The 51,927-nt window shown below is 35.9% G+C and overlaps 1 protein-coding gene across 7 annotated transcripts; it reads left to right on the forward strand.

Annotated features, from left to right (window-relative positions):
• The first annotated feature begins 8,954 nt into the window (after positions 1–8,954).
• LOC127838791 (BTB/POZ domain-containing protein 6-like) lies at positions 8,955–50,418 on the forward strand. Of its 7 annotated transcripts, none has more exons than XM_052366787.1 (3): positions 8,955–9,001; positions 48,284–48,483; positions 49,265–50,418. In XM_052366787.1, the coding sequence occupies exons 1-3, from the start codon at positions 8,957–8,959 to the stop codon at positions 49,878–49,880; spliced, it is 861 nt and encodes a 286-aa protein (XP_052222747.1). In that variant the 5' UTR covers positions 8,955–8,956; the 3' UTR covers positions 49,881–50,418. The 7 variants fall into 7 exon arrangements, with proteins under 7 accessions (XP_052222747.1, XP_052222743.1, XP_052222746.1 ...); XM_052366783.1 differs by lacking the exon at positions 8,955–9,001 and adding an exon at positions 9,043–9,201 and having other exon boundaries at positions 48,236–48,483; XM_052366786.1 differs by lacking the exon at positions 8,955–9,001 and adding an exon at positions 25,853–25,899.
• The last annotated feature ends 1,509 nt before the right edge of the window (positions 50,419–51,927 follow it).

The raw sequence follows: 51,927 nt of genomic DNA on the forward strand, positions 1-51,927 counted from the left end.
ACTTGGTCAGTCTATTTGTGACTTGTAGTCACAATAGTGCAAATAAGGTTAAAACCCAAAAGAAGTGTCCGTAAGGTGACAGGTGACCGGTAGCTGTGGGATCCGACAGCCAGAGTGCAGAAATATCCTTTCACGTATCCTTTCAGTTAATGAAACAATGGAGTCTTTATGTTGCCCAAAATTTGTTCATAATATCAGTATAATTATTGTCTTAACTCTAGTTATATCAATTTATTACATAATATTTTATTTTTACTGTGATCTATTATTGTAGCCTGTATGGTATTATTGCTAAGTTTCGTACAGCATTTTCATTTACATCACACATTTTTAGATTATTAATCCTTTAATTAAGGATGCCTAATAGTATACATCGCTCTTATTTGTTATTAATGTTATGTGCATATATATGTTTTGTACTGAATATAATTATATAAATATGCGTTTCATCAAATTAGCAAGTTTCAAGTTTGTATTCTTTCATTAAACTAATAATTCTTTTCTACATGATCGTATTATTTTATGTATCCCTTTACTTGCAATTTAAATTTCGGCCTGTTTACCTACCCCGCGTCACATTTTGGACTGTATTTCCAATCAATTAATATGTTGCTTGTGTGCTAGGTGATAAATTTAATAATTTTATTCAGATTTTAATTAAATTGATATCATATTCAGGAGGAGAATCACCATTGTATTTAACTTGTGTTTTATATCTTTAGTGAATCTATACATCTATTAAGTCTCAATATTCCCAATTTCCGATCCTTAGAGTGCATATTAAGTTATATAACTCCAAAAAGGCAAATGAATGGTAGAGCAAATGTAGCACCCCGAGGATGGTAAGTCTACTTATGAAACGACAGGGAGGCATAGTTATAAAAATAAAGGATGTATCATTTCAAGAACCAATATCTTTGAAATAAAACGTTGTATAAGAATTTTAAAAATTAGTTCACTTCTATAATAATTCTTAATATTTACTGATTAATTTGTGTCAACAGGGCTTATATATGTTATGAGAAGTACAGCGCTTTCATTAGTGAAATACCGTTTAATATTAAACAATAATTTCTTCGAACAGTTAAACGTACAGAGCTCTCTGAATCTTTCACCAAATGTATTATTTTATTTCGTGAAATGTTTGCTGCTGTTTATTTTTTTACTATTTCTGTTATCATAATAATATCGCAGCATTTTTATGAATAAATTGTATTGATCTGCCGGATGTATATGAGAACACTGTACTAATACACATTTGATTTGAATATTAAACGGCGGTCGAAAGACTTATCTCACAAAATGGTTATGTCAGAAAGGTCGACTTTATTTACGGTTACTATATTGACCATGCCAAATGAAGTTCGTCCCAAATAGTGCATTTGCCTAGTACTGGTTTATTGAAATAAATTATCTAGCATGAGTTATAGCGTATAACATGTCTACAAATTTAGGGACCGATTACTAAATTTGATAGATTGTATAGACTTTTCAATAGACAAAATAGAAACCGCACTTATGTAATGGATATGGTGTTTCCTCGCAACCGGTAGGTATCGGTTGGTTATCCACATACTGCGCGTTCCCTAAAATCTTTCAAATGACACCGAGTACTGGTAGCGTCCGGGAAAAGGACTCGCGAATGTATCTATTGGTCCAAGGCTGTGGATGTAATCGAGCAAAAAAGGAGGCTTACGTTGAACTAAAATAAAAGATAATCACGAACTCTTCATTCACAAATATTAAAACGAAGTCATATTGTGGCCCATGATTATAACATTCAACTGTTCAAAGGTTATTTAACTATAAGCACTATTACTGTGAATTTGCCGCATTTAAATATTAATTTTTTTATTATAAATTGTCGGATCTTTAATCACGCGTTTTTATAAGCAAATATTATTATAAAAATCATGACTTGACATACATAACATAACATACATAACATAACATTTATTAGGCATAAAACAGCATATTGCAAATTTATAGCCTATACAGGTATGTGTTTGTGCGACTTGACATACAATTTGCGGCAAATATGTCGGATTAATTATTTCTTGATTACAATGATGAGATGGACTATAAGGTTGATTAATGTTGTGTTTAAACACGGCTTTAGATAGCGTGATGCAGAGGACAATGTCGATGTATTACCACTGCAAGACACGATAGTAAATATGGCCGGTACTCGGCTCAAATAGAGTTCCGCTAACATGTTGACATTCCCAGAACCAGAACAAAATAAGGCACTTGCATAAAAAAAATAGTGTTTGCTTATTTGCCAACAGTTCTTACAGATGATTGTGCTCTTTTTTGTGACACACCTTGTAAGGCTAATGATGGGCCAGATTCACAATGGATAATTGCATTTATGTTTTAATAATTCCATCCATTTGTTTCAAGCCAAATTTAATCATAATCGTCATATTTAGCAAATTTTATTAATGCTTTAATACAAAGTAGAAATGCTTAAATAAACAAATCCCATGCTATCATGACATTCTTCATCCAAAGTGCCGCGCAACCAATCTTTTATTATTGAAAAAATGTTTGGTTTTTAATTGCATATATGTATGTGTTTGAATATGTAAATACACACAGCAAAACTTCACCTTTCCGCCGGTCGCGTATTTGCGTTCAGCAATTTTAAAATGGTAAAAATTGTATCTAGGTGGAAAGTAAAAACTTTTAGTCGCCGTAGTTTTTTTACGTTAATGTTGTCATAATTTGGCGTGGTTTGTCAGCTTTGAATAAAATAAATAATGCTCGTGAAGATCAATTAAATTCAATAAAAACGATTGTAAAACATCATTATTATACAACCCTATCCAAAGATTTTACACAATATTAAAGTTATTCAGTTAATTTTCTTTAACGATTCCATGCTGACATACTTATAGTGCCATTTTAATTTTTAAGGGAGAGAAATGCGCTTAACAAGTCATTCATTTCATATGTTACCTCCCAAGATAGTAACGTTACTCGTGTTTCGTTTTCCGCTGTATCAAAGCATGCATGGTAAACTGGATCCCACATTTTATTTAAATGTGAAAACATTAATATTAATAATACTAGGATAGACACGTTTTATTGTTTTATAATACGTTCAACGAAAAAAGCTTTACAAAAATTGTTTTGTTTGCGGAACGTTACTAATATTCGCCTAAGTAGGAACACGTGTTTGAAAAAATTATACTAGTAAGTCAAATTGACGGCATGCAAAAAGGAAATAAAATAGTCAAATAACCGAAAATTCACCCCCATGACAATTCACCCCCAGAAGACAATTCACCCCTAGACAATTCACCCCTGCTCCCTGGACAATTCAACCCCAGATATTTTCTAATATTGTATAGAATACTATTATTCCATAACATGTTTGTTATTATCATTCTTGATTTTTAGTTTTCTTTCACTTACAAGTAAGACAATGTCTTAATTCCAAGTGAAAGAAAACTAAAAATCAAGAAAAAATAAAGAGATCATTGTTTGAAGCTTTATTTTCTAAAAATAAATCTTTGAAGTCATTTAATTATAAATGACCATAATGAGGTTCATTAATTGTGTTTGTGAAATTTATAATTAATGATGGTTAGGTTTTGAAGTTCTTTTCAATTGATTTAATTGCTGCTGGTGTGATTTGATTGCTGCTGGTGTGATTTGATTGCTGCTGGTGTGTTTTTGAAGTCTGTAATCACTTCAGGTAAGTTTTTATAATCTCAATATAATTAAATGTGGTTAAAAGAGCAAGTTGATCTTTCATCTTTGTAGAAGTGTAAATTAGTTTTCGCAGATTTTTTTTAGTTATACTGTGGAAAATGAATATAAACTCAATTTTTTGTCTACAATTTATTCAGTTCATAACTTAAAGTGTGCTATCGATAATATTCAGTGAAATTGTGCTAATTGATATTATAGTTTCAAATAACGTTGATATAATATTAGTGTGGACATATAATTTAAAGTGGTTTGTGGTATTAGATAATAATGACCGACTATTATTATGAATATTGTAGTGAAATAGTGGGCGATGATGTCCTTGATCTTTGCTAAAAATGGCAACATCGCATATGCTATACAGGTATGTACAATTGTATTAAACCATTGTATTTTCATCATTATTAATATTTTAATTAAACACATTTATAACATTATTTGTAATTTCAGAAGATGTAATAGATATGTGATATTTCTGTGTTTTTTGCCTCAAAGTGGCTTTCAAACAATTTCCTGCTATTCAATGAAGACATAGGGCATATAATTATGATTATGTATGTACTTATAACACAGTATTATATGAAGTTGGAAGATTATGAAATTTATAGCTTAGTTTTTAAAAATCACTAAAATCATGATGCCCATTCCCAGTTTGCTGTCTTATTCCCAATTCACATAATATATTTTTCTATGTACTTGATTATGATTTCCTCTTTGTACATAAATGATAGATAGTGTGCTATATCTTATCAACTTATGACTTTAAAAACACTATTTTCTGCTGGGATAAATTTCTGTTTTCTGAGGATAGTTATTTGTATTCTGTTTAATTTTTATAAAGTTATAATCAAAGCATATTAAGATATTCTCAGAATTTATTTTTTTCTTTTATAAAATTACTTGCAATTGAAACAACTGCTATTTATCTAGTGATGTTTGTTTTTATTATTAACAATATCTTATGTGTTTTGTTTTATTTAAGATTAATTGTTTGTATTCATTAAAACATTTTATATTTTGTGAAACGTGTATAACTAACTAATAATGGTATTGGATACATTATTTGGAAATGATCCAATGTTTTTTATTTAAGTTATGCAAGATTTTGAAATTTCATAATATAACTATATTTATTTTTACATGGGAAATATAATAATAAAATTTTTGTCTCATAATCAGTCAACAAAGTAACAACACCTTAAAACACCATATCCCTTTTCACACCTAAAAGTAAAAATAAACAGATAATCTGTCAGACATTCAGAGCTAATGAGGGTACTGATTATCTAGTGGTAGATACGGCTATTATTGTTAGGGGTTGCCTAAAGATAAGGTTGTAGTATGGAATGAGTTAACACTTGAATTGTTTGAGTGCAATTTTTGTAAAAAATATTTTACATTTCAAAACATTTTTAGTAAGACCATATTAGCGGTATTATAGTGGATTTAATAAATCATTAAGTACTTGTGTATAAGTAGCATTTTATAAATTATAAAGAAAAGCTGTGAATTACTGGATTTGAAATGAATACTGGTATTTGCAAACTTAAATGTGGTTCAATACACAACATTACAAAACACAACTTAATGGATAATAAGAATAAAAATAATTCTTTCTTTAATGAAACCCTTATGTTTACAGGCAGTTAAATAAAAATAATAATCAAAATATCAGGTGAACAAAAAACGGAATTTTTTGATACAGGTATTACCAAGAGAGAGTACAACCGGGCAATAAAAGGCAAGACCGAGCTCATCTTCACGTGCTACGCATGTAAGGAGTCAGAGACAACAGCCTGAACAGATGGAAGGTGTTGCCCACTCAACCATGATTGATACAAGTGAGATACTAGTGAAGAACTCCAGCCACTACCAAGTATTACCTTCAACCTAGGATTCAGCCTTGGTAGTACCAACACAACCTCCACTGATACCACCGCAGCGGACACTACAGAGGCTGAGCCTGACGATTACAACGACAACACGGTGATTGAGCCCGACAACACCAGCAACAACACCGAGAATGAGCCTGACAACGCACCCGCTTACTTTGACCTAAGTCGAGATGGTCCAGCCCATGTACAGGTCATTGAAGAAGACCCACTACCCGATGCACCTCTGACAGATACCATCATAGAAGACGGACAGGTTAGGTATGAGGTCGTGGAAGAGGGCACAGAGCGTCGAATGAAGCAGTTGGTATCTTCTGATGGGTACACATACGTCCAGAAACAGAAACCTACTGCGAGGAGCATTCAATGGAGGTGTTCCGTTCGACGCAAGAACTTGAGGTGTTACGGCGATATCTTCACTGCAGGAACCGTGAAGCACTGCCATCCGGCAGATGGACTCGCGAGCAAGAGGGTGAAACTGAAGAGAGATGTAAGTTTCATTGATCTCAAACTTTATCTTGTGTGTAATGACCCAACTGAATTAACACTTATATCTCACAACGGATAATACATGTTTGCATGGCCTTAAGTTGTGTTTGATTTGCAGATACGTAGAGAGGCTGTCCGTGACGTACACCAGCCCGCAAGACATAGCAGAAAGCATGATGCAGGACGTTTTCCAACGCGGTGACTTCAATCTGCCAAAACACTCAACTCTGGCCCGTATCGTCAACAGAGCCAGGGCACAACATCTATAAATCGTCTATAAATCAATAAATAAATTATTCTCTTTAAGTAATAACATCTATAACATAAAATAATATATATACCACTAAATAGTGGTGGTAAGTATTGTAAATGATTTTCTTTGCAGGTGAACACGGAATTCATGGAAGAAGACTTTCTTGTTGGTGACGTCCGTGTGGATGAACAACGCCATATGCTATTCGCCACCTCCAACCAATTGGAACTTCTACAGAAGGCCAAACGATGGTATCTGGATGGAACATTCGACGTAGTGAGCAAACCCTTTGCTCAGCTCTTCAGCATCCACGCCTTTATGCGAAAGGAGGACAGCATGAGACAGGTTCCACTACTCTTTGTCTTGATGCCCAAGCGAAGAAAACAGGACAACGTTGCTGTGTTTCAGAAGGTCATAGAGATCCTGACTGAGGCGCCAGTAGTTGAAGGTTTCGTTATGGACTTCGAAGCTGGTAAGTTTAAAAAGAAAATGTCCTGATATCACACCTTCTTATTGAAATATGCAAGCTGAGTGCACTATCAAATGACCAACGCAATATTTATGCTCTCTTTTCAGATTAAAGTATATTACTATTTTGTTACGACTTACCTTATCTATAACCCATGTTTTTCATATATGTATTTTCAGGACTGTGGCAAGCTCTGCGCACAGTATTTCCTGGCATGGACATGAAGGGGTGCGCGTTCCACTGGGCCCAAGCCGTACTAAGGAACGTTAAAGAGGTTGGCCTTCAGACAACGTACGAGCGACGAGAGAGTGTGCACGGTCTAATTAGAAAGCTGTTGGCGCTTCCCTTCCTACCAGGACCACATATACCCAGGGCCTTCGACTGCCTTCGTGACAAGGCAGAGGCGAATACAGCTCAAATGAGGTCACTCTTTGAGTATGTCGAGATTCAGTGGATAGAGAGTTCTCTTTGGTCCGAATAAGAGTGGTCGGTCTACAAACAGACCGTCAGGACTAACAATGACACTGAAGGTAAGTTGGTTATCATTTTACACATTTAAACATAACAAATTATGTTTTGTTTGTTGCAGTCTGTTCTACATTGCTGTATTCCAGATGTGTTTATTTATTGCACAATTGCATGAGTAATAGCTATTATATTCAATACATTACAGAGGAAGGCTTTTAAACATTTTTTATTATTTAAGGTTGGCACCGCAGGCTCAATCACAAGGCTGGACGTTCCAACCTCCAGCTCTACGTGCTACTTCCTTTGCTGCTGAAGGAGGGGAAGCTGGTGGATCTCCAGCATCAGATGGTTTCAGAGGGTGCCCTCAGCAGACACAGACTGTGTATGTTGACATGGATGCCTGCATTACAGAGTACTGGGACCAGTACGACAACAGGGACATCACATGCGAAGAAAAGTGTGTTTTCTTGTAAGTGTATCTGTTGTGATTGTTTTATGTAGATACTCTTGTTATATGTTTTGTTCTTGTCTGTTGTGATTGCTTCATGTAAATAATCTTGTTATATGTGTTGTGCTTGTCTGTTGTGATTGTTTCATGTAAAAACTCTTGTTATATGTGTTCACAGTGTTGTGCTTGTCTTATGTATACATTCTTTTGTATATGTATAAAAGATGTTATTGAAAATCATGTTTGTAAAATGTATATAGACATTTGCAATAAAAGTCATAATTAATGTTTATGAAGTTGTTTGTTTTATCTATTTATATTTTGAGATGTTAGACTTCTAGAGTTGCCGAACCCAACATAATTATTTGTCAATGAAGTCTTTATTGATCTGTTTTGACACTTTGATTTATCTGTTTTGACACTTTTATTTAGCCTCATCAGGGGTGTGAATGCTTGATTGTAATACCCAACCAGATTAAATTTCCTTTCTTTAATTAAGGTTTTTCTCAATCAAACCATTTTATTTTATTAAATTAATTCTTGTATCTATCATGAATAAATAAGTAATTGTGATAATGTAAAATTGTAAGAATTGACTGAAAATATCTAATCGACTTCAATATTTAACACAGTAATAATAATAAAATAGTAACCTAATAATATTACTTAAAACAAATGCACAAATATTATTCAGATTACTTTAATTATTTCAATTTTATATGCTGTAACACAGTTTATAGAAAAATACATTGGCTGAATTGCATTTTACAAAAATCACAATGTCATCTTTCATTTACATACTACATTTTATTATTTTCATGTCAAAATTGTGCTGCAAAATCAAAATTATAACCCCAAAATATCTGCTCGAAACTTATTTTCAAATACAACAAATGCAAATGACGATAAAATCTCATAAACAAATATGGAGGTGAATTGTCTTGGGGGTGAATTGTCTTTGGGGGTGAATTGTCCAAGGAAATCAAATTTTGGGGGTTAATTGTCTGACACCCCAATAATTTTCAATTAGTTTGTAATGTAATATGGTTTGTAATGAAGGATTTATTCCAATTTCACCACGGGGAATATCTCGATATATGTTTTATTAAAAAACAATTATGATGTGATTGTTATACTGATTTTGATTTGATACATTTATATTCGATCACAGCTTTTATATATTCGACATTTCAACTGACAATAAACAAAATTTCCAGGAAATGTCTATCCACTGGCAATATGCGGAATCCTTCGTCGACACGAACCTTTAGATGCTTGAGAACGAGGATCTCTGTGACGTCACATTCTCAGCAGGAAATGAGCAAGAAAAGATCAGATGTCACAGATTCATTATCGCAAGCCGTAGTCCAGTCTTCTATGCCATGTTTTGTGGTACTCTTGCTGAGTTAAACGATGTTATCTGCGTCCCAGATATGGAGCCAATAACACTTAAAATTTTAATACGGTAGGTATTATACTTAAAAAGGTTGTGATTGCGGGTTGAGGATTTTAAAGGGTTAGCTATTGAAAACAATCAGTTACATAAATAAAAAGAACAACACATGTGATATTTAGCCAAATATTTATCTGAGTTGTGATTAATCCGTTATATGAACGAAGGAATTATGATCACTTTCAATCAAAGGGAGACAATAATCAACTAGATATGTGCATTATGACGTATCTATGACTTTATTCCGGCATAGAATTATATAATGGTCCAACCAAAAAGAAATAATTTACAATGCATGCGGACATCCATCTATTCCTAATTCCGAACATATGTTCGTAATTTCGAACCAAAGTGTTCCTAATTCCGAACATGATGACTTTTTAAAAATAACAATCCCGATGATTCCATTTTATTGACACAGTTTGAAAAATACCAACTTAGAAACAAGTTCTGTAATAAAAACGATTACATGTAAGTTCGATAAATGACAAGGTCGGTAAAAAAGGTAATATAAAGCAATAGATCTGGAGGTTTCGGTAAATTTGATATTTTTAAAAACGTCAACATAACAAGGATATTAACACGCATTTTGATACTTTACAGTTATTCACGCCCTTTGTCCATACATATTCAACTATTTTACCTTTTTACCGAACTTTTCATTTACCAAACTCACTGTCAAATAGTGAAAATGCAAATAACACTGTAATCCATTACCACGGTAGGATTTTTGTTATTCATCCAAATTACACAAACAAACATTACATTTAAAAAGTAAATTGTGCGACTGCCGGATATAATTACATACGAATATTTTGGCGAAAATCAACCAGTCTCTATTAAAACCAGGCAGCGTTAATGTCAGAAGTCGCGTTGATGTCATCCACAAGTGTGAGCATTTGATCGTCATCGTAAATGCATGTCGAAATCTTTCGATAAATACTAGGGATGGGAACGAATACTGGAAACGATATTTAAATATTCGTTTGCAATTATTCGAATATATTTGAATATTCGATTTTTAAACCTTATATTAAAATGTCCGAATTTATGACCGTCCGGAGCAAATTACTATTCCTTATTGCCACAAATGCCACTATAAATCGTATCTTATATGCAGCTTTGAAAAACAGGATAGAGTTTTTTTTTTTTTAAAGATCATCGATTATTATGCACTTTTTAAAACAAATACTGTTTAGTTTCATAAGTGGTAAGATATTTCAGGAAAACACATTACCGCCATTCTAATTATTTTCAATACTTATAATTGATCTGGATTACTTTACATCGATAATATTTATGCTTTTGGTTTCGCTATTTTTTTCTGAAATATAAAACCATTTAAGAACGATTTAATTGGTTTAGATTTGAGAAACTAAATTCTGATTAGATAATCATTGATTTGATATATGGATAACGGAATTAATGTGATTTGCGACTCAATGCGTAAACAACATGACCAGAGAGATCCTTTTAAATCCCCATTAACACTCAAAATCAACGAATATTTTGTTAATTATTTCGTAAAGTAAAGTTAACCCATACAAAATCACTGTTCCTTATATGATAGCCATAATTTCAACGCTAGATGTGGTCTGGTAACAATGTATCTTGTTACATCTATGTTACCAGACCACATCTAGCTTTCACATTTTGGCTATTTTGTATTTAGTAAATACACAATGCTCGGGTCTAAGGCTATTTCTAGTTTCGCACAAAATGTTAAAATACTTCTTGAGGCATCCATGCTTGTTTTTGAACACCAAAGAAGATGGTTTTATATATTCTCGCGTAAAATATGCTTATGTTCACGTTCGACTTTGTAAAGTATTTCTTATTGAGCTTTCACAATATGGTACAGGCCTAAATGCACACATTTGGATTGTCCAGTGATTTCCTGTTTCATTAGTCCAGCTTAGATACCCAGTGTACCTAGAAAAAGATATAAGGCCAATCATTTACACTAACATACTCAGTCAATTTTGAAAAAGATTTTTAGTAAATAAAGAGGGAAAACCAGGTTATATGTTTTAGAGGCTTGACAAAGAGACATTCTTCCTCTTCTTACAACCTCGGCAGTTTGATCCATCATACAGAGGTCGTATGACTCCCTCTTCTCTCCAACTTGACGACTCATTACTGCAAAAGAAAAACAAAATCAATTATTATAAGTCATCGGACATGCAACATAAAAGAGGATCTTTAAAATTTCACAAAATAAAGTCAATCGTTCGGTATTTTGATCAGTCCTTGAATGTGGTATGTAATTCCGAACACTCTCAATTCCTTCTTTACACAACCCTACATCTTGATCATGAGGGTCACACATGATCAGAACATGTTTCTAGATTATTACTTTTAATAGAACGCTACTGATCCGAAGTTATTGTTTGATATTACAATTATGTGTTTGATATAACTTTAGCAAAAAAGTGTGAAAAATAAGCGATCAATTAATTTCACTTACCGGAATGCTGTGTATATCGGCTAATGTATTTTTCAGAAAAACTGGCTGCACCTTTACCTCAAAATTGCACCGAAAAGAAAGATAAAGGAATAGATGTCAAAATAATTACGTTAGATTCCAGATATCTTTTACGGCACATGATTGGATAAGAAATTTATGTTGTGTTCGGAATCAGGAACATGGTCGGATTATGAAGCACCCGCTCTAATATGTGTTCATTTGAACCCTAGTTAACAGTGTATTTTTATATTGAAAATATATAGTTATAAAAATGAAAAGAAAAAGAGATTGCCAAGCAATATGGTCCCCTACCTGTGAAACTCCACCACTTTTAGTATGTTTATGCCCCCGAAGGAGGGCATATAGTGATCGGACCGTCTGTTCGTCCGTCTGTCCTTCAGTCACACTTTGCATTAAGGTTTCGCGTTTAGGTTTCGAAAAATGCTCAAAAGTTCTATGTCGCTTCAGATAGCAACTTGATATTTTGGCATGCATGTGTATCTCATTGAGCTACACATTTTGAGTGGTTAAGGGTCAAGGTCATCCTTTAAGGTCAAAGGTCAAAGATATGGCTTCAAAGCGGCACAGAAGGGGGCGTTATGTTTCTGACAAACACATCTCTTGTTTTTAGCTCATCTGAGCACAACGTGCTCATGGTGAGCTTTTGTGATCGCCTTTTATCCGTCGTCCTTCCTGCGTCGTCCGTCGTCAACATTTTGCCTTGTGAACACTCTAGAGGCCACATTTATTGTCTGATCTTCATGAAATTTGGTCAGAACATTTTTCCTATTGATACCTCGACTGAGTTCGAAACTGGGTCATGCTGGGTCAAAAACTAGGTCACTAGGTCAAAAAAAGAAAAACCTTGTGAACACTGTAGAAGTCACATTTGATGCCCAATCTTCATGTAAAAATGTTTGTCTAAATGATATGTTGGTTGAGTTCACAAATGGGTCCGGTCCGTTGAAAAACATGGCCGCCATGGGGCGGGGCAGTATTCCTTATATGGCTATAGAGAAACCTTGTGAACACTGTAGAAGTCACAATTTTGCCCAGTCATCATGAAACTTGACCAAAACATTGGTTTCATTGAATTCTCGATCGAGTTCGAAAATAGTCCAGATCGGTAAAACATGGCCGCCAGGGGACGGGGCAGTTTTCCTTATATGGCTATTGTAAAACCTTGTTAACACTCTAGAGGCCACATTTATTGTCCAATCATCATGAAATTTGGTCAGAAGATTGGTCTGTATGATATCGTGGATGAGTTTGAAAATTGTTACGTTTGCTTAAAAAAAATGGCTGCCAAGGGGCGGGGCATTTTTCCTTATATGGCTTTATATGGCTATGGTAAAATCTTGTTAACACTCTGGAGGCCACATTTATTGTGCGATCTTCATGTAACTTGGTCAGACGATTCATCCCAATAATATCTTGGACGAGTTAAAAAATGATGCCGGTTGGTTGAAAAACATGGTCGCCAGGGGGCGGGGCATTTGTCCTTATATGGCTATATTAAAACCTTGTTAACACTCTTGAGGCCACATTTTTTTCCGATCTTCATGAAACTTGGCCAGAAGATTTATCCTAATGATATCTTGGATGAGTTTGAAAAAAGTTTCGGTTGCTCAAAAAATATAGCCACGAGGGGGCGGGCATTTTTCCTAATATGGCTTTATATCATGCTTTAGTAAAACCTTGTTAACACTCTAGAGGCCACATTTATTGTCCGATCATCATGAAACTTGGTCAGATGATTCGTCCCAATTATGTCTTGGATGAGTTCGAAAATGGTTCCGGTTGGTGGAAAAACATGGCCGCCAAAGGGGCGTGGCATTTTTTCCTTATATAGCTACATGTATAGTTAAACCTTGTTAACACTCTAGAAGCCATATTTATTGTACGATCACAATGAAACTTTGTCAGAAGTTTTGTCCCAATGATAGTTTGGACAAGTTCGAAAATGGTTCCAATTGCTTGATAAACATGGCCGCCAGTGGGCGGGGGAATTTTCCTTATATGGACTTATGAATCTTCATGAAACTTTGTCAGTATATTTGTTTAAATGATATCTTGGATGTGTATGAAAATGGTTCTGGTCTGTTGAAAAACGTGGCTGCCAGGGTGTTCACTAGTCATGAAAGTTGATAAGAACATTTTGTTCTACCGACATCTTGGGCTGCACAGAACAGGTCAGTTCTTTTGAATCTCAGGTGAGCAACTTTGGGCCTTTCAGGCCCTCTTGTTATATATTTGTTGCCATAGCAACCAAAATTCTTGACGTAGGAACAAAATGAAATGACGTGCATAATGCCCATATTGCCATCGATCAATGTATCAAGTTTTATGAAAAAATATAAAGAACTTTCAAAGTTATCGCAGGATCCAGAAAAGTGACCACTGACTGACAGATAGACTGACAGACAGAGCGCAAACCATGAGTCCCCCTCCGGTTTCACCGGTAGGGTACAACATCACACGTAATACTAAATATTTATCTGAGTTGTGTTTAATCCGTGATGAACTAAAGATGCTTTTGGAGACACCAACAACTAGGAACTAATGAATAAAAACACAAATACAGTTGAAAGTATACTTGTAGGGTAGTATGTGTTCATTTGAACCCTACTTGAATAACTTTGAAATTTGTAAACAGAATATATGCGGATATTATATTGTCTTGTTATGCAACAAGAACATGTTCTCTTCTAGGTATCTATACAGCGGCAAGGTCGAAATAGATGCTGAGACAGTTCTCAGTCTGTTGTATGCTGCTAAGAAGTATGATATTCCTGGACTAGATTCCAAATGCAGGTCTTTCCTGAAGGAAAACATCGACACCGAAAACGTTTGCACAATTCTCGACCAAGCCATATTGTTTGACGATGAAGATCTGAAATCCATATGTCTGGACTTTATTATGGACAAGTCCGAGGTCGTCTTGAAATCAGATGCGTTTGTCCAAATGACAAAATCTGGATTACAGGAAGTGCTTAAACTGGAGCTGTTTAACGCCAGCGAGTGCGAACTGTACACTGCATGCAAACGGTGGGCAACTCAGAGATGTAGAGACGCAGGCAAAGAGGAAAACTATGAAAATATAAGGCAGGCGTTGACAGATGAACTTGTTTACCTAATTCGATACCGACCATGACAAAGGAAGAGTTCACGAATGTTGTGGCCTCTTAAAATTTTCTCACCAATATTGAACTACTAAGCGTGTATAAAAGTTTCGTAAACAAGGAAAGTTTCTCAAAATTCGTTTCCAAACCACGCACTTACTCTTAACAAAACGTATTGTTTGTAAGGTGTGAAAATAACATTAGCACCTGGTTGTGTTATGGCGACAAGATGGCATCAGTTTTACAGTATCTAAAGACTGTGAACTGAGTGCAGTCGATATGTTTTTGCCATTTATTGAAGGTTCTGTGACTGGTGTTCTGGAGCTTTTTGAGCGTAATACAGTAAATTCAAACTCAGAATGTAGCATTGAATTACAATAAAGGTGTAAACCATTTGCTCGTTTATTTACATAAACGTCTTCCCCTTAAATCCACAAACGAATATTCAATACGACAAAGAATGACAGGTGCGGGTGTGTATTGTTGTGGTACAACCAAAAAGAAAATAACTATGCAAGATGTGACAATGACAATCACGGACTTAAAGGTTCGATTTAGTGATGGCAGTACCAGCGTTTCAAATCGCCAGTTTTATGGCTTCGAACTTATGATCAAAGGAAAGAAATGACATTGTATATGGATATCGCATTATATTAATGATAATATGTATCATGTGTTTGGACCATGTTTAGCGTATTGTAGCGTATAATACACAGAAAATATGTTGTATTATATAATACTAAATAATTATTGTTGTCAAAATTCTAGATTTATGCTTTGTACATGTGCAATGCTAAAATCCCCTACACCAAACCTAATCTGTGCTTGTTCTCGATGTGGCCTGGGTTATCAAAATAATAGGGCTCTGGGATGCAAACTAATCATGAACTCTGGCCTTTTATAGCAAAGTTGATAAACAACAGATCCGTGAATCGTTTGTTTTACACCCGATGTTCCCAGACATTTTAAGCAAAATCAACTGAGTGTCGTCGTTAGTTTCAAGCAGTATAGACGCTCGGAAAGGGCCCAAGGGGCTGACACTTGGATAAATTATTTATAAGGAACAGGGGTAAATATTACTTTAATTTAATAAGTTTTATTACACTATTTAGTAAATTTTTGCACTGAAACCCTGCTAGCTTCTGAGATATACAAGACAGTAACATTTATTAAGATATGGTGAATTAATGTTTATGTAAATGTTTAAATAGTATTTGTATTTTTGTGTTAATATTGCAGTTATGCATGTGTACTTTTCATTTGTCTATGTGTTGATAGATTAAGTTATTAAATGCTGGCTGTATTAATATAATATGTACAAACCACGCAATAGCACTGTTAGGGATTATTTTGAATGAATAGATCCCAGTTTCCGGATGGGTGCAGCAGACAGGCATCACCCAACGGGAAGTTTCGGGTGGGTGCGGCAGAGGCCATCACCCAACGACGGTTCGGCAGATAGCTGCCATAACTGGGAGAAGGAGACGGTTTCGGCAACAAGGGCCGACCGGGACGCGCCAGCAACCGGGCATTGGATGCCGCCAGAGGACCGAGGGTAAGGCGAGGGTCATCTGTGCCGCGGTAGGCTGGACATATTGGACGCCGCAAGAGGACCGAGGGTCAGGCGAGGGCCATCCGTGCCGCGGTGGGCCAGACATATTGGACGCCCCAAAAGGGTTGAGGACTTAGCGTGAGAGTTGTATGTTGACAGATGTGACATTTAGTCGGCCAGTGACTTAATGATTGTTTGTTTTTATTGTTTTTATTATTGGTACAAGTGTATCTGGTAGTGATTAGAATAAACGAATATGCATGCTACTAACATTAGTGGTGTAGTAAAACGTAGCACATATTAAGACCTTTATTAAATGAAATATTTACAAATTTCATCTGTCTCCATTATCATTTCCATTATCAAGGCTCGAACCGCTTGTCACTCATAAATCACTCCATTAAAATTGTCCATCCGCAATTTAACTTGAGTTCTATCATTACGCAATCATGTATCTATTCAAGTAATCTATTTGCTGTAGCAGTTTTGATCACCTGCTTATTATTATTTCCTCTATCGGTACTATGTGAACTGCTATGGTTCGTGTCTACGAAGGATTCCGATTGTTGCTAGTTGGTCGCTATTGCCTCACAAAATAGGTTAGCCTTATTTGTAAAGAGTTAGACACTCGCTCATACAAAATGACAAGAGTTAGGAGCATTGTCGTAAAGGATGTCGCAAAGTCGTTTGCAATGAACATCTGAGTCCAAAAATGACAAGAGTTAGAAAAAAGATTGCTTTAATATTGTTTCACGTGAGTCCAAAAATGACAAGAGTTAGAAAAAATTGCTTTAATAGTGTGTCACGGTGCAAGCAGTCAATAAACCTAAATTTATTCACAAGAAAAATGACAAGAGTTAGAAAGAAACACGTGCTTTAACTGTGTTTTAGGTCACGAGCGGTCAATATACTTTATATATTTACATGCAAAATGACAAGAGTTAGAAAAAACCCTGTCCTTTGCATTGAACATCTGAGTCCAAAAATGACAAGAATCAGAAAAAAATGCTTTAATAGTGTTCACGGTGCAAGCAGTAAACAAACCTAAATGTATTCAGAAGAAAAATGACAAGAGTTAGAAAGAAACACGTGCTTTAACTGTGTTTTCGGTCACGAGCGGTGAATATACTTTATATATTTACATGCAAAATGACAAGAGTTAGAAAAAAACCTGTCCTTTGCATTGAACATCTGAGTCCAAAAATGGCAAGAGTTGGAAAAAAATTGCTTTAATAGTGTTTCACGGTGCAAGCAGTCAATAAACCTTAATTTATTCACAAGAAAAATGGCAAGAGTTAGAAAGAAACACGTGCTTTTACTGTGTTTTCGGTCACGAGCGGTCAATATACTTTATATATTTACATGCAAAATGACAAGAGTTAGAAAAAAACCTGTCGTTTTCATTGAACATCTGAGTCCAAAAATGACAAGAGTTAGAAAAAATTGCTTTAATAGTGCTTCACGGTGTAAGCAGTCAATAAACCATTATTTATTCACAAGAAAAATGATAAGAGTTAGAAAGAAACACGTGCTTTAACTGTGTTTAGGTCACGAGCGGTCAATTTACTTTATATATTTACATGTTTACATGCAAAATGACAAGAGTTAGAAAAAAACCTGTCGTTTGCATTGAACATCTGTGTCCAAAAATGACAAGAGTTTGAAAAAATTGCTTTAATAGTGTTTCACGTGAGTCCAAAAATGACAAGAGTTAGAAAAAATTGCTTTAATAGTGTTTCACGGTGCAAGCAGTCAATAAACCTAAATTTATTCACAAGAAAAATGACAAGAGTTAGAAAGAAACACGTGCTTTAACTGTGTTTTAGGTCACGAGCGGTCAATAAAATGACAAGAGTTAGAAAAAGACCTGTCGTTTGCATTGAACATCTGAGTCCAAAAATGACAAGAATTAGAAAAAAAAGTTTAAAGTGTTTAACGGGGCAAGCAGTCAATAAACCTTAATTTATTCACAAGAAAAATGATAAGAGTTAGAAAGAAACACGTGCTTTTACTGTGTTTTCGGTCACGAGCAGTCAATATACTTTATATATTTACATGCAAAATGACAAGAGTTAGAAAAAAACCTGTCGTTTGCATTGAACATCTGAGTCCAAAAATGACAAGAGTTAGAAAAATTGCTTTAATAGTGTTTCACGAGGCCAGCAGTCAATTTACTTCATTTTTTCAAATGCAAAATGACAAGAGCTAGAAAAACACAAACTTTAATTGTGTTTCACGAGGCCAGCAGTAAATATACGTCATTCATTCGAATGGAAAAAATGACAAGAGTTAGAAGAAACATATCGTTTAATTGTGTTTCACGAGGCCAGCAGTCAATTTACTCAATTTATTCAAATGCAAAATGACAAGAGCTAGAAAAACACATGCTTTAATTGTGTATCACGAGGCCAGCAGTAAATATACTTCATTTATTCACCTGCACAATGACAAAAGATATTAAAAGCAATTCTTTAATTGTGTTTCACGGTGCCAGCAGTCAATTATACTTAATTTATTCATATGCAAAATAACAAGAGTTTAGAAGAAACTTATCGTTTAATTGTGTTTTATTTCGCGAGCAGTAAATATACTTCATTTTTTTATATGCAAAATGACAAGAGCTAGAAAAAGCGCTTGCCGGAACGCGGTGACCCCAGCTTTATTTGATTATGCTTGCATGTTGTTATGTATTGTGTAATACTGTTTTTTGTATCGTGCAGTGCGGTTTTGGCCATTGATCACTTGCAATAAATAAAGGACCACATGCTAGTGTATAATGAGAGAGCAATACTGCAATAGTTTCAATGATATACAATATAATTGACGGTCGCGGTGGTGTAATGGATTTGTTGTCCGCCTAGCGATCGGGAGTTCGTGGGTTCGATCCCTACTCGGGGAGCGTTCTCATCATCTCCTCGATAGATACCAAGTTATGATTCTTCCTAGGAAACGGACTCGAGAGTGTCTCAATAAGCCTTAGGATTTTGATGTAATCGAGCAAAAATAAATAGGCTTAAACTAGCACAAACATTAACTTATGTAATTGATATCATTTGACAAATGTATGAAGCCGTTTTACGATGGGAGTAATTAGTAAGCTTTTATTACGCCTTTGAGAGCATACTCAAGACGCAACAGTGATTCACTATAGCAAAATTATATGCATTATTTATTTATAGAGCTTGAATTATACAAAAACAATACATAATACAAAAGGCTGTCACATACATGTAATGCTCGAGGAGTGGGCAAATGTATGAAGCCGTTTTACGATGGAAGTTATTAGTAAGCTTTAATTACGCCTTTGAGAGCAAAGTAAAAAATTTATGTTTCGGTCGTCCTAAAGGTAATGACGTTATGCATTTTCGGTCATATTATGTACCGTAGTGATGCTACACATACTGATACATGTAGTGGAATGTTGCAAAAATTTAATATGAAATTGTTCAAAATGATCTTACTTAAGTAAACTTAAACAAATTGCTTAATGCATTATTATTTATTCGGTTACAAATCATCCGATCATTATGTTTTACTACATTGCAATAAGTGAGCAAATACGTTTTTTAAAGTTTAAAAGACATACTCATAAATACATACTCAAGACACAACAGTGATTCACTATAGCAAAAATATATGCATAATTTATTTATAGAGCTTGAATTATAAAAAATTAATACATAATACAAAAGGCTGTCACATACAAGTAATGCTCGAGGAGTGGGCTTTGTCACAGATATTGGCTATACAAGTTCAAAGTGGTTGGCATATGAAACATGTGTAAGGACTTTTTATCATCAAAATACAATAAAGCTACCTTTGCAATTCAGTAGAAACGAAAGTTTGTATAAATATTGCACAACACTTCATAGAAAAATAAGTCATGACAAAATTTATTGAACTTACAATATTTGCTTACATGTACATGTATTTCTTGATACTTAAGTTCCAATTCGGTATTAGCAACTTTATTTTCGTTTTAGTTCGCACATATTTTTAAACACTGCGTACCCACCTATTTTAATTGTATGTATACATGTATTTAACTCACGTTCATACAGTATCCTTTTATGTTTGATATATGTGGCATAAAAAATCATCGATCTGTGAACACACTCCTTTAAATGTCATCAACAAATTTCAGACCCTCACTGCAACAACTAACTAAATCTACCACAATTTTCTAAAAATAATCATGCACAGTTCTTAAATTAATTCGAAATTAACACAAGAAAAGGCCAATAACCATACAAAACACCATTAACAAACAGTAATAGAAAATACATATGCAGGACTGCGGGAGAAACAAACACAATTTCAGATTTGTATTGTATTGCCATGAAGAGGTAACACCTTCACACAGGCATCTTCTCCTAAATGCTAGTTCCTGTACAAAGAAAGAAGCAACAAGGGCTGTTTGTAAAACATGCATGCCCCCCCCTATATGGGCTATAAGTTGAAGTAGCAGCCATTGTGTGAATACGTTTTTTGTCACTGTGAACAACGGTGGTGGTGGTGGTGGTGGTGGTGGCAGTGGTGGTGGTTGTGGTGGTGGTGGCGGTGGTGGTGTTGGTGGCGGTGGTGGTTGTCGTGGTGGTGACGGTGGTGGACGGTGGTGGCGGTGGTGGTGGTGGTGGTGGTGGTGGTGGTGGTGGTGGTGGTGGTGGTGGTGGTGGTGGTGGTGGTGGTGGTGGTGGTGGTGGTGGTGGTGGTGGTGGTGGTGGTGGTGGTGGTGGTGGTGGTGGTGGTGGTGGCGGCGGTGGTGGTGGTGGTTGTGGTGGTCGTGGTGGTGGTGGATACAATGCATAACAAAAATGCAGTTAGCCTTATATTTGGTAAAATTTAAATATATATTACAAGGGAGGCAAATGCTGTAACAAACAAGAGCACCGCCGTGCGGGTGCAGACTGCTCATCTATTTTCTTTTTAAAGGTGAAGTGACTCTCATTTTAATCACAAAGGAGGGAGGGGTGGAGTGAAGAGGGGTGTATAGTGTGGGGGTGTGGACATTTATTACATTATCTTCCAAAAATGCGAAAAAAAAAATTGTGGAAGGGGGGGGGGTATGGTGGGGGGTGGGGGGATTCTTTGGTGTGATGGTTGGACGGTATTTCAAACATAAAATAATAAATATAAATATTTGTGTTTTTTAACCGTTTCAAAAAAAAACATTTGGGGGGTTGAGGTGGGGGGGGGGGATAGTGTGAGGGTGTGGTGGTAATTTGTGAGATGATCTTAAAAAAAAATGGGGGGGGGGTGAGGTGGGGGGGGGGTATAGTGTGAGGGTGTGGTGGTAATTTGTGAGATGACCTTAAAAAAAAAAAATAGGGGGGGGGGGGATTCGGGGGGTAGGGGGGGCACGGGGGATGGTTTGGGTGGAGTCCATTGTGGTATGTCAGGTAAGAGTAGTTTTGTCAAAGTATCAATCAAATCTAATCATAAATATAAAAGTTATGGAAATTTTAGCAAAATTTAATAATTTGACCTTGAGAGTCAAGGTCATTCAAAGGTGAAGGTAAAATTCAACTTGCCAGGTACAGTAACCTCATGATAGCATGAAAGTATTTGAAGTTTGAAAGCAATAGCCTTGATACTTAAGAAGTAAAGTGGATCGAAACACAAAATTTAACCAATATATTCAAAGTTACTAAGTCAAAAAAGGGCCATAATTCCATAAAAATGACATCCAGAGTTATGCAACTTGTCCTTTTACTGTACCCTTATGACAGTTTGCGAGTGTCCAAGTATGAAAGCAATATCTATGATAATTTTGGGGTAAAGTGGACCAAAACACAAAACTTAACCAAATTTTCAATTTTCTAAGTATAAAGGGCCCATAATTCCGTCCAAATGCCAGTCAGAGTTACATAACTTTGCCTGCACAGTCTTCTTATGATAGTTAATAAGTGTTGCAAGTATAAAAGCAATAGCTTTGATACTGTAGGAATAAAGTGGACCTAAACACAAAACTTAACCAAATTTTCAATTTTCTAAGTATAAAAAGGGCACATAATTCTGTCAAAATGCCAGTCAGAGTTACATTACTTTGCCTGCACAGTCCCCTTATGATAGTTAGTAAGTGTTGCAAGTATGAAAGCAATAGCTTTGATTCTTAAGGAATAAAATGGACCTAAACACAAAACCTAACCAAAATTTTCAATTTTCTAAGTATAAAAAGGGCACATTATTCTGTCAAAATGCACGCCAGAGTTATCTAACTTTGCGTGCCCAGTCCCCTCATGATAGTAAGTAAGTGTACCAAGTTTGAATGCAATAGCATTGATACTTTCTGAAAAAAGTGGACCTAAACGCAAAGCTTAACAAAAATTTTCAATTTTCTAAGTATAAAAAGGGCACATAATTCAGTTAAAGTGCACGCCAGAGTTATCTAACTTTGCCTGCCCAGTCCCCTCATGATAGTTAGTAAGTGTACCAAGTTTGAATGCAATAGCATTGATACTTTCTGAGAAAAGAGGACCTAAACGCAAAACTTAACCGGACGCCGACGCCGACGCCAAGGTGATGACAATAGCTCATAATTTTTTTTCAAAAAATAGATGAGCTAAAAAGAACATGCATAAACGGTAGTTGTTTCCCTTGTTTGGACCATGCTAAATCCTTAAAATGTCTATTTCCAGTAACTGTGACCTTCACCTGTGACCTTGACCTTTGACCTAGCGACCTCAAAATCAATAGGGGTCATCTGCGAGTCATGATCAATGTACCTATGAAGTTTCATGATCCTAGTCCCAAGCGTTCTTGAGTTATCGTCTGACAACCACCTGGTGGACGGACCGACCGACAGACAGACAGACAGACCGACATACCGACATGAGCAAAGCAATATACCCCCTCTTCTTCAAAGGGGGGCATAAAAATACTATGATAACTACACAGAATGTTTACACATTTAATGTTTTAGAACATTTTTATTGTAAAAGAATATATTCTGTCACCATTGTTATTTGGTAAATTTGATGTTGATGTATCTCATTAACTGTGAATTCGAGAATTGGTATGCTTCTGTTTTTTAATTTTATTAGTATTCTGCTTTAACTATGTTGGGTCAGGCTCTTAATTTCTGTCAGCGGAATGAAATATCAGCAACTTCCTGTATCATGTACACTCAGTGACCCTGTGATAATCCTCCTTGCATCCTCCTAGAATCCTCCTCATATGATTATCCTCCTTGCATCCTCCTACTGTGATTATCCTCGTTGCATCCTCCTACTATAATTATCCTCCTTGCATCCTCCTGTGATTATCCTCCTTGCATTCTCATTCTGTGATTATACTCCTTGCATCCCCCTCCTGTGATTATCCTCCTTGCATTCTCATTCTGTGATTATACTCCTTGCATCCCCCTCCTGTGATTATCCTCCTTGCATCCTCCTCATGTGATTATCCTCTTCCTGTGATTTCCTCCTTGCATCCTCCGTTGATTATCCTCCTTGCATTTTAACACACAATACATGTATGATTACAATATGATGATTACAACAGACTTGCATTTACATAACAGCAGCCACAATTACCTTAGGCTGGTTGTAATGAAGTGCAAATCTGCTTTTTGATCACTTCCACATTCACTGAAATTCAATCTGAACACACACAGAAGTGTTGTTTTCAATGCCGAGTGTGGTACATCATTTTAACAAGCTCAGTATTATTAAAAGAAACATTGTAAATGTCTACTGTACAATGTTTTATACAAAATATACATGCTTTATGCCTTAGGCTATGGGGAACGGTTTCCCATTCAGCCACTGGACCCTTTTGTTGTTGTCAATATTTGAGCCTGATTCAATAACAAACAAGAACATATAAATAAATTGATTATGTTTCTACTATTACCATATGTTTGCTACATACATGTAACAAGCTATTACATGTACCTACTTAATGAAAAGGTTTGTTTATGTCTATAACTGATGTTCTAGTTAAGAGTAAGGGTGTCACGTTTACAGTTTTTCTAAACGTTTAAACGAAATGAAATAAACGAAACGTTACCGTTTAAACGGTATCCCTATGGCCGTTTTAAAATCATCACGCATCAGTGCCATCACTTCTTCAAACTGAAAGTAGTACTTATTTCCGGATATTATATTTAGTGCATATCCCATTCGCACATGATGTCATACTAAAACCAACTGTTCTCATAGTTGTCTAACCAATGGGTTACAATTTGTCTACTTACATGCCGTAATATTTTGACACGAATGTGAATTATTTACCAACATTTCTTAAACAAGAGTAAACCAGTTTTAAATTTTTAACACGATGTATATCAAAGATGCATACTTAAATTTTAGTAAAATGTTCCTATACGAAGATTGTTCGCCATATCTCGAGAAATGAATGGCGATGAATAAACGTCGTGAATATTTCCTCGGGCCGACGCGCGTTGAATGTTCAAGAGGATTCGGGGCATTCTCATGCAACAAAAGCCAGGAATTTCATGATGATGCGCGTTAAATATTCAAGAGGTCTAGTTCGTACATGGTGTATTGTTATGCTTACGGTATTGTGAATAAGGGCCATCTGGCGCACAGCAGACAAATAGTTTTTAATACGAGTCTTTTTCAGCAGCAAGGGCCCTCTCTACGCTTTGGGGGATTGGGGCCGGGGCCCTTAGAGGGGAAATTTTGCATCGTTTTTAGCGAAAATGGGAATTTTAGAAGATCTTTTCACCAACCATTGAGCACTTAAAATTGCGATATTTTAATATGATTTATATAAATAAACAACTTATCAAAGTTAGTAGCACCATACCAGCAGGCAACATAGGTATAACATTAATAAAAAAATGGAGGGGGGATCTATAGCTGAAATAGGGGAAAAAAGTATACTTTTTTCATGGGGGAAGCCGCCGATATTCTGCAGTAAAAAATGCCAAACGAGGGCCCTGGCAGCTGTTAAAAAGCTTTGAAACGTCACAACGTAATGAACTAAAACGAATTTTATTGATATAGACTGGCATTTAAAGGTTAACTGTTTTTGTAAAGGTTTTTGAGCAAACCACGAAACGCGGCCGTTCAAACGTTTAAACGTGACACCCTTAGTTAAGAGTAGTAATGTTTTGATTAAATAAATAAGTGGCGATAACAAAAAAGTAAACGATATATATGTTTCTTCTAACTCGTGTCATTTTTAATATGAATATATAAAGCATATTGAAGGCTGGTGACCTAAAATACAAATAAAGCATGTGTTTTTTCTTACTCTTGTCATTTTGCATGCGAATAAATGAAGTATATTGACTTTGGGGGTGAATTGTCCAAGGAAATCAAATTTTGGGGGTTAATTGTCTGACACCCCAATAATTTTCAATTAGTTTGTAATGTAATATGGTTTGTAATGAAGGATTTATTCCAATTTCACCACGGGGAATATCTCGATATATGTTTTATTAAAAAACAATTATGATGTGATTGTTATACTGATTTTGATTTGATACATTTATATTCGATCACAGCTTTTATATATTCGACATTTCAACTGACAATAAACAAAATTTCCAGGAAATGTCTATCCACTGGCAATATGCGGAATCCTTCGTCGACACGAACCTTTAGATGCTTGAGAACGAGGATCTCTGTGACGTCACATTCTCAGCAGGAAATGAGCAAGAAAAGATCAGATGTCACAGATTCATTATCGCAAGCCGTAGTCCAGTCTTCTATGCCATGTTTTGTGGTACTCTTGCTGAGTTAAACGATGTTATCTGCGTCCCAGATATGGAGCCAATAACACTTAAAATTTTAATACGGTAGGTATTATACTTAAAAAGGTTGTGATTGCGGGTTGAGGATTTTAAAGGGTTAGCTATTGAAAACAATCAGTTACATAAATAAAAAGAACAACACATGTGATATTTAGCCAAATATTTATCTGAGTTGTGATTAATCCGTTATATGAACGAAGGAATTACGATCACTTTCAATCAAAGGGAGACAATAATCAACTAGATATGTGCATTATGACGTATCTATGACTTTAGTCCGGCATAGAATTATATAATGGTCCAACCAAAAAGAAATAATTTACAATGCATGCGGACATCCATCTATTCCTAATTCCGAACATATGTTCGTAATTTCGAACCAAAGTGTTCCTAATTCCGAACATGATGACTTTTTAAAAATAACAATCCCGATGATTCCATTTTATTGACACAGTTTGAAAAATACCAACTTAGAAACAAGTTCTGTAATAAAAACGATTACATGTAAGTTCGATAAATGACAAGGTCGGTAAAAAAGGTAATATACAGCAATAGATCTGGAGGTTTCGGTAAATTTGATATTTTTAAAAACGTCAACATAACAAGGATATCAACACGCATTTTGATACTTTACAGTTATTCACGCCCTTTGTCCATACATATTCAACTATTTTACCTTTTTACCGAACTTTTCATTTACCAAACTCACTGTCAATTAGTGAAAATGCAAATAACACTGTAATCCATTACCACGGTAGGATTTTTGTTATTCATCCAAATTACACAAACAAACATTACATTTAAAAAGTAAATTGTGCGACTGCCGGATATAATTAAATCAACCAGTCTCTATTAAAACCAGGCAGCGTTAATGTCAGAAGTCGCGTTGATGTCATCCACAAGTGTGAGCATTTGATCGTCATCGTAAATGCATGTCGAAATCTTTCGATAAATACTAGGGATGGGAACGAATACTGGAAACGATATTTAAATATTCGTTTGCAATTATTCGAATATATTTGAATATTCGATTTTTAAACCTTATATTAAAATGTCCGAATTTATGACCGTCCGGAGCAAATTACTATTCCTTATTGCCACAAATGCCACTATAAATCGTATCTTATGTGCAGCTTTGAAAAACAGGATAGAGTTGTGGTTTTTTTTAAAGATCATCGATTATTATGCACTTTTTAAAACAAATACTGTTTAGTTTCATAAGTGGTAAGATATTTCAGGAAAACACATTACCGCCATTCTAATTATTTTCAATACTTATAATTGATCTGGATTACTTTACATCGATAATAGTTATGCTTTTGGTTTCGCTATTTTTTTCTGAAATATAAAACCATTTAAGAACGATTTAATTGGTTTAGATTTGAGAAACTAAATTCTGATTAGATAATCATTGATTTGATATATGGATAACGGAATTAATGTGATTTGCGACTCAATGCGTAAACAACATGACCAGAGAGATCCTTTTAAATCCCCATTAACACTCAAAATCAACGAATATTTTGTTAATTATTTCGTAAAGTAAAGTTAACCCATACAAAATCACTGTTCCTTATATGATAGCCATAATTTCAACGCTAGATGTGGTCTGGTAACAATGTATCTTGTTACATCTATGTTACCAGACCACATCTAGCTTTCACATTTTGGCTATTTTGTATTTAGTAAATACACAATGCTCGGGTCTAAGGCTATTTCTAGTTTCGCACAAAATGTTAAAATACTTCTTGAGGCATCCATGCTTGTTTTTGAACACCAAAGAAGATGGTTTTATATATTCTCGCGTAAAATATGCTTATGTTCACGTTCGACTTTGTAAAGTATTTCTTATTGAGCTTTCACAATATGGTACAGGCCTAAATGCACACATTTGGATTGTCCAGTGATTTCCTGTTTCATTAGTCCAGCTTAGAAACCCAGTGTACCTAGAAAAAGATATATAAGGCCAATCATTTACACTAACATACTCAGTCAATTTTGAAAAAGATTTTTAGTAAATAAAGAGGGAAAACCAGGTTATATGTTTTAGAGGCTTGACAAAGAGACATTCTTCCTCTTCTTGCAACCTCGGCAGTTTGATCCATCATACAGAGGTCGTATGACTCCCTCTTCTCTCCAACTTGACGACTCATTACTGCAAAAGAAAAACAAAATCAATTATTATAAGTCATCGGACATGCAACATAAAAGAGGATCTTTAAAATTTCACAAAATAAAGTCAATCGTTCGGTATTTTGATCAGTCCTTGAATGTGGTATGTAATTCCGAACACTCTCAGTTCCTTCTTTACACAACCCTACATCTTGATCATGAGGGTCACACATGATCAGAACATGTTTCTAGATTATTACCTTTAATAGAACGCTACTGAACCGAAATTATGTGTTTGATATTACAATTATGTGTTTGATATAACTTTAGCAAAAAAGTGTGAAAAATAAGCGATCAATTAATTTCACTTACCGGAATGCTGTGTATATCGGCTAATGTATTTTTCAGAAAAACTGGCTGCACCTTTACCTCAAAATTGCACCGAAAAGAAAGAAAAAGGAATAGATGTCAAAATAATTACGTTAGATTCCAGATATCTTTTACGGCACATGATTGGATAAGAAATTTATGTTGTGTTCGGAATCAGGAACATGGTCGGATTATGAAGCACCCGCTCTAATATGTGTTCATTTGAACCCTAGTTAACAGTGTATTTTTATATTGAAAATATATAGTTATTAAAATGAAAAGAAAAAGAGATTGCCAAGCAATATGGTCCCCTACCTGTGAAACTCCACCACTTTTAGTATGTTTATGCCCCCGAAGGAGGGCATATAGTGATCGGACCGTCTGTTCGTCCGTCTGTCCTTCCGTCACACTTTGCATTAAGGTTTCGCGTTTAGGTTTCGAAAAATGCTCAAAAGTTCTATGTCGCTTCAGATAGCAACTTGATATTTGGCATGCATGTGTATCTCATTGAGCTACACATTTTGAGTGGTTAAGGGTCAAGGTCATCCTTTAAGGTCAAAGGTCAAAGATATGGCTTCAAAGCGGCACAGAAGGGGGCATTATGTTTCTGACAAACACATCTCTTGTTTTCAGCTCATCTGAGCACAACGTGCTCATGGTGAGCTTTTGTGATCGCCTTTTATCCGTCGTCCTTCGTGCGTCGTCCGTCGTCAACATTTTGCCTTGTGAACACTCTAGAGGCCACATTTATTGTCTGATCTTCATGAAATTTGGTCAGAACATTTTTCCTATTGATACCTCGACTGAGTTCGAAACTGGGTCATGCTGGGTCAAAAACTAGGTCACTAGGTCAAAAAAAGAAAAACCTTGTGAACACTGTAGAAGTCACATTTGATGCCCAATCTTCATGTAAAAATGTTTGTCTAAATGATATGCTGGTTGAGTTCACAAATGGGTCCGGTCCGTTGAAAAACATGGCCGCCATGGGGCGGGGCAGTATTCCTTATATGGCTATAGAGAAACCTTGTGAACACTGTAGAAGTCACATTTTTTGCCCAGTCATCATGAAACTTGACCAAAACATTGGTTTCATTGAATTCTCGGTCGAGTTCGAAAATAGTCCAGATCGGTAAAAACATGGCCGCCAGGGGACGGGGCAGTTTTCCTTATATGGCTATTGTAAAACATTGTTAACACTCTAGAGGCCACATTTATTGTCCAATCATCATGAAATTTGGTCAGAAGATTGGTCTGTATGATATCGTGGATGAGTTCGAAAATTGTTACGTTTGCTTAAAAAAAAAGGCTGCTAAGAGGCGGGGCATTTTTCCTTTTTAGGCTATATATAGCTATAGTAAAACCTTGTTAACACTCTAGAAGCCACATTTATTGTACAATCTCCATGAAATTGGGTCAGAAGATTGGTCTCAGTGATATATGGATGAGTTCGAAAATAGTTACGTTTGCTTGAAAAACATGGTTGCCAAGGGGGGGGGCATTTTTCCTTATATGGCTTTATATGGCTATGGTAAAATCTTGTTAACACTCTAGAGGCCACATTTATTGTGCGATCTTCATGTAACTTGGTCAGACGATTCATCCCAATAATATCTTGGACGAGTTCAAAAATGATGCCGGTTGGTTGAAAAACATGGTCGCCAGGGGGCTTGGGCATTTGTCCTTATATGGCTATATTAAAACCTTGTTAACACTCTTGAGGCCACATTTTTTTCAGATCTTCATGAAACTTGGCCAGAAGATTTATTCTAATGATATCTTGGATGAGTTCTCAGTCTGTTGTATGCTGCTAAGAAGTATGATATTCCTGGACTAGATTCCAAATGCAGGTCTTTCCTGAAGGAAAACATCGACACCGAAAACGTTTGCACAATTCTCGACCAAGCCATATTGTTTGACGATGAAGATCTGAAATCCATATGTCTGGACTTTATTATGGACAAGTCCGAGGTCGTCTTGAAATCAGATGCGTTTGTCCAAATGACAAAATCTGGATTACAGGAAGTGCTTAAACTGGAGCTGTTTAACGCCAGCGAGTGCGAACTGTACACTGCATGCAAACGGTGGGCAACTCAGAGATGTAGAGACGCGGGCAAAGAGGAAAACTATGAAAATATAAGGCAGGCGTTGACAGATGAACTTGTTTACCTAATTCGATACCGACCATGACAATGGAAGAGTTCACGAATGTTGTGGCCTCTTAAAATTTTCTCACCAATATTGAACTACTAAGCGTGTATAAAAGTTTCGTAAACAAGGAAAGTTTCTCAAAATTCGTTTCCAAACCACGCACTTACTCTTAAAAAAACGTATTGTTTGTAAGGTGTGAAAATATCATTAGCACCTGGTTGTGTTATGGCGACAAGATGGCATCAGTTTTACAGTATCTAAAGACTGTGAACTGAGTGCAGTCGATATGGTTTTGCCATTTATAGAAGGTTCTGTGACTGGTGTTCTGGAGCTTTTTGAGCGTAATACAGTAAATTCAAACTCAGGATGTAGCATTGAATTACAATAAAGGTGTAAACCATTTCCTCGTTTATTTACATAAACGTCTTCCCCTTAAATCCACAAACGAATATTCAATACGACAAAGAATGACAGGTGCGGGTGTGTATTGTTGTGGTACAACCAAAAAGAAAATAACTATGCAAGATGTGACAATGACGATCACGGACTTAAAGGTTGGATTTAGTGATGACAGTACCAGCGTTTTAAAGGGCCAGTTTTATGGCTTCGAACTTATGATCAAAGGAAAGAAATGACATTGTATATGGATATCGCATTATATTAATGCAAATATGTATCATGTGTTTGGACCATGTTTAGCGTATTGTAGCGTATAATACACAGAAAATATGTTGTATTATATAAAACTAAATAATTATTGTTGTCAAAATTCTAGATTTATTCTTTGTACATGTGCAATGCTAAAATCCCCTACACCAAACCTAATCTGTGCTTGTTCTCGATGTGGCCTGGGTTATCGAAATATAGGGCTCTGGGATGCAAACTAATCATGAACTCTGGCATTTTATAGCAAAGTTGATAAACAACAGATCCGTGAATCGTTTGTTTTACACCCGATGTTCCCAGACATTTTAAGCAAAATCAACTGAGTGCCGTCGTTAGTTTCAAGCAGTATAGACGCTCGGAAAGGGCCCAAGGGGCTGACACTTGGATAAATTATTTATAAGGAACAGGGGTAAATATTACTTTAATTTAATAAGTTTTATTACACTATTTAGTAAATTTTTGCATTGAAACCCTGCTAGCTTCTGAGATATACAAGACAGTAACATTTATTAAGATATGGTGAATTAATGTTTAAGTAAATGTTTAAATAGTATTTGTATTTTTGTGTTAATATTGCAGTTATGCATGTGTACTTTTCATTTGTCTATGTGTTGATAGATTAGGTTATTAAATGCTGGCTGTATTAATATAATATGTACAAACCACGCAATAGCACTGTTAGGGATTATTTTGAATGAATAGATCCCAGTTTCCGGGTGGGTGCAGCAGACAGGCATCACCCAACGGGAAGTTTCGGGTGGGTGCGGCAGAGGCCATCACCCAACGACGGTTCGGCAGATAGCTGCCATAACTGGGAGAAGGAGACGGTTTCGGCAACAAGGGCCGACCGGGACGCGCCAGCAACCGGGCATTGGACGCCGCCAGAGGACCGAGGGTAAGGCGAGGGTCATCTGTGCCGCGGTAGGCTGGACATATTGGACGCCGCAAGAGGACCGAGGGTCAGGCGAGGGCCATCCGTGCCGCGGTGGGCCAGACATATTGGACGCCCCAAAAGGGTTGAGGACTTAGCGTGAGAGTTGTATGTTGACAGATGTGACATTTAGTCGGCCAGTGACTTAATGATTGTTTGTTTTTATTGTTTTTATTATTGGTACAAGTGTATCTGGTAGTGATTAGAATAAACGAATATGCATGCTACTAGCATTAGTGGTGTAGTAAAACGTAGCACATATTAAGACCTTTATTAAATGAAATATTTACAAATTTCATCTGTCTCCATTATCATTTCCATTATCAAGGCTCGAACCGCTTGTCACTCATAAATCACTCCATGACAATTGTCCATCCGCAATTTAACTTGAGTTCTATCATTACGCAATCATGTATCTATTCAAGTAATCTATTTGCTGTAGCAGTTTTGATCACCTGCTTATTATTATTTCCTCTATCGGTACTATGTGAACTGCTATGGTTCGTGTCTACGAAGGATTCCGATTGTTGCTAGTTGGTCGCTATTGCCTCACAAAATAGGTTAGCCTTATTTGTAAAGAGTTAGACACTCGCTCATACAAAATGACAAGAGTTAGGAGCATTGTCGTAAAGGATGTCGCAAAGTCGTTTGCAATGAACATCTGAGTCCAAAAATGACAAGAGTTAGAAAAAAATTGCTTTAATATTGTTTCACGTGAGTCCAAAAATGACAAGAGTTAGAAAAAATTGCTTTAATAGTGTTTCACGGTGCAAGCAGTAAATAAACCTAAATTTATTCACAAGAAAAATGACAAGAGTTAGATAGATACACGTGCTTTAACTGTGTTTTCGGTCACGAGCGGTCAATATACTTTATATATTTACACGCAAAATGACAAGAGTTAGAAAAAATCCAGTCGTTTTCATGGAACATCTGAGTCCAAAAATGACAAGAGTTAGATAAAATTGCTTTAATAGTGTTTCACGGTGCAAGCAGTCAACAAACCTAAATTTATTCACAAGAAAAATGAAAAGAGTTAGAAAGAAACACGTGCTTTAACTGTGTTTTCGGTCACGAGCGGTCAATATACTTTATATATTTACATGCAAAATGACAAGAGTTAGAAAAAACCTGTCTTTTGCATTGAACATCTGAGTCCAAAAATGACAAGAGTTGGAAAAAATTGCTTTAATAGTGTTTCACGGCGCAAGCAGTCAATAAACCTTAATTTATTCACAAGAAAAATGACAAGAGTTAGAAAGAAACACGTGCTTTAACTGTGTTTTCGGTCACGAGCGGTCAATATACTTTATATATTTACATGCAAAATGACAAGAGTTAGAAAAAAAACCTGTCGTTTGCATTGAACATATGAGTCCAAAATGACAAGAGTTAGAAAAAAATGCTTTAATAGTGTTTCACGGTGAAAGCAGTCAATAAACCATTATTTATCCACAAGGAAAATGATAAGAGTTAGAAAGAAACACGTGCTTTAACTGTGTTTAAGGTCACGAGCGGTCAGTATACTTTATATGTTTACATGCAAAATGACAAGAGTTAGAAAAATACCTGTTGTTTGCATTGAACATCTGAGTCCAAAAATGACAAGAGTTAGATAAAATTGCTTTAATAGTGTTTCACGTGAGTCCAAAAATGACAAGAGTTAGAAAAAATTGCTTTAATAGTGTTTCACGTGCAAGCAGTCAATAAACCTAAATTTATTCACAAGAAAAATGACAAGAGTTAGAAAGAAACACGTGCTTTAACTGTGTTTTAGGTCACGAGCGGTCAATATACTTTATATATTTACATGCAAAATGACAAGAGTTAGAAAAAGACCTGTCGTTTGCATTGAACATCTGAGTCCAAAAATGACAAGAATTAGAAAAAAAAGGTTTAAAAGTGTTTAACGGGGCAAGCAGTCAATAAACCTTAATTTATTCACAAGAAAAATGATAAGAGTTAGAAAGAAACACGTGCGTTTACTGTGTTTTCGGTCACGAGCGGTCAATATACTTTACATGTATATATTTACATGCAAAATGACAAGAGTTAGAAAAAACCTGTCGTTTGCATTGAACATCTGAGTCCAAAAATGACAAGAGTTAGAAAAATTGCTTTAATAGTGTTTCACGAGGCCAGCAGTCAATTTACTTCATTTTTTCAAATGCAAAATGACAAGAGCTAGAAAAACACAAACTTTAATTGCGTTTCACGAGGCCAGCAGTAAATATACGTCATTCATTCGAATGGAAAAAAATGACAAGAGTTAGAAGAAACATATCGTTTAATTGTGTTTCACGAGGCCAGCAGTCAATTTACTCAATTTATTCAGATGCAAAATGACAAGAGCTAGAAAAACACATGCTTTAATTGTGTATCACGAGGCCAGCAGTAAATATACTTCATTTATTCACCTGCACAATGACAAAAGATATTAAAAGCAATTCTTTAATTGTGTTTCACGGTGCCAGCAGTCAATTATACTTAATTTATTCATGTGCAAAATAACAAGAGTTTAGAAGAAACTTATCGTTTAATTGTGTTTTATGTCGCGAGCAGTAAATATACTTCATTTTTTTTTTGCAAAATGACAAGAGCTAGAAAAAGCGCTTGCCGGTACGCGGTGACCCCAGCTTTATTTGATTATGCTTGCATGTTGTTATGTATTGTGTAATTCTGTTTTTTGTATCGTGCAGTGCGGTTTTGGCCATTGATCACTTGCAATAAATAAAGGACCACATGCTAGTGTATAATGAGAGAGCAATACTGCAATAGTTTCAATGATATACAATATAATTGAAGGTCGCGGTGGTGTAATGGATTTGTTGTCCGCCTAGCGATCGGGAGTTCGTGGGTTCGATCCCTACTCGGGGAGCGTTCTCATTATCTCCTCGATAGATACCAAGTTATGATTCTTCCCAGGAAACGGACTCGAGAGTGTCTCAATAAGCCTTAGGATTTTGATGTAATCGAGCAAAAATAAATAGGCTTAAACTAGTACAAACATTAACTTATGTAATTGATATCATTTGACAAATGTATGAAGCCGTTTTACGATTGGAGTAATTAGTAAGCTTTAATTACGCCCTTGAGAGCATACTCAAGACGCAACAGTGATTCACTATAGCAAAATTATATGCATAATTTATTTCTAGAGCTTGAATTATACAAAAACAATACATAATACAAAAGGCTGTCACATACATGTAATGCTCGAGGAGTGGGCAAATGTATGAAGCCGTTTTACGATGGAAGTTATTAGTAAGCTTTAATTACGCCTTTGAGAGCAAAGTAAAAAATTTATGTTTCGGTCGTCCTAAAGGTAATGACGTTATGCATTTTCGGTCATATTATGTACCGTAGTGATGCTACACATACTGATACATGTAGTGGAATGTTGCAAAAATTTAATATGAAATTGTTCAAAATGATCTTACTTAAGTAAACTTAAACAAATTGCTTAATGCATTATTATTTATTCGGTTACAAATCATCCGATCATTATGTTTTACTACATTGCAATAAGTGAGCAAATACGTTTTTTAAAGTTTAAAAGACATACTCATAAATACATACTCAAGACACAACAGTGATTCACTATAGCAAAAATATATGCATAATTTATTTATAGAGCTTGAATTATAAAAAATTAATACATAATACAAAAGGCTGTCACATACAAGTAATGCTCGAGGAATGGGCTTTGTCACAGATATTGGCTATACAAGTTCAAAGTGGTTGGCATATGAAACATGTGTAAGGACTTTTTATCATCAAAATACAATAAAGCTACCTTTGCAATTCAGTAGAAACGAAAGTTTGTATAAATATTGCACAACACTTCATAGAAAAATAAGTCATGAAAAAATTTATTGAACTTACAACATTTGCTTACATGTACATGTATTTCTTGATTCTTAAGTTCCAATTCGGTATTAGCAACTTTATTTTCGTTTTAGTTCGCACATATTTTTAAACACTGCGTACCCACCTATTTTAATTGTATGTATACATGTATTTAACTCACGTTCATACAGTATCCTTTTATGTTTGATATATGTGGCATAAAAAATCATCGATCTGTGAACACACTCCTTTAAATGTCATTAACAAATTTCAGACCCTCACTGCAACAACTAACTAAATCTACCACAATTTTCTAAAAATAATCATGCACAGTTCTTAAATTAATTCGAAATTAACACAAGAAAAGGCCAATAACCATACAAAACACCATTAACAAACAGTAATAGAAAATACATATGCAGGACTGCGGGAGAAACAAACACAATTTCAGATTTGTATTGTATTGTATTGCCATGAAGAGGTAACACCTTCACACAGGCATCTTCTCCTAAATGCTAGTTCCTGTACAAAGAAAGAAGCAACAAGGGCTGTTTGTAAAACATGCATGCCCCCCCTATATGGGCTATAAGTTGTAGTAGCAGCCATTGTGTGAATACGTTTTATGTCACTGTGAACAAAGGTGGTGGTGGTGGTGGTGGTGGTGGTGGTGGTTGTGGTGGTGGTGTTGGTGGCGGTGGTGGTTGTCGTGGTGGTGACGGTGGTGGTGGTGGTGGTGGTGGTGGTGGTGGTGGTGGTGGTGGTGGTGGTGGTGGTGGTGGTGGTGGTGGTGGTGGTGGTGGTGGCAGCGGTGGTGGTGGTGGTTGTGGTGGTCGTGGTGGTGGTGGATACAATGCATTACAAAAATGCAGTTAGCCTTATATTTGGTAAAATTTAAATATATATTACAAGGGAGGCAAATGCTGTAACAAACAAGAGCACCGCCGTGCGGGTGCAGACTGCTCATCTATTTTATTTTTAAAGGTGAAGGGACTCTCATTTCTAATCACAAAGGAGGGAGGGGTGGAGTGAAGAGGGGTGTATAGTGTGGGGGTGTGGACATTTATTACATTATCTTCCAAAAATGCGAAAAAAATATAAAAAAAATTGTGGAGGGGGGGGGTATGGTGGGGGGGGGGGGGGTGGGGGGGATTCTTTGGTGTGATGGTTGGACGGTATTTCAAACATAAAATAATAAATATAAATATTTGTGTTTTTTAACCGTTTCAAAAAAAAAATTTGGGGGGGTGAGGTGGGGGGGATAGTGTGAGGGTGTGGTGGTAATTTGTGAGATGATCTTAAAAAAAAATGGGGGGTGAGGTGGGGGGGGGTATAGTGTGAGGGTGTGGTGGTAATTTGTGTGATGACCTTAAAAAAAAAAAATAGGGGGGGGATTCGGGGGGGAGGGGGGGGGAGGGGGGGGGGGAGGGGGGCACGGGGGATGGTTTGGGTGGAGTCCATTGTGGTATGTCAGGTAAGAGTAGTTTTGTCAAAGTATCAATCAAATCTAATCATAAATATAAAAGTTATGGAAATTTTAGCAAAATTTAATAATTTGACCTTGAGAGTCAAGGTCATTCAAAGGTGAAGGCAAAATTCAACTTGCCAGGTACAGTAACCTCATGATAGCATGAAAGTATTTGAAGTTTGAAAGCAATAGCCTTGATACTTAAGAAGTAAAGTGGATCGAAACACAAAATTTAACCAATATATTCAAAGTTACTAAGTCAAAAAAGGGCCATAATTCCATAAAAATGACATCCAGAGTTATGCAACTTGTCCTTTTACTGTACCCTTATGATAGTTTGCGAGTGTCCAAGTATGAAAGCAATATCTATGATAATTTAGGGGTAAAGTGGACCAAAACACAAAACTTAACCAAATTTTCAATTTTCTAAGTAAAAAGGGCCCATAATTCCGTCCAAATGCCAGTCAGAGTTACATAACTTTGCCTGCACAGTCTTCTTATGATAGTTAATAAGTGTTGCAAGTATGAAAGCAATAGCTTTGATACTGTAGGAATAAAGTGGACCTAAACACAAAACTTAACCAAATTTTCAATTTTCTAAGTATAAAAAGGGCACATAATTCTGTCAAAATGCCAGTCAGAGTTACATTACTTTGCCTGCACAGTCCCCTTATGATAGTTAGTAAGTGTTGCAAGTATGAAAGCAATAGCTTTGATACTTAAGGAATAAAATGGACCTAAACACGAAACTTAACCAAAATTTTCAATTTTCTAACTTTAAAAAGGGCACATAATTCTGTAAAAATGCACGCCAGAGTTATCTAACTTTGCGTGCCCAGTCCCCTCATGATAGTAAGTAAGTGTACCAAGTTTGAATGCAATAGCATTGATACTTTCTGAAAAAAGTGGACCTAAACGCAAAACTTAACAAAAAATTTCAATTTTCTAAGTATAAAAAGGGCACATAATTCAGTCAAAGTGCACGCCAGAGTTATCTAACTTTGCCTGCCCAGTCCCCTCATGATAGTTAGTAAGTGTACCAAGTTTGAATGCAATAGCATTGATACTTTCTGAGAAAAAAGGACCTAAACGCAAAACTTAACCGGACGCCGACGCCAAGGTGATGACAATAGCTCATAATTTTTTTTCAAAAAATAGATGAGCTAAAAAGAACATGCATAAACGGTAGTTGTTTCCCTTGTTTGGACCATGCTAAATCCTTAAAATGCCTATTTCCAGTAACTGTGACCTTCACCTGTGACCTTGACCTTTGACCTAGTGACCTCAAAATCAATAGGGGTCATCTGCGAGTCATGATCAATGTACCTATGAAGTTTCATGATCCTAGTCCCAAGCGTTCTTGAGTTATCGTCTGACAACCACCTGGTGGACGGACCGACCGACAGACAGACCGACATGAGCAAAGCAATATACCCCCTCTTCTTTAAAGGGGGGCATAAAAATACTATGATAACTACACAGAATGTTTACACATTTAATGTTTTAGAACATTTTTATTGTAAAAGAATATATTCTGTCACCATTGTTATTTGGTAAATTTGATGTTGATGTATCTCATTAACTGTGAATTCGAGAATTGGTATGCTTCTGTTTTTTAATTATCCCCACGCTTTTTGAAAAAAAGGTGGGGATATTGTGGTTATCTCCGCCGTCCGTCCGTCCGTCCGTCCGTCCGTCTGTCTGTCTGTCCGTCCGTCCTGGCCACTATCTCCTCCTACACTAAAAGCACTAGAACCTTGAAACTTACACACATGGTAGCTATGAGCATATGTGCGACCCTGCACTATTTGGAATTTTGATCTGACCCCTGGGTCAAAAGTTATAGCCGTTGGGGTGGGGCCGCGTCAGAAATTATCACTCATTTTTTTAGGTTATTTTACATTTACTTCTTTATTTCTACACCGATTCACTTCAAATTGATACTGGACTTCTCTTATGACAATACGGTCAATCTCAACCATGCATGGCCCCATTCCCAACCCTGGGGCGCCCCGCCCACATAGGCCACACCCACCAAAAATTTCCATTTACTATAATTTTTTCATTTCTACACGGATTCACTTCAAATTGATACTGAACTTCTGTTATGACATTAGGGTCAATCTCAACTATGCATGGCCCCAATCCCAACCCTGGGGCGCCCGCCCACATAGGTCACACCCACCAAAAAATTCCATTTACTATAATTTTTTCATTTCTACACGGATTCACTTCAAATTGATACTGAACTTCTCTTATGACATTAGGGTCAATCTCAACTATGCATGGCCCCATAACCAACCCTGGGGCCCCGCCCACATAGACCACACCCAAAATTGCCTTCACTATAATATCTTCATTTCTACACCGATTCACTTCAAATTGATATTGAACTTCTCTTATGACAATACAGTCAATCTCAACTATGCATGACCCCATTGCCAACCCTGGGGCGCCCCGCCCACATAGACCACACCCACCCAAAATTGCCTTTTACTATAATTTCTTCATTTCTACACCGATTCACTTCAAATTGATACTGAACCTCTCTTATGACAATACGGTCAATCTCAACTATGCATGGCCCCATTACCAACCCTGGGGCCCCGCCCACATAGACCACACCCGCCCAAAATTGCCTTTTACTATAATTTCTTCATTTCTACACCGATTCACTTCAAATTGATACTGAACTTCTCTTATGACAATACGGTCAATCTCAACTATGCATGGCACAATTACCAACCCTGGGGCGCCCTGCCCACATATGTCACACCCACCCAAAATTGCCTTTTACTATAACTTCTTCATTTCTACACCAATTCACTTCTAATTGATGATGAACTTCTCTTATGACAATACGGTCAATCTCAGCTATGCATGGCCCCATTACCAACCCTGGGGCACACCTAAGTCAAACATTCGGCGTGGGGATACGCGTCGGCCTCTGCCGCGCCATTTCTAGTTTTATTAGTATTCTGCTTTAACTATGTTGGGTCAGGCTCTTAATTTCTGTCAGCGGAATGAAATATCAGCATCTTCCTGTATCATGTACACTCAGTGACCCTGTGATAATCCTCCTTGCATCCTCCTAGAATCCTCCTCATATGATTATCCTCCTTGCATCCTCCTACTGTGATTATCCTCGTTGCATCCTCCTACTATAATTATCCTCCTTGCATCCTCCTGTGATTATCCTCCTTGCATTCTCATTCTGTGATTATACTCCTTGCATTCTCATTATGTGATTATACTCCTTGCATCCTCCTGTGATTATCCTCCTTGCATTCTCATTCTGTGATTATCCTCCTTGCATCCTCCTCATGTGATTATCCTCTTCCTGTGATTTCCTCCTTGCATCCTCCGGTGATTATCCTCCTTGCATTTTAACACACAATACATGTATGATTACAATATGATGATTACAACAGACTTGCATTTACATAACAGCAGCCACAATTACCTTAGGCTGGTTGTAATGAAGTGCAAATCTGCTTTTTGATCACTTCCACATTCACTGAAATTCAATCTGAACACACACAGAAGTGTTGTTTTCAATGCCGAGTGTGGTACATCATTTTAACAAGCTCAGTATTATTAAAAGAAACATTGTAAATGTCTACTGTACAATGTTTTATACAAAATATACATGCTTTATGCCTTAGGCTATGGGGAACGGTTTCCCATTCAGCCACTGGACCCTTTTGTTGTTGTCAATATTTGAGCCTGATTCAATAACAAACAAGAACATATAAATAAATTGATTATGTTTCTACTATTACCATATGTTTGCTACATAACAAGCTATTACATGTACCTACTTAATGAAAAGGTTTGTTTATGTCTATAACTGATGTTCTAGTTAAGAGTAAGGGTGTCACGTTTACAGTTTTTCTAAACGTTTAAACGAAATGAAATAAACGAAACGTTACCGTTTAAACGGTATCCCTATGGCCGTTTTAAAATCATCACGCATCAGTGCCATCACTTCTTCAAACTGAAAGTAGTACTTATTTCCGGATATTATATTTAGTGCATATCCCATTCGCACATGATGTCATACTAAAACCAACTGTTCTCATAGTTGTCTAACCAATGGGTTACAATTTGTCTACTTACATGCCGTAATATTTTGACACGAATGTGAATTATTTACCAACATTCCTTAAACAAGAGTAAACCAGGTTTAAATTTTTAACGTTCTAGTTATAACACGATGTATATCAAAGATGCATACTTAAATTTTAGTAAAATGTTCCTATACGAAGATTGTTCGCCATATCTCGAGAAATGAATGGCGATGAATAAACGTCGTGAATATTTCCTCGGGCCGACGCGCGTTGAATGTTCAAGAGGATTCGGGGCATTCTCATGCAACAAAAGCCAGGAATTTCATGATGATGCGCGTTAAATATTCAAGAGGTCTAGTTCGTACATGGTGTATTGTTATGCTTACGGTATTGTGAATAAGGGCCATCTGGCGCACAGCAGACAAATAGTTTTTAATACGAGTCTTTTTCGGCAGCAAGGGCCCTCTCTACGCTTTGGGGGATTGGGGCCGGGGCCCTTAGAGGGGAAATTTTGCATCGTTTTTAGCGAAAATGGGAATTTTAGAAGATCTTTACACCAACCATTGAGCACTTAAAATTGCGATATTTTAATATGATTTATATAAATAAACAACTTATCAAAGTTAGTAGCACCATACCAGCAGGCAACATAGGTATAACATTAATAAAAAAATGGAGGGGGGATCTATAGCTGAAATAGGGGAAAAAAGTATACTTTTTTCATGGGGGAAGCCGCCGATATTCTGCAGTAAAAAATGCCAAACGAGGGCCCTGGCAGCTGTTAAAAAGCTTTGAAACGTCACAACGTAATGAACTAAAACGAATTTTATTGATATAGACTGGCATTTAAAGGTAAACTGTTTTTGTAAAGGTTTTTGAGCAAACCACGAAACGCGGCCGTTCAAACGTTTGACCGTGACACCCTTAGTTAAGAGTAGTAATGTTTTGATTAAATTTATAAGTGGCGATAACAAAAAAAGTAAACGATATATATGTTTCTTCTAACTCGTGTCATTTTTAAAATGAATATATCAAGCATATTGAAGGCTGGTGACCTAAAATACAAATAAAGCATGTGTTTTTTCTTACTCTTGTCATTTTGCATGCGAATAAATGAAGTATATTGACTTTCCCTGGACCCAACCTGCCACCCCCATTTATCCCAGGGGTTCCAGATTGTTAAATGTACACATATTGGGAATGGTTTGACTTTTCAACAAGGAATATTGACGAAAATACACAGTTTGAAAAATATAAACACAAAGTATAAAACGCACTATGTGCCTATTGACAAAAGATTGAGGAACACTGGACAAGACTGTTTTCATTGAGAACACTCGAGTTGCCATGCCTGTTTATGATACCTATACGAGATTTTTTAACTGCATATTTTTGTCATTATTTGTTGTTGGAAAGTCAAACCAAACACAATAGGTGTACTTTTAACAATCTGGAAACCAAGGGGTAAGCTGGGGTGGGGGGTAGGGTCCTGGAGAAGGTTGGGTGGGGGAATTACTTATACTGCTGCTTTATCAGTGAATTATGCAATATTCTATCATAATATCCGCAGTATTTTGATAAATTATTAATATTAATAGGATTTCGGTATATCTACACACCGATTTAAACACACTTAACGCACATGGTTAAACAAATCCTAGTCATTTTTCACATTAATAATGTATTTTGACTGCTGGTGACCTACCGGTACTTCTTTTGCCAATGCCTTTGCTGCTGTAGCCAACAGCATACCTCGTATTTGTTTGTATTTCGTGGTCACGAAGGCTTTTTATGCATTCTTCAAGTGACCCAAAAAGCACGGTCATATCCTCGGCCATTTTGTAGTGGAACAGTTTTCGGTAACTCGCAAGACAGAGAACGATTTGTGGTACACACATAACTTTTGTCATCTACCGTTCTAACTCTTTACAAATAGGGTCTACGTAAATGGTTAGTCATACATAGATATCTCAAATCACAAAACTTAAATACAGCACAGAAAACAAGGCAGGTTTTATATTGGACTATACCTGAAAATGGTTTGTAAATTGTGTACATGTGCATGCATATACAGTGAGGTCGTCAGTTCCGAAAAGTCGCCAGTTCCGAAACAAATCGAAATTAATTTAACATTTACAAAAAAAACTTAACACTTTTAACTAAACAAATTATTCAGTCATGAACAATAACATTTGATGTTTTTTCCCTCAAAAACCGGAAGTAAACAAACAACTCTAAACAGTCACCATCAATGAAACGCTCACAGACGTTTTTTCGAATGGCGCGAATACTCTGTCTGCGGGCATGGTGTTGCGTGAAAAAGAAACGATTATTTTCCTTATCCATTGTCAAAGGTAAGTGATCGTGGTATCGATTTGAAGGATATTAATCACAGAATTAGAAAACAACTTCTTGTGTACATTTATAGTTGAACTGTTGATTAAAACACATGAAACAGACAAATCAACCGAATGTTCTGCTATAGATCTGTCAATTGAAACCACACCAAAAGCATAAATTAAAATGCATGGGTGATTTTTACTTGCCTACTATTGTTTATAAAATACAGTTTGTTTCGTGGTCATAATATTAGGTCATATGCCCAACTGTGTAATTTTGATCAAAATTTTATCTGAATTACTAGCATGAGCCTCTTTTTACTTTGACTTTTTAAGTTTTTTTATTTTTTTTATTTTGGTGCTCACTTGAAACTTTACCAATATATTTAGGGTTATCATGTAAGATTCTATGCAAATTCCAATAACTCTGACCAGTATTTTCGCCAAATGATGTCCCCTTTTGAAGTTGGAAAATTCTTTATTGACATGGAACCAAATAGTCAATGGAGAGCTCTTGTTTCACAACATGAATGTTATTTATTTATTGTTCATTGCCAATGGTACCAGAAAGTGCCATTTCTTTCAGGTCTGTACAGAACAACTCATTAAATGACCATTTCATGAGAAAACCGGGTATGGTGCATCTGCATCAATTACATTATGTTATCTAGGATCAGCCTGTGCAGTCCACACAGGCTTAATCCATTACCCTTTCTTTGTATTTTCTTTTTTAAGAATCTATTTTTTTTTTAACTGAAACATTCATCACATAACAGCCTGTGTGGACTGCAGTTGCACAGGCTAATCTGAGATAACAATATATGCACTGCACTGGGATTTCTCTTGAAAGGGCCCCTTTGTTTTTGTTTTCTTTATTTTTGTTTTCTTTATTGTTATTGTTATTACACGTTCTGTGATTTATACATACCAATCAGGTTATGTTGCTGATATTTAAAGAATGATAAATAAACGATTTTGACAGTTAAAGTTTGTTTTGAGACAACCCCTGTAATGAATATGCACTTGCTGTCACGTGATTCGCTATTGGAGAATATTAACCGGAAATGGAAAATTGTACGATCGAGGAAAACCATAAGCACACATTAATATTTAGAAACTCCATGTTACTCAAGGTGAGCACAGGATCGAGGTTGAAATTATCTGACAAAATCCTTTAATTCGAAATCTTTGTCGGTTGCTGTTTTAAAGCATACATTGATAATTTCGTTAGTGATTCGGAACTGACGACCTCACTGTACCAAACTCCGCCTAATATACAGTATTACAGTAGATTTTGTAAATCGATAGTAAAATGGTCATAGTATGACTCATACTTTATGGTTGTTACTGGTTGAGTCGTGGGTTCTGTTTGATTCGTGGGTATAGAAATCGCGTGATACAGTATGTTTTGTAAATCGAAAGTAAAATTGGTCATACTTTACTCATTTTCGTTTCAAACGTATTCTCATGTCGTTATTGCAAATGTCTAGTCTTATTTATAAGACGCGCAAAGAATTTAGAGACACTTTTTATATGGGCTAAATTCTTTGGAACGTCTTATCGAAAAACGTCAAAAATGTGTTGGAAACCAGAAAGTTTAAATTTTCATCGATTTGCGTAAAATTGCAAAATAACATTACCAACTCAAACAGTTTTAGTTTAGAAGTTCATTTTTACCTCAAATATCGTCGAATTGAAGTTGGAAAGGCATAAATTCTTCAGTTAAACTTCTGCTTAAATCGCAAACCAATCACTGACCTGTAGCCATGTCATGAAACTGATTTGAATATGAACCAATCAGAAGATGGCATTACGGTGTAACGTGTACGCGTTATTTTATTTAACATGAGCTTTTAACACCGACTTTTACCTAATAGATCAAGTATGCTAATCTTTTTCGATTTAATAAGCATATGTTCAAAACAGATATGGTGCAGTTTCTATGCACTGTTCTTAGTTTCAGCAAGTTTTTATGCATATCTTTTTCGCACCTCTGTCTGTGTTGTTTTATTTACTTACATCCTACGTTACATAGGAGGACGGTATACTGTACGATCTGTAGCAAACTTATTTGTGTACAGTATAAAAATAAAAGATGTAATTTATTTCAGAACTTTTTAATTGTCAATTTAGAAAAAAAACAATGCTAAATTAATCCAGAAAAGTATAACATCGGTTTACTGTGTAACGCTCTGCAACACAACAGACGAACGCAAACTGTATTTTACGCTGTTTATTCTCCCACTTTAAAACAGATGCTTTACATCGAGGTCGTGTTATCGATTTATATCTACACAGCGAGCGAATCGAGAGATATTGAAAAAATGAATAGTGGTTGGATTTAAATTGATCAGGCGTCCAAAATTCAAAGTGTCATTACATAATTTCTACGGAACATTATAGAGAAATGAATTATCTACACAGGTATGTAAATATTATTGCAATCCGTTGATATTAAATAAGTGTCTTATATCGGGGCTTGAATGTTGCGCAACAATATAGACAAAGAAGAAAAAATTCCCACCATTAATTTGGTCTTTCCCCCTTTGTACGCTCCAAATATTACCCATATAAAAAGTAGCTTAATATTTGAGAGCGTCAAAAATTTGGACTAGCGAATGTCATGAGGATATAAATCAGCAATAATCCGATTCGCATGTTAAACCAGTCAACCTCAAAGATTTAAATGAGTGTTCAAATCGAAAGTATAGTACGCTGATTATTCAATAAAAAACGCATAATCAAAGCACTAGCTGCAATGAAAGATCAGAGTTTCAGTTTTATCTTCTCAGTTACCTGCAACATTTTATTCAACTCTGTTGTGGGCTCATAAAATGGACACATGATGTTTACTTTATTGATTTAAGCATGCGCATGCTTTGAAGCGGGTCGATTTTTTTCTGATTTTCCTGCCTACTCCTCTTGTTCAGTATGCTCTTACTTTTCCATACTTTGTAATGACAGAGACCTTTATCCCTCTCTTTGAATTCGAAAAGTTTTATGAATTGGCACGATGATTAGATTAATGCAATCAAAAGTAATATAATATGTTTGGTTAGACATTGTATTATGTTCACATTATTTTGGCCAAGATATTCTCGTACAAAACAGTCCCAGGTATTCATAGAAAACGAGGAGTCTGCAATACAAATATCCGGGAATACTCGGGATTTCCCATACTAGAAAGTAAATTGTTAATAGTGTTGAATGTCCATGAACACTTAACATTGGTCGAAAACTCAGGGCGTGTTTTTCCGTAAAAACTCGGGGCAGGTAAACGGCTTCATTCCAGAAAAGTATATATTTTTCTCATATGGGACCTAAAAATTGCCAATAGAAGGTTTCAACCATTTTTTTTTCAACATTTAGTTCATCGCACATCCAGCTCTATCAGTTGAACCCTAGTAAATATAGTATTGAAAACACTTTAATTCTCAATGTTGATGTATCAAAAACAACAACAACACTAATTTCCAAATTTTAGTCAAAACACCTCTTTATTTTACAACCCAAAGGGACTCGTCCCCATTCCCAATATGGAGTATTAACACTAAAACTGCCGCAACACCTCTTAAACGTCAGCAAAAGAATCTCATCTTGTTAGAATTTATAATAAGCTCATGCTGTTTGCAACTTATTTGTATTTAACGTATATTTCTTTTGATGGTTCGGACTAAAACAATATATGAACAATTAATATATTTTAAATAAATCATACATTGTTCAAAACTAATAATATTGATTTCTTCATGATTTCAAGGTTGAAGGGAATTGCCAAGCAACTCCGCTATATCCGGAATTTGACTAATCCGACAAATATTCCACGTAGTGAAATAACACCGTGGCTTTATTACAAACTAATTTTCTATGATTGCGCACTTTAATAACAATATTTATTTGATGCTTTCCGTTGGTTTATCGAAATAAAACATAAATATAAAGTGCGTACAAATATTTATGTTTTATTTTTTATATATTCGATGTTTGATTGTCGTACTAATGTAGATTTTACACTTTTTATTTTGAGGCATCCAACTTTTTGTCAAAAAAGTTTTCAGTTAAATTAATCACTTAAATTGTTATTTTATGTAGCAAGCATAAATCGTGTACAAGTGCTATCTTGAAGAGATGTGATTGTTATACTGAGTGTGATTTTATACATTTATATTCAGTCAAGGCTTTTATATATTTGACATTTTAAATGACATTAAATAAACAAAATTATTTTTCAGGCAATGGCAATCCACTGGCAATATGCGGAATCCTTCGGTGACACGAACCTTAAGATGCTTGAGAACGAGGATCTCTGTGATGTCACATTCTCAGCTGGAAATGAGCAAGAACAGATCAGATGTCACAGATTCATTCTCGCCAGCCGTAGTCCAGTCTTCTATGCCATGTTCTGTGGTACCCTTGCTGAATCAAAAGATGTTATCTGCGTCCCAGATATTGAGCCAATTACACTTAAAATTTTAATACGGTTGGTATTATACTGAAAAAGGCTGTGATTGCAGGTTAAGGATTTTTAAGGGTTAGTTATTGAAAACATACAATTATAAAAATGAAAAGAAAAACATGCGTGATACATAGGGAAATTTTTATCTGAGTTGTGATTTACCCGTTTTATGAACTAAGGATGCTTTTGGAGAGACAACAACTAGCAACTAATGAATAAAAATATAAAAATGCAATTGATAGTATACTTGTAGTGCAATATGTGTTCATTTGAACCCTACTTGAATTACTTTGAAATTTGAAAACAGAATATCTGCGGATATTATTAACCAGGTTTTCCGAGTGAAAAAACCGCTTATTAGATTGGCGAATGTCGGCGGGCGGGCGATAGGAACAAGCTTGACCGGGCCATAACTATGTCATTAATCGTGAGATTTTAAAATCATTTGGCACATTTTTTCACCATCATTGGACGGTGTGTTGCGCGAAAGATTTGCGTCGATATCTCAAATGTTAAGGTCGCCACAACTAAAAATAGATTGGATTTGAAACAAGAGGGATAACTATGAACAATCAGTAACAATTCACATTTTGAGTTGTCTGCCTTTTTATCAGACTTTTTTTTCAAATTGAAATCAAGGTCGCCAAGAGTAAAATTAGATTGAATTTGACTCAAGGTGTGTAACAATGCACATTTTAAATTGCCTCCCTTTATGAGACTTTTTTTTCAAATTGAAAACCTGGTTTTGTGACAATTTTGTCCCTTGTAATGTCTTGTTATGCAACATGAACATGGTCTCTTCCAGGTATCTATACAGCGGCAAGGTCAAAATAAATGCTGAGACAGTTCTCAGTCTGTTGTACGCTGCTAAGAAGTACGATATTCCTGGACTGGATTCCAAATGCAAGTCTTTCCTGAATGAAAACGTCAATTGCGAAAACGTTTGCACAATTCTCGACCAGGCCATAGTGTTTGATGATGAAGATCTGAAAAGTAAAAGTTTGGACTTTATTATGGACAAGTCCGATAGCGTTTTGAAATCAGATGCGTTTCTTCGAATGTCAAAGTCTGGTTTACATGAAGTGCTTAAACTGGATCAGTTTAACGCAAGTGAATGCGAACTGTACACTGCATGCAAACGGTGGGCAACTCAGAGATGTAGAGACGCGGGCAAAGTGGAAAACTATGAAAATATAAGGCAGGCGTTGACAGATGAACTTGTTTACCTAATTCGATTCCCGACCATGACGTTTGAAGAGTTCACGAATGTTGTAGCCTCTGAAAATGTTCTCACTGATAGCGAACTACTAGGCGTGTATAGACTGATTGCAAACAAGGAAATGGTCTCAAAATATATTTCCAAACCCCGCACTTGTACGTCGAAAAACGTAATGTTTGTAAGCTGTGAAATGGACTTGTAATGGGTCACAAGATGGCATCAGTTTTACAGTGTCTGAAGACTGTGAACTGAGTGCAGTCGATATGTTTTTGCCAGTCTCTGAAGGTTCTGCGACTGGTGTACTGGAGCTGCTTGAGCATACCACAGTAATTCACACCCAGAATGTAACATTGAATTACAATGAATATGAGGTAAATTTGCTCGTTTATTTAGATAAACATCTTCCTCTTAAATCCACACACGAATATTCAATACGACAAAGAATGAAAGGAATGAACGTGTATGCTTGTGGTTCAACCAAAAAGAATATAACGATTGAAGATGTAACAATGACGATGACGGACTTAAAGTTTGGATCGAGTGATAACGGTACCAGCGTTTCACAGGGGCAGTTTTATGGCTTCGAACTTTTAATCAAAGGAAAGACATGATATTGTATATTAATTTCGCATTATATTTATGAAAATATTTATCATGTGTTGGGACCATGTATAGCGTATTGATTCATACATACACCGTATTAGTTTATATAATACAAAATAATTGCTGGTCTATCCATATTTTAACTTGAGTTCTATCATTACACATCCACTATGGTTCTTGTCTACGAAGGATTCCGATTGCTGCTTTTTGGTCGCCATTGCCGCACAAAATAAAAAACGTTGTATCGGTTGTGTAATCTATAAAAACACCGAAAGCAGTTGTGAGTTATAAATTTATTTATATATGGCTTGGTTTGGACCAATTTCGACGTAATGATAGCATGGCGATCATATAATTTATGTCGGAGAATTATTTTAATTTTTTATACCTCATAAATTAATAACCTTATATTAAACAATAAGATAATTATTTGTAAACACATGTATCTAAAACTCGTGAACTATTTTAGCAAATTTGTATTTGTATTCGATTATGTACCGGCACGTGATACACGATTTAATGTAGTCCGAAGTTGCTAAGTGCGATATGATTTAATCGATTACAATCTTTTCCAATTAGGGAACTAATATTCTTTGTAGTAGTATTTCATCTTGTACACCACATATATTCGTCCTGTATCTATACACGGCCGTTAATCACGCGCGCCACCTCTTTTTTGAGATGCATTAATAAATGAGCCAATGCAACTTCCGAGGTGGCGCTCAGGCCCGGATGTTTTGAAATTTAACGGATAAGTTTACAGGGTGATTAGGTTTAATATGATTTTCAAGACATTTCGCAGTATTTTAACAAATCGGCCAATGTAGTGCGATTCAGCGATTATAAATTCATCTAAAAATGTACAGAAACATTCAATCACAACCCATTTGGAAACGTGAGGCGCATTATAAGTTGTGGCATGGTAGAATTCGTAAATGCAAATCGATGTATTTTGCCTGTGTGACGAGCAAATTCCCTGCCAATTAAATCGCTCATTACATAAAACGATTGCTTTGAACCTGTACAAGTTAGTGCGTGCACAAAAACGTCGACTTCTAGCCGATCTAATAGATAAATTTATATTTTTCAAAAAGAGATGGAGCCAATGCCAAGGAGGTGGCGCTCAGATTAGGAGGTGGCGCCAATGCACATTTATAGCTTATTTGAAGTGAAATATTTTATGCTATGGTTTCTCAAAGACCTATAGATCTATAGGTCTTTGGGTTTCTATTACGCTTACAGAACTTACATTATTTTTGTAAGTTGACTACTTCAGCACATTTGAGTCGCGTGCGTTTTAATTAGAAAAAGTAGTTTTCTAATGATGTATTGATGGATTTAAACGATCGTCTTTGTAAGATAACAACATTTAACATAATTTATACAAATATGTTAACGGAAAAAGACCGAGCTATCTTCATTTTTTTGGAGTTAATAGTTGGGAAAAACAACATAACTGAGCCTAATTAAGATTTGTTGACCTTAGTCTTTTAGTAAATTAAACATTTGGATTAACGGCCACAAATCATAGTTTCAAGAAGAAGTGTTATCTTATTCTTATTTCGTGAACTTTCATCATACTCTAAACTAATATTGATGTCAATGAATTATTTTGATAATATTGAACTTAAAGTTATTGGTTTGAT

The sequence above is a fragment of the Dreissena polymorpha genome, chromosome 7 (assembly GCF_020536995.1).
Source record: "Dreissena polymorpha isolate Duluth1 chromosome 7, UMN_Dpol_1.0, whole genome shotgun sequence".
Lineage (NCBI taxonomy): Eukaryota > Metazoa > Mollusca > Bivalvia > Myida > Dreissenidae > Dreissena > Dreissena polymorpha.

Excerpts from the sequence above, each read along its gene's own strand:
- LOC127838791 (XM_052366781.1), top strand. Across the intron at positions 48,484-49,264 it reads ACACTTAAAATTTTAATACG|GTATCTATACAGCGGCAAGG; the intron begins GTTGGTATTATA and ends GGTCTCTTCCAG.